This window comes from Lathyrus oleraceus, chromosome 1 (assembly GCF_024323335.1).
Source record: "Lathyrus oleraceus cultivar Zhongwan6 chromosome 1, CAAS_Psat_ZW6_1.0, whole genome shotgun sequence".
In the NCBI taxonomy this organism is placed as follows: Eukaryota; Viridiplantae; Streptophyta; class Magnoliopsida; order Fabales; family Fabaceae; genus Lathyrus; species Lathyrus oleraceus.
The window spans coordinates 390068638-390140726 of NC_066579.1; the positions used below are offsets into that span (position 1 = coordinate 390068638).

Sequence of the window (72089 nt, forward strand, 5' to 3'; positions counted from 1 at the left end):
CCAGCCGGAGCCACTTGAAGACCGACATCTGGAAGGAGTTGAAGGGCAGTCTAATCCCCGCCTCACGGAAAGCAAATTCATACATGGTGAACTGCTTCCCCGGGAAATGATGGCAAATGCGGTCTTCTTCCTTGGGGGCGCAGCAATACCAGTTTGGTGGATCCTCCCGGCTTATGGTCTCGACCATAGCGTAAGCAATGATGGCCTCGTCACAGAAGTCTGATTCCTCCTCCAAGGGCTCGTCCGCAACCCATGAGAAGTCGACCTGCCCGGAAGAGGAGGCGTGTTCGGTACCATCTCGGACACTCCCATCCCCGACAGGGAGACGAGCGATTGTCGCGTCTTCGGTGGAGAACCCAGAATCTTCCCTCCTCGGTCGTAAGCGCCCGGTAGCACCTGAAACGCAGACAGAAAGAGTGAATTCGACGTCATATCAAATCCACCCTTCCACCGCAGGTCAAGTGAAAGGGCGTAGCGGCGACGGACACTAACCGTGCTCAACTCGGTGACGCGCGCATTCTATGGAGACCGGGCATAAACTTCATACAGCCTATGCAAGTATTGCCCGGCATATGAAATTTATGCCCGATACAGCATGATCCCAACCCTATTTTCTACCATCTAATATACACCTACAGTCCACTACACTATTCCTAAGTTAAACCTAACCACATTTCTACAAAATAGCATGCGTTTGACAGAAAACAACAAGGAAAAACAGTGGATCACAGTGGAAAATCATACCTGACATAGTTAAGTTGAAAGGGGTACGGTGGTGCCCGAGCAGAAGACGGTGGTTCAGATAGGAGGACGGGCGGAGACGGCGGTCCAGACGGTAGAGCGAGCAAACGAGGGAGAATGTGGAGAACTCCGGTGAACGTGTGAGCGAAAAAAGTGGAAATGAAGTTACTCAACCCCTGTTTTATAGGGCTTGGCACGTGGACCAACACGCTAGGTCATCATTGCCTAGCCTGCCTACGCCGTCTTTGCACACGAAACGAAGCGACCCCACTAATTCTGAGACACGTCTATCAAAGATAAGAAACTGAAACGACCCGAGCACCTATCCGTCTCCTCGACTCACCAAGACGCCACCTCCCCGCGTCATACCCACGTTTACCACAAGGAAGGTGCAGACCAACCGATCACCTCCATCCCCGACATTCCCGGAGAAAGGGTCGGTCATGAACAGGTCTGTTACGACCTCACCTGTCTAACGATCAAGCTTCCCCATCGTCTCGGGGAACCCTTAGTTGAAACATAAGTCATCTCTCTGGCTCAGAGACTCGACTTGGGGGGCTCCTGTTCTGGACTGGGCCATGACACTAGGCACGGCACGGCCCAATGCTCGCCAAGCCCACGTCCAAACGACCATGTCCAAACGACCACGAGGACAAGTCAGGTGAACGACCGTCCGCCCGAAGCACGTCTCCCCGGCCCCTTAAATACGTGTCGGACAACGAGCGGGTCCTCCCCATACGATCTCCATCCACTCATCGTCAACCCACGCCGCGGACACCTAAGTTGTGTCGGGCAGAGCCATAACGGCATCTCACTCACCACGTCACCCAACTCCCCTATATTGTCTCCTTAGGGATAGGGGCAGTTGGACCAGGGGGCAGACCTTGGTCTAGGTCTTAACGCTTCTTACGCGTCCCCTGGCAGCTCCTCCTTGGGCCTAGCTAATCCAGCCCATTAGGAGCCTTGGCCCAGCGCTGGGGGCTCAATATAAATACCCCTTTCATGGCAAAGGGGCAGGTATTCTAACTCACACTCTGATAACCTCATTCTGTACCTTTTCTGACTTAAGCATTGGAGCACCTTGCAGGTACACCCCCCTCTCATTTCATTCTCCGGCCCATTCACCAAGACCTTGGAAGGCCCTCCTGACCAGGTAAGATCAGTTTCCATCTTGACAATTGTCCCGGGAGCATATTGTTTTAGAGCCAACAGGTACTTCGGAAGTTGTTTGTAAGACTCCTCCCAATTGTCAAACACTTTTTCAACAGTTTTTGTCCTAGCTCTCCATGCCTTCCTATATGATGGAGTGTACTCGTACTCTACCCAAATATGCAAGATTATTGTACTCACCTTTAACGACGGATTATCGCCAATGACAGACAATATTTCATCGCATATTAGTTGAGAGCTTAATTTACGATGATCCTGCATTGGGTTTGTCAGCATGCATGTGTGATCTGGACCCATTGATCCAATCTCCCAAGACTCGTTCCTCTTCCGGTACGAAGCTGAAAACCTAAAAAGGCAGTGCTCATTCGGACAATAAACTTTATACCTCGATGCGTCAGTTCTGTCAACTCTAAAATCAGCTGATAGTTGCATGTGGAATTTCTTAATGGCTTTTACACATTCCTCTTTTGTACGAAATGTGTCTCCTTGTTTCAAAGATCAGTGTATCTGCACGTAAGGATTGTACCATACATCTGTTGAAGGTTTATCTGAACCCAAATTCAACCTTGTCATGTGTTGGGGTGGGCAGTATACATGACTTGCTAGTATTGACTCCTCTTCCTCTTCAGCGTTCACCATCAAATCAACCATGATCTCAGCTTCTTCTTCTTCGTCATCTGGAACATTCACCTCATCTTGTTCGTCATCAGTCTCACAAAACACTTGTGACTGATCAATAAACTGAGACATCTGTTCTTGATGTGGTAATATATAAAACTCTATATCGTTATAACCGGATTGTTCGTGACTTACAAACATATGTTGAACATCGTCATCATCTCGAATCTTCTTTTGATAAAATTTTACCTGGTTTTCTGCAAACCAAACCGGATTTTTATAGATGATTTGGCCCACATTACTGCATTGCAATTTCTTTACTATACTTTGTTTCAGATGTGAAAAATTTGATCGTCGATTTATTGTAAACCGAGTTACCTCTATGTTTCGAAAACAAAAACCGAACAACTGATGATCAAATATTTCACCTTCGACATGGGCATTAATCATGTAATGTTGTGTGGAAGAAATTTTGTTCAAATATTAAATATGTAAATAGCTTTACTGGAATTGAATGCATTGGTAAGTTGTTCATCTGCACAGCATAAATAGCGTTGCATTGATAACTTGATCGTTGCATTGATAATGTGGTCATTGTCTGTACAGACTTGACCATGTATGCAGTAAAAAGAATCTAACATGCAGTGAAAAGAGTGACAAAAACACACATGCGCCAGGGAATCAAGGAATCTCTGAACCCTGGGCCCTAATATTCCCAACAAGCGCCCATTCCCTAGGCGCCATAAAGTAACTTGGGCGCCAAGAGGAAAGGCGCCCTTTCACAAAATTTGTACCTAGGCGCCACTAGGAAGGGCGCCCCTTCTCATTGCCCTACACTAAGGCGCCAAGAGGAATGTCGCCTCTTCCTTGCATGTGAAGAATCACATGCAGGCGCCAAGAGGAAGGGCGCCTCTTCCCTTTGCATTTGGATTCTTCACATGCGCCTAGAAGAAAGATTCTTCACATGCTTTCTGAATTTTGTCATTCCCTTGTCTTCTCTTGCTATTGCATGCAATCAATCCCATTCTTCTTAGGTTGAAAACCTACTCACTCATTCATCTATAAATAGCCTCTCATATCAATAATATCAAATCATCTTCATCAATACTCAATTATATTCTTCTTTGTCACACTAATCCTCTACCGCACTCAAGCTTTGCAAAATCAAATCATGTCTTTGTTGACTATGGGTGATGAACACAGAGGCACACTCGAGAATATCTCGGCATTTGTATGTTATCTCTCTCTTTTTACTTTTTCTGTTTTTAGTCTTATACCTTTGTTATCTATGTTTTTCTTACTTCTTATAGAGTTGTGTTTGTTGATTATGTATTTCTTCTTCTTATTGTATTTTCTTACTTTTTTGTTATTAGGATCCGAAGCGGTTTAGATGTCGTGTACATGAATATGTACCCCACGATCCTTTAATAGAACCATATATTAGAGGATGTGGATTTGGAAATCTACTTAACATTGTTTCGTACTCGGTGGACTACAAGTTCATTTTGGCTTTGTTGGAGAGGTGGAGACCCGAGACCCACACATTTCACCTTTCGATTGGTGAGTGTATCGTCACACTTGAGGACGTGTACGTGTTGTTGGGTCTCCGTATAGATGGAAAGGCGGTGAATGGTAGAGTTAACCAAGACAACAATATCTGCAATGAATTATTGGGTGCCCCTTTGTTAGACGACGAAACTGAGGGAGACACATCAGGTCAAGCAAGGGGGCAAGGTATAAATTTAAAATACCTTAAACAATATTATGCCAGTATAGTATTGTCGAAGATTCAATCGAGTATGAGAAAATAATAAAAGCTCAGTGTTATATTATGATTTTATTTGGTAATTTTTTGTTTCCAAAAAGTACAAGTAATTCTGTAAATATAATGTGTTTACCTTTATTACGCAACATTAATAAGGTAAACACTTATAGTTGTGGTTCAGTTGTGTTGACCCATTTATATAGTGCAATGTGTAAAACTGTAAAAAAGAATACCTGTACTTTTTTTTCATGTGTGTATTTGCTTCAAGCTTGGGGTTAGTCAAGAATGTCGTCGCTCGCCCCGATAAATGAGCGTCCATTCGTGTTCCCGTTTGCAACCAAGTAAGTCTAACACTTTACCATTTACCATTTAGTTAATTATATTTTATATTATAATTAACAGTAAATAATATTTTTCACTTCTTTTTTATCTTAGGTCGTTAGTAATGGGAATGAACTACAACAGGTGTCTGAAACACACTATTGTAGTCTATCGCAATCTATTGGACCACATTGGACATGACGATGTAATAATCCTACCCAACTATATTTTAATTTAAAAATACTTCTCAAATTATTTTTCATCTAATCGTTTCGTATTGTTTTACAGTTTGTCTGGAGGCCATATCTGGGTCTGGATCATGATGTGAACCATGACGATGTTGTAGTTTGGACAGCGAAGACACCGATTATCCGATTCACTACGGTGGAAATGCACCAGAGTGATCGGGTCAAACTGTAGTTCGGAATGCTACAACAGATTCCAGAATCTCCTACGTGTTTGGGAAATTGGCATCAAAAAAGGGTTGATGCATAAGGGATTATTCTGACTTAGAGACTTTGCAAAAGAGATGCGTCGTCAATGGAGGAATCGACGACAACACATCTTAAACGAACCAGCCATTCATGGTGCAAGACCGACTCAACAATATATGGCATGGTTTAGGTCGGTAACAACTCAACAATTTGTATCTGAGCCACGGTATTTGATGGATCCACGCCAACTTGCTTCGTCATCGTACGCCCTACAACAATTCACCACCCAACACCAATGTGAACCCACCCAAACCCAACAACCAACCACATACACACAACAACCAAACACCCAACATCGCAATTCGTTCATGCCAACCACCCAACAACCAACCATCCAACGTCGCAATCCATTCATACCACCCCCCAAACACAAAACCAAGAATCAAACCCCGCAACCACAACCGTCTATAGCCCAGATGATTCATATGGGTCACTTCATCGTAGCCCCCCACCAATGACCATCCAAATATCCCATCAACATAACACCCAACCATTGTTTAACTATAGTACGCCCCAGGAATCATTGCTTCGTTTCCAAAATGACTCAATTGCCCAATTTTGGCAACTATGTCGTCCCCAATTCACTCAACCCCAACGACCTAACTACGATGACATGGGCACCGAACTCCATTACGGAAGCGTCGTTGGCCAGAGTCCCTCCGGATATTGGGAGCAAATGATGACACATCTGTCAAATACCGCTGGAACTTCCGTCGGACCTTCCAACCATCCATCGCTCGATCAGGTCAGCACACAAAGACCCCAAACACCTCAAGAAAATTGTGGGAGACCTCGGAGACAAACTAACGCACCGGGATGTGGAACAGGGGGACGTTATAATCGGGTCGGTCATTAGTTTATTGTCAGTCCAATGTAACCAATTATTATATCATCAATGAATTTATTTTTTTCATTACTATTTCTTATTTATTAAATAATGAAAATTAATAATTAATAATTAAAAAAATTAAAAAAACTAAAAAATTTAAAAAATTTAAAAAAAGTTACAGGGGTGTATGCGCAAGATGAATTGGCGCATACACCAACCAAATACACATAGGCGCCACTAGCATTGGCGCCTCCTCATGAGGGTCAATGCATGCGGCACTAGCATTGGCGCCTCCTCATGAGGAGCCCAATGCATGCGTCAATGCTATTGACGCTTCCTCTTCCTGCATTGGGGGTGCGCCAATTCATCTGGCGCATCCTCTACAAAACCTGGTTTTTTTTTTAATAATTGATTATTTTTGAAAATTTTTTTTAAAAATTGATTATTTTAAAAAAAATCTTCAAAATAACCGTCATTTAGAAATAATTATTATTTTATTTTTTAATATAAAAATAATTATTATTTTTTAATTATACCATTTAATTATTACTTTACACACTACTTCTAACACATTAATAAAGATAATATCTTATTATAATATAATGACAAAATTATTCTAAAAAAAAATTAAATTACTTTTGTGTAATAGATCGATCGTTTAATTTATATCTTTTAATTTGGTCCTTTAAATTATCAAATGTATATAATGTTATTCTTTAAAGGATAATTTAGAAATAACCCTAAACAACTAAATTATTACCAACAAAAAGACTTAAATAACCAATCTATTAAAAAAACAACTTAAAAATTCTCTATTATAATTTTGCCTAATATTATTGTATTCTTCAATTTGTATAAAAACCTTATTATTTTGAAATATAAGTAATAATAAGTGGTTACATTATTTTAATAGAATAGGAAACCTTTATAAAACATTCATCAAATTATCAACCAATTTTAGTGTGTTAAGTAGGCACAATGTTGGATGATTTTAAACCAAATATTACTCGTTAAAATAAAATTTATTTTAAAATAATTCTCATTTTTACCTTGCAATATAAAAATAATTGTTAAATTTTAAATTGTATTTTTTAATTATTAATCTGTATATTACTTTCAAAACATAATAATTCTCATTTTCACCTTTCAATATAAAAATAATTGTTATTTTTTTAATTGTATCTTTTAATTAGATTATATTTCTTAATTTGTGTAAAATTTATTTAATAGTTAGAGCGTGTTATATCGACACACAGTACTAACTTGTTAGTTTATCCGACTTACCTCCAAACTGTTGCAACCACTCATTCCAAAAGTCCTCCAACCTGTTGAACCATCCCAACTCATTTTATAGGCGGGAGTGCCTTCAGACTATTTTGACAATTATCTATTTTCACTAATAAGGTGGTTTACAAAAAAAAGGGTTGCATCAAATTTGATTAGAGTGTGACTCTTCTCTAGTTGTCAACTTCCTGATATTGTTGTTGCTTTGCAGATTTTAGAGAATGATGGAACAAAAGGCTTCTTCTTCCTCTTTTCAAGGTCCACCACAACATTGGTTTTCCTATATGCCTTCTAGTAGTGGACAACTCATCAGAACTTTTGTCATTCTATACATTAAAAGAAAGTGGTTTCATTGCCCACAGAATTGAAATCAACTTTTCTGTTAACAACTAATCATAGGTTTCTGGTTTTACTTAACCAATTCTATTTTCGGAAAGCAATTTTAACTATTAAAGGTGGAGATTAAATAGCTCTATTTTTTTCACTAGAATACAACATAAAATTTGGTTCTGAACACTGTATTCACTCAATAAATACTGACTCGGTCGGTATAAATTACCAATACAAACTACGACTCAATAAAAAATAGGACTCAATTCCGCTTCAAAGAAAAACCCCTTCGCCCATTGCCACACAACACAGGTCCTTGCTACTGCAACATAATTTCTCCCCAGCAAAATATATTTCCTGCACAAGATACAATGCTCATATTATGCTGCTAACTGAACCCACCACCCCCCTCCTTATTCGGACATGGCAGTTAAGACTGACCCACCCCAGCACTTCATTACAGACACTAGACCCGACTGACACCAGACACCATGAAGTACATGGACCGACCCCACCCCACCCCACCCCCACCCAGACTCAACCCCCAACAGTCACCCTAGATCAACCCTGCTCCTCCAACCAAGTTCCTACAATTAGAGAAAGCAATTGGTTTAGAGAACACAATAATTGGATGTAAACCACGATTGTAACCCCCAGAGGGAAAAAAGATAACTGAGACATATACACACTCAATAGAAGTCTTCAACTGAAGTTGAATCCACCAGATGGGACCGGAAGGTCATTGGCTCCAAAATTAAAACCAGATTGAGAACCATCGCCTGGAGGTAGTGTCTCATCTTCATCTTCCAACCAATATGTCTCGAGAATTTTAACAGCTTTCTCATAAATTTCATTGTTGTCATGACTCTGCAAATTTTCAATCTTTTCCAATCCCTCGGCATCGTCAATAGCTTGAGCATACGCATTGACATCTCCCGTGTTACCAAAGCTTTTCTCTGCTTCTCCAACCTTCAGAATATTTTCAAGACCTTCTAGACAGACAGTAACAATTCTTGGATCAGGGCAAACAAGCAAATCACACAGAGGCTTAATGCAACCCTGGCTCACCAAGTACCTTGTAACAACAACATTTGGTAAGTTAATACATAAACTCCCATGTTGTCAACATGAAACAGAGCCAGAAAATAACAATAAAAAAACCGCTTCACATACTTGATTTGGTCATGTGTACCGCCAGATGTACCATTAGAGAGTGCCCATGCAGCTTCTTTTTTAATGTCAAACTCAGCATTTTGAAGAAGATTAACTAAGGGAGCAATCAGACCAGCTTCAATAACAGCCTACATTATACACAATAAAAGGTGGCGTTCAGAGCATTTTTTCAGTAAACAAGCAAACTAAAAATCACATGCAAACAAAAGACTAGACCTGAAACAGAAAACATAACAATAATGCCATCCTTCAAACGAACACACCACATTCCCTTCAGTGATGTACTTACAGTCAAATAACAATCCATGCTATCCAAATATTACCCTAATTGGTGTAACATGACTACATGAGAACTAAATCTATCTACAAGACTACAATGATTATTATTGCATCACATCTCTATGTTAAACAGGATGTAGCTCCCAATATTGCAGAAACAAAGTAACAGTAGTGTATATTTAGATGACACGAAACTGGGAACACTATCAGTTTATACTTTAAAATGAGCACCAAGAAATTCAATTTAAATGCGTACCCAAAAATCAAACTTGAAGAAAAGCATAAAAAATTTAAAAATCTAACACCATACTTTATAAAACATAATATTCAACATTAAATGCATATAAAGAAAGGGGATTCACTAGTTTACCTGTATCTGCTCTTTGTTTCCGGCTGTGATGTTTGATATAGTCCAGCAAGCTTCTTTCTTGATACTTTTCTTATGATTATGGGTCAACAGGCTCAAAAGGCATGGGAGTGCACCATGATTGATAATAGCCTGACAGAGTCACACCAAAATCAGGCAAGTCTCACAGGTGATGTGTGACAAAACACCAGTGGCGCCGAGAAGAGACTATGTTCACGGTAATAAATAGTAGTGAATCAACAGCAATGACTATGAAAGTGTAACTTTCGCTCTTCCCAGACCAAAATTCCTCCACCAGTATAACTTTTCGTTCTTCCCAGACCAAAATTCCCCCACCACCTCAAAACAAAATTATTCCTAGACTAATATTTCTAAATACGTCAATGAAACTTCAACAACCACATACTATTGTAGCATTTTGGTATTCTCTATTAATCAAATTAGAATTACAAAATTTACCTACCAATAATTTCAGGTTTTGATGTGTTTCCAAAATTTGTAACACAGCACTTATTTGATACTTCACTCAATAAAAGCTAAATTTATTAGAAATAATTAGGTAGCAACTAATTATTGCAACAACTCATAAGCCATTCTAATTTGACATTACCTGAGTCTGCATATCATCTCCAGTTACAATATTTCCCACCGTGCGAAGTGCGGGAATCAGCACTGAAGGAGATGGGTGCCTACAAAACACAGATTTAGAGACAAGACAGCCAAAAATTGAATCAGGATATTTGTTGACCATGAATAGATGGGAATAGGCACTCACAGAAGGAGCTGCACAAGTCTGCCACATACACCTGCCTCAATCACAGCTTGAATTTTGTCATTTGTCCCATCAGAGAGATATGAGAGAGCCCAGCATGCATCTGTCAAGACTTCTTCATCATTGGAAAAAACCAAACGCTCAAGAGCAGGGAGCGCCGGCCTTACCTGTCCATCCAAATTCCAATATTAATACACAGAAAAAGTCCTCTGCAAGATAAGCTTGAATTAACAAAAATTACCTGCTCAAATGGAGGCTGTGGCTTGCCCCGACAAAAGTTTGACAGGGTCCATGTGGCATTTCTCAGCATAGAAAGCTTTGCTTGTTCATTCAACTGGGATAACAGCGGGATCAGGGCACCATTGCTTAGAACAAGATCACGGCACCTAGGGGAGTCACCAGCAACGTTTCCCAATGCCCACACAGCCTACAATTTAAGAGTTTTGGTTTTAACCATAGTTTAGCAAAAAAATCATATCAAGTATGATGCCTGATCTAGTGCTATCACAATTCAGTATGAACATACCTGCTCCCGAACATCATCACTAGGTGAACTAAGTAGCTTGACAAATATTGGCACTGCCCCGTGATCAATTACTACCTTAGTGTTCTCAGAAGTTCCAGATGCTATGTTTGTGAGTGCCCAAGCAGCCTCAAACTAAACAAACGTATCATAACAATAAATTTCAACAATAAAACACTGCACCACATTACCTGAAATTCCAGAATGAAAAAAAAACAAAAAAAAAACGAAGTTTCAAACCTGAAGTTGAGGAAAATCCTCCCTCACTAGAAACTCAACAAAACGAGGAACAACGCCAGATTGAATTACTTCTTCGATTGGAGGGCTACGTTCTACAGAACAAAAAAAGATTTTTAACACTAAGAATCACAAACATATGCATTAAAAACATCAAAAGTGAATAAAAAATTACCAATTGAAAGCAATTTCCGAAATTGAGTAGTTGCTTCGAGTTGTTGGCTATTATCATCCGATAAAACCCCAGCAATCATTGCAGGAAGACTCTCTAACTGCAACAAATAAACATAAATAACTGTCAAAATCCGTTTTCATAACTAACTACCACTGAACCGAACATCACAAACCCCAATTAAATCTAAACTGAGAACCCTATTGGGGATCGGATCATGACCGAATCAAACATCAGAATCTTAAATCTTAAATCTTAAATCCACATCAAACCCTAAATTACCACGATCGAAAGTTACCTTTTTCTCGACAATGGAGGATGACTGAAGAGGAGTAGGGAACTGAGCTTGAAGACCTTCACGTCTCTTCTTCAATAGACTCTCTTCACGCTTACTTTTACGGATCTCAACCATGTTGTCCTCTCTTCTCCGGCGACCCTCGTCAGCGTCGACGGCAACCTTGTAACGGTTGCGACGAACTTCGGTTCTAGCATTGGGTCTGAGCGACATCGTATCTTAGGGCTAGGTGGCACCAATCGAAGCTGAGAATTGAAATGCAAAACCCTAAATTACGATTGAGATTTTAGAACTCTGATGAGAGAGAGAGAGAGAGAGAGAGAGAGAGAAGAAGATTAGAGGAAATTTAAATAGCTGTATAGTAGTGGGATGTGGGGTTGTATTACGTGTGGAGGTGGAGGTGGGTCGGGTTGACCCGGAGTTTTACTTAGGAATGTCGTTTATGATGATAATGATATGATTCGGTGCGTCGTTTCGTGTTGATTTATTTTTATGGATTTTGCCGACTAGATGAAACGGGTTACGGTTTTGGGGTAATATGGATCCTCACTCTTTAATCATATCATCACGATCCAATCCACTTCAAGTGTTAAATGGTTAAATGGGGGCATGTGTGTTCCAAGAATATCCCATTTCAAACCAATGATGGTTTTTTTTTTGTACTAATACGTTTTTTTTTTATGTTCCTTATTTTTACTTTTATTTAACGATCAAAGTAGCCACATATATATATATATATATATATATATATATATATATATATATATATATATATATATATATATATATATATATATATATATATATATATATATATATATATATATATTAGTGAAAAATTTGAGTGAGTTGAGTTAGGTGGATTCACTAGGGTTATGACATGTCTTAAGGTGGTTGAATTGTCTCTCAACAAATTTGTTATTTTTTACTTCATTTATTTTTTTTATATGTTTTGTGATATTTATGGATTAGGCGAATCAAAGTGTCTTTAGTGGTATTGTCATTTATCTAAATACGGATTTTTTAGATTTGAAGAGTAATGGTTTGTATGTGTCATTTTGTCTTTCTCTATCAAACATATACAATACGACCTCCTGATCATGCTTTTTTATTGACATTTGTTTTATCCATGTCAATATCATTCTTGCGGTTTGCATGAGTGGTCGTCCAGAAATTAGAGAAACTTATGGATTCTCCTTAATATCCATTATCATAAATTCAAACGGGAAGGACAAGGTGTTCGCTTGTATTATTACATTTTATGCAACCCTAGTTGGTTGTTTGACAATTTTGTTGGTGAATTGCAATATTTACTTTGTTTCTTTTATCTCTATATATCTAAGTTTTACGACTACTAATAGGGATATTGGGTTAATGTTTACCCAAAAATCTACAAGAGCTTCTCCAACATTCATGCCTCTAATTGAGTTTGCACAAGGCGATTCTCCATGGACCAATTGCCTTTTCTAATATAGTTTCTTGGATCATTATACTACAAATTGCTTTGTCCTGGACAAGTGTTGGTTCAAGACGTTTATCCTTGTGTGTGAAGAAATTTAAGAACCTTTGTTTCGCTTTAGTCAAGTTTTCATTAAACTCATCAACTGAGTCATCAACCTATTCATTTTGTCGTGCAACAACAACATCATAAAAAAAACTGAATGTTTGTATATAAGGATGTTCACTTACCATGTCATCCATTTTTTATTGCAATGTTTTTTCAAATTTGGCTTGGTGTTAGTGGTGAATGTACCTCCTGATTTATCATTTATGTGCTTGAAGATTTGTCCCATTTACACGTTTCTAATGAAGTTTTCAGCTTATTTTTTATTAGCCATAAACATTTGGACAAATTGGTTTTGAGTATCTTCAAGCTTCCTTTAAGTTTGGGTTGGATCTAATAACTCTAAAATTGTTGTTTATTTGATGGTTCAGCATCATGTATCCATCCTTGGTCGTAGTTATTTCCACTTTGAAAGTTATTCCCTCTTTGGAAATTGTTGTTCCCTTCATGGTAAGGATTATATCTTTGGTAGTTCACATAATTGATTTCCTCGTCACCATAGGGACGATACACGAGTGGGGTGGTCACCTTCATATAAGTCACATAAAGAAATTTCATTTGGGCTTACTTGAAGTTTCTTGCATCTATTTTGAATTGTTGTGGAGGTTTGGATGGTTGCTTTAATAGTTCGTTCTTCCAAAGGCTGTGTCAGAAGTTTGTTTTCAGCAAGCATTGCATCATTTGTATTCAGTTCCAGCATTCATAGTTTGCTTTGGCTGGTACTTGGGTTGTATTAACCTTGATGGTCGTTAAGTGTCGTTCTTTCGATTATTGTTATTCCATCTTCAACACTTCTGGCTATTGACAACCCACTAGAAATAATGTCTAGTATCAACTTCAGTTGTTGCAAAGTCTGGTTTGAAAATAGGATAGCTTTTAAACTTAATGATGGTGATCTAACTAGAAAAACATCTCATGCCTCATCAACAAAAGGAAACTCAAGATATAAGTGCTTATATGATCATAAGCAATCTAGCAAAGAATCTTGAAGCCTCAGATAAAGTGTGAAAGCTCGTCAGGTCATGTTTGTCTATCTGTCTGATTGACTCGAGTATTGTAAAAGTAAGGAAGTAGATTAGAAGTACTAAGACAAGTCACACACACACACACACACAACTAAAAATATATTTACTAAGCCAAGACAAGTGATTAAAAAGTTGTCCAAAAAATTTCCAAACTATTTTTGAACTAACCAATTGATTAGTAAGTTATGTCAATTGATTGGATCATTAAGCCAATCAATGGGAGAAAAGCTAATCGATTAACCAAGCAATTAAGACAACACATTTATGAATTGCAATGAATCTATATCCAATACTTCCTATTTGGGCATGTTAGTCAATTAAAATGAGTTGACAATTAATTAGAGCTTTTTGCTAATCGATTGGCTTATTAGTTCAGCCCATGGATCATTTTCTGTTTTGGTGTTTCCAAAACTTATATAAAAGAGGCTCGTATCCACTTGTTTTCACGCCACTTTCCGATGATTTACATTTTTTGGAATTTATCTCTCTAAGTTTTCTCTCCCTCTATTTAGAAAATATTCATTTCACTTAAAATTGTCTTGGTGCTTGCGAGTGAAACTTTGATTGTGAGGAAGAGTTCTGTAAGTTGTCATGTTGTTTGTTTAACTCTTGGGAGTGTGATACTCTTGAGAAGATTGAGTTTAATTCGTGAGATAAACCGATCTTAAAATCTATGTTGTGGTTTATTGAGCTTTGTTGAAAAAAGTTTTGTTTTGGTTATTGAGATCAACTTTAAAATCTCTAAGAAGGTTCTAGTTTAGCCTGTGGTAAAAGTTATTTATGGTTGGGGATAAACCTGTAAAAAAATAAAAATCAACTTGTATAAATATTTATGGGCATAGCTTATAAAATTTTATAAGTTTATAGTCAAAATCTCAAGAATACCTTTTGGGGACAGGATTATGCCAACGTTCGACCAAACATGTACAACTTTCTAGTGCAATCTCTCTAACCTTATCCTTTTTAAAAAAAAAATCTATTTACTTTGCATTACTTATCTTTGTTGTGGTTTACTCAAACAAAATTACTAACACGGTCTTAATCGAAAAAAGTATAAAATTAGTCACGAATTTTAAATACCATATTCACCATATCTCTTCTACTTGAAGTCACTTGTCCAACAAGTGGAATCAGATCCTAACTCCTATTAAGGACTAATCTTCTCAAGGAGGAAAAATGACTTTAAGTTATTCACTAAACATGCATTTATTCTTCAATGGAGAAGGGTATAGTTTATGGAAAGATAAAATGAAGTTTTTCATATAAGGGATAGATCATGGTATTTGGAAAGTTGTGAATGAAGTTCAGTTTGTTCCTACACACAAAATTAATGGTGTCGTAGAAAACAAACCTGAAAAGGATTGGACCAAAGATGATGATGAAAATGTGCAACATAGTTTAAAAGTGAAAGTTGTCATCACTGCCGCTCTTGGTCTTGATGAGTTTTTGCGAGTTTCTCACGGCGAGACTGCAAAAGAAATATGGGCACCCTCCAAATCACATGTGAAGGTACTACTAAGGTGAAAATGGCAAGGTTGGGCACATTAATCAATGAGTACGAACTCTTCATAATGAAACCTGAATATAACATTAATCCTATGCAAATACGATTTACCCATATCGTGAATCATATGAGAACTCTGGAAAAACCATTTTCAAATGAAGAATTGGTTATAACTATCAAGACATATTCTTATCAAGTGTCACTTGTTGAAATTATTTTCTAATAGGTAACTGTATTGCAATTTATAATTAATCAGAAAGCAAAAATCATTAAGAACCAATAGAAATAAATAATACTAGAATAAAAGACTTGATCGTTACAATTATCAATTCAGTACTATAAAATTCATCTAAGATGGTGACTCGTCCTTAACATATAGGAGTTTAGTTACTCATATCTTTAACAAAATACATCAAATAAATAATGAACATTACACAATAGTCACAGATGAGGAAGCTTTAACACAAAATTTTGTTGAATGTTTGCTCATTTTGCTCCTATAGCGTTTTCCTTGCTTCAAATTATTTATTCGCCATTAAAATCCAAGATAAAAACAAAAAATAAGGTTTCCTTCCTTAAAATACAACAATAGTCATCCATACTAGATCTGAGTGTTTGGATGTTTTTCCAAATATCTTTAGAAATGCATATGACCAAAGGAGAATTTTATCTTGGTATGTGCATGAACGTGTTTGAAGGCATTTAGATGTTTGGAAATTTTCTAAAACATGTTTAGAAACACATATGATCATATGGGAATTTCACCTTGGTAGGTACATGGACAGTTTTAGAGGCATTTGGGTACATGAATGCTTTGCTAAACACATTTAGCAGCTCTCGAACGCGTTTGGCCAGAGTTTGCATCTTTTGGCCAGAGTTTGCTTTCCTTTTTGTTTTAACTCCTGTAACATAGACAAAATATTTTCTAAAACATCATCTTGATAAAAAAAATATTTTTTGGTATCGCATAAACTAGAAAACACGTCAGAAATAACAAGAAAGATAAATATGAACAAATAAAAATAAAAAGTTAAGTTAGTAATAAATATACGAAAAATCACAATGACTTAAAATTATAATAATCATAAATAAGTTAAAATTTTATGATGATTGGGGTAGCTCAACTCGTATGTGATAATTGATTTAAGGGGGTATAAGCTCCTTGTGTGGAATTTAAATAGAAAATATTATAATGATTATGTCAATAAAAATTACAATGTAGTGAGTCAATTTATCATATCTACGGGGAATGAGAAATATAATGTATTTGCAATTATAAGTAATAAAAAGTATTTTATTCGTTTGAAAATATTTTATGTCCATAAAAAGTAAAAGAAAGTAAAATAGTATAATTATAAGTGATAACAAGTCTTTGGGTTATGTGATCGCGACTTAGTATGTTTGTCGAAATAGCTGACTGCAAGTGCACAGTCGTATCATGTAGTTTTAAAAGGATATCGAACCCAAATGACCAAAAACCAAACTATGTTATCTAAAGTTACTATGTAAAGGTAAAACTAATGAATATTTTCTTTTTTAGATTAGATTAAGGGAAACTAGGAATAAAATTGAACGGTAAATAATAATAAAATGAAAATATTCAATAAAGAGACATCGGTATGTAAATTACATCATTCTTCGAGGATTCGATAAATAATTAACACAAAATAAGGTAAATCATTTTTCAGTAGAAAATATCAAATTAAAATTTTTTGCCTCACACTCTCGTGTTATTGACTCGGACTATACTCTTAAGCCAAAATATTTTGTTCTCGCTCACCCACCTGAATCAAAAGTAATTTTTGGAAATTGATAAATCTTAATTAATCCTAAAGTGTTCTCGCTGTATTTAAGATTAATCCCTAGAAACCACTATCCAGTTAAAATCTCAAACTCTCCCTCTGTTGATTTATAACCTTAATGACTTTTCACTCTTGTGCAAAAACTTTTTTAAATTAGAATTGGAAACTACATCCAGGAAAAAAATTATAAACATTAACACTTATTATTACCGAATCACGTCGGAACGACGATCCTTACATACTGATGTCAAAAGGTTTAGACAGACATGGTTTGAAACTTAATCATACAATTATAATTATTAAACATAAACATAATCATGATCGAAATTCAAAATTTCAAGCATACAAATAATATTATGCAATTAGGCCAAATGAAAGCGGAAAGTAAAGAATTATGCAATTAAAAAAACCCTGATGAGTAATAAAAATTGGATTAAACTTCAGAGAAATCTTCAAGTATAAATAACAACTGGAAAATACAATGATGTCGACACGTTTGATCCAAGCAACAAGTAAACTTAAGAACAAAGGTGCAATAGCCTCCCGGTGTTGAAGAACTATCACTTTTAAGGTATTTCTGCTTAAGCTAAGAATCAAAATTACACGATAAAAACTTGGATACTTTTTTTCTTTTGGTTCTGCCTTTTTATACTGGTAAAGAGGAACTGAACTTCCCTAAATTCGTGTGGAAATGGTTGTGGAAAAATAAGGGGACTCTTGACCATATTTTGTGCAGTTGTTGAAAAACTGCATTGCGTGCCTGTGGCAAACGCCACAGGGCCATGGCAAATGTCATGGTACTAAAAGTTTGAAGTGACGTGGCAAGGGGGTCGTGGCGAACGCCACATGCCCAAAACCTGCATTTTCAGCATTTTTCTTCCCTTTTTCTTCATTTCTTCTCTTTTCTTTAATTATTTCTCACATGTGAGTTCTGCATCGACAAATACCTGAAACAGGGCAACAACATCAACATAATACAATAAAACATACACATAATTATACTAAAATACATGCGAATCGAGTCAAATAAACGGTAGTTTCACGTTATCAAAATCCCCCATACTTGAACGTTTGCTTGTTCTCAAGCAAATGCTACACTTGTGACATGAAAATTCGGAGACTCGTAGCATGTAGATCCATGGAAAGCACATAAACAATTAATTAATCATTCTAAAGCTACAAACTTTGCTTTGGTTATAATTGCTTAAATAGGTACTAATCGGTACACTAAGGATATCGTAATAACGTTATTTCGCAATTACGGTCATGAATCTCCCTACATGCAAACAGATATAAATGATGTCATTATATCGCAAATTTGTCAACTCGCCTTTTATTTTTTCGTTCAAGTGTGATCACATTAATCCCGTTATCTTTCACACTTATAGTAGGAAGTTCTGTTAGTGACTTTGGTCTTATCTTGTATCTTCGGTTTCCCGGTTCAGGGGTTGATTATGGCATCTAAGCGGTTTAAGCCCACGCCTAAATTGTAATTGCGGGGGATCGGACCGTAGTCCGCCCTACCAAGTTTAGCGCCAAATACCACTAAACCAATTACGATTGGTATTGGTAATTTAAGCTCAACATATTTCATTCAATGTCATTTTTATTCTTTGGACCAAACACTTATTTGCATCAATCTCCCACATAAAGCATTTAAATTATCCTCAAATCACTTCAAACCATTTTCATAACTAAAATCTGAAGAAAAAGATTACCCTGGATGGAATATCTAATCGTAATCCCGAATATTAGGCCTAAGTTGTAAGAGCTTGTAAGCCCTATGTATTTGTATTCTCTTCAAAACACTTGTAATTATTCAAACTTCTTTTCTCAATAAAATTGGAAGAAAAAGATTACTCTGGATGGAATATCCAATCGTAATCCCGAATATTAGGCCCAAGTTGTAAGAGTTTGTAAGTCCTATGTATTCGTCTTCTCTTAAAAACACTTGTAATTATTCAAACTTCTTTTCTCAATAAAATTGGAAAAAAAAAGATTACCCTGGATGGAATATCCAATCGTAATCCTGAATATTAGACCCAAGTTGTAAGAGCTCGTAATCCCTATGTACTCGTCTTCTCTTCAAAATATTTATAAATATTCAAACGTCTTTTCTCAATAAAATTGAAAGAAAAAGACTACCTGGATGGAATATCCATTCGTAGTCCCGAATATTAGACCCAAGTTGTAAGAGCTTGCAAGTCATAAATACTCGTCTTTCAAGGCCAAAAGTACATCCAACCAATCAAACTTTTTTCGCCGTCGTGCGATTGATCAAGAAAACCTTTTCATAAGCAAAGGTTATCTTGTCTTAAGATGATGTAAAGCAATGCTTCGTCCATAATTGTTGAGTTGAGATAAGTGACATTTTTCCGAATGTTGATTTGTAAATCCATTCGGTGTGTGGTATACGTCCGCTCCTCATCTGTTTTGAGTAAAACAGTGTTTCTCGTTGATTAATACAAGATAGATTTCGCTAAAATCGACCAACAAACAAACATTTTCTATCCAGAACTATGTAAGTCTTGAGTTCTCTATTGCACCCGGAGATACGTAGGAGCAAGATTTGTAAATCTTGTCAGACCCATTAATAAAAAACTTAGGTTTAGTCCCCTTTGTTGCAAAATCCAAAAACATTCTTCTCTCTTCTATTCTTTCTTTCCCACCTAATAACTCGAGAAGCCTAACATTTCTAAGCTAACACTAACGCGCACAAATAACCTAATGGGTCCCGTTGAGTACAACGGACGTGGGGGGTGCTAATACCTTCCCCTTGTGTAATCGACTCCCGAACCCTGATTTGGTTGCGACGAGCATAATCATTGTCGTTCTTTCTTGGGTTTTATCAATATTTCCCTTTTCCTTTTTAGGAATAAATAAAGTTCGGTGGCGACTATGTTTAGTCCATCATGTGAGCGTGCGATTGCGCTTTGCTAAGTCGTGCTCTCATTTTTTGAGGTGCGACATTGAGCAATAATGCTAATGAGTGCAAGAATAATGTTTTGAGGTGCTTTAAGTGTGGGAAGACATGCCACTATGCAGTAGATTGTATGAGTGATTAACCAATTTGTTATAATTATAACGAGCATGGTCGTATCAGTATCAATTGTTAGTAGTGGAATAAGGCACAGTCTGGAGGAAGGGTCTTTACTTTGACTAAGACATAGACTACTAGTGCTGACTGCTTGATTTGAGGTATATGGTTTATAAATAGCATTCCTTTGATTGCTAATATTGACACAGATGCAACACATTCATTTGTTTCGCTTGATTGTGCTGAGAGGTTGGGTTTGAGATTGTCTTCTATGGATGAGAGTATGATTGTTGATACCCCGACTCTAGGTCTGGTAACCACTTTATGGGTTTGTTTGAATTATTCGCTTACTATTTATGGTAAGAGTTTTGGGATGTATTTAGTATGTCTACCTTTGAGGAATCTTGATGTTACCCTTAGAATGAATTGATTGGAGTTCAACCATGTTCATATCAACTCTTTATACAAGACGATGTCATTTTCAGAGTTTGATGCAAGTGATAAGTTGTTCGTCTATGCCAAGAAATTGAATGAGTTTGTGAAGGATGATGCTACAATGTTTATAATATTAGCTTCTATAAAGGCTAAGAGTAAAGTTGTGACTGGTGAGTTGCTGCTGGTGTGTGATTTTCCCGAATTGTTTCCAGATGATATCAGTGAATTTATGCTAGAGCAAGAAGTTGAGTTTACTATAGACTTAGTAACTGGTACTAGTCCGGTGTCAATGAATCCTTATAGAATGTATGCTTCAGAGTTGAGTCAATTGAAGAAGCAACTGGAAGATCTGCTTGAAAAGAAGCTTGTTAGATTAAGTGTTTCGTTGTGGGGTGTGCCACTGTTGTTAGTGAAGAAGAATGACGGTAGTATAAGGCTATGTGTTGACTACCGACATCTGAATAAGGTTTCTATCAAGAACAGGTATCCATTTATGAGGATTAATGATTTTATGGATTAGTTGGTAGGTATTTGTGTGTTTAGAAAGATAGATTTGCATTCGGGTTATCATCAAATTCGTGTGAAGCCTGAAGATATTCAGAAGACTGCTTTCAGAACGAGGTATGGTCCTTACGAGTATTTGTTCATGCCGTTTGGGGTGTCTAATGTGCCTGGAGTGTTCATGGAGTACACGGATAAAATCTTTCATCCGTATTTATACCAGTTCGTGGTTGTGTTTATAGATGACATCTTGATATATTCGAAGTCTAATAAAGAGCATATGGAACATCTGAGAGTTATATTGAAGACATTGAAAGAGAACCAATTGTACACAAAGTTGTCCAAATGCGAGTTCTGCTTGCGAGAAGTGAGTTTCCTTGGCAATGCGATTTCTAGTGGTGGTATAGATGTTGATCCATTGAAGATATATGTTGCATTACAATGGGAGACTCCGAAGTCTGTTACTGAAATTAAAAGTTTTCTTGGGTTGGCTGGTTACTACATGAAATTCATTGAAGGTTTTCGAAGTTAATGTTACCTTTGACTCAGTTGACTTGAAAGGGTTAAGCCTATGTTTGGGATGTGAATTATGAAGAGAGTTTCCAAGAACTCAAGAAGAAGTTGACGTCTACTTTAGTTTTGATTTTTACGAATCCAAGTGAGCCATTCATTATATATTCTTATGCTTCAAATATTGTTCTAGGAGGTGTGTTGATGCATAATGGTTAGGTTGTGGCTTACGGATCTCGATAGTTGAGAGTTCATGAAAGGAATTATGCATGATGTTGAGTTAGCAACTATGATGTTCGTGTTGAAGATATGAAGACATTATTTGTTTGACTCCAGATTTGAGGTGTTCAGTGATCACAAGAGTTTGAAGTATTTATTTGATCAAAAGGAATTGAATATGATGTATAAGGCTCTAATTTATAAAAGATTATTATTTTGGATTGAGTTATTATCCGAATAAATCTAACATTGTAGCTGATGCATTGAGTATGAAGTTATTGCATATGTCAACGTTGATGGTTCGAGAGTTAGAATTGACTGAGCAGTTAAGAGACATGAGTTTGATATGTGAAAAGGCTCGTAATAGTGTGAAGTTGGGTATGTTGAAGATGATCAGTGGCATCCTTAAAGATATCATAGAGGGTCATAAGGTAGATGTGGGATTGGTTAACTAAGTTATGTTAATAAATCAAGGCAAGGGAGGTGACTTCAAAATTGTTGAGAATGGTATGATAAGGTTCAGAGACAGGGTTATGTACCTGATGTGCCAAAGCTTAAGAAGATTATTCTCTAGGAAGGTCATAAAATTGGTTTGAGTATTCATCCTGGTGCCATTAAGATGTATCAAGACTTGAAGAAATTATTTTGGTGGCCATGAATGAGGAAGGAAGTAAGTGAGTTTGTGTATGTTTGTTTGACTTGCCAGAAGTTGTAGATTGAACATCAGAAGTCGTTGGGTATGATGCAACCGTTAGTATTCCATAGTGGAAGTGGGATAACATTTCTATGAATTTTGTTACAAGTCTTCCAAGGATGACGAAGAGATGTGATTCCATTTGGGTGATTGTTGATAGGCTGACTAAATTGGCTCATTTCATATCGATTATGATCAATTATACTTTGCAGAATTTATTTGAGTTGTATATTGAGAAAATTGTTAGCCTGCATGGTATTCCGTCGAGCATTGTGTCATATAAAGATCTGAGGTTCACGTTGAGGTTTTGGCAGAGTTTGCAAGAAGCTTTGGGTACTAAGCTGAAGTTAAGTTTCGCTTATCACCCATAGACTGATGGGCAAACAGAAAGGGTTATCCAATCCTTGGAGGATCTGTTGAGGGCTTGTGTTCTAGAATAAGGAGGTGCTTGGGATAACTACTTCCCTCTAATTGAGTTCACTTAAAATAACAATTTCCACTCAGGTATTGGGATTGTCCTGTTTGAGGAGTTATATGGTATGAGGTGTATGACACCTTTGTGTTGGTATGAGTCTGGAGAGAGTATGGTGATTGGACATGAGATTGTGCAACAAACTTATAAGAAGATCAAGATGATCCAAGAGAAGATGAAAGCTTCACAGAGTCACCATAAGAGTTACCATGATAAGAGGAGGAAAACACTTGAGGTCCAAGAGTGAGACCATATGTTTTTGAGAGTTACTCAAATAACCAGTGTTGGCTGAGCTTTGAAGTCTCGAAAGCTTACGCCATATTTTGTTGGTCCATACCATATCTTGTAGAGGATAGGAGAGTTCGCATATTGGATTGCCTTTCCACTACCACTTGCTAATCTTCATGATGTGTTTCATGTGTCTCAGTTGAGGAGATACATTTAAGATATGTCTCATGTGATCCAAGTGGATGATATACAGGTGAGAGAGAGAACCTGATTATTGAAGTATCACCCATGTGAATAGAGGATCGGGAAGTGAAGCAATTGCATGGTAATGAGATTGCCTTGGTGAAGGTAGTGTGGGGAAGACCAGCGGGTGGAAGCATAACTTGGGAGATGGGGAGCCAGATGAGAGAGTCCTATCCAACTTTGTTTCCTTCAGGTAATTTTCGAGGGCAAATTTTTTTCTAAGTGGGGGAGAGTTGTAACACCTCAAATTTGATTAAATGATTTAATTGAATTATTGGGATTTATTTAATTTAATTGTTTGATCATAGTGTGCATTTAAATAAATAATATGATCTTATGTGTTGACGAGGTGTAGTGGAATTAGTAGGGTGTGGTGAGAACATATAATAAATCGATTAATAATTAGAATAATCAGAATTTTAAGTATTATTATTAATAAAATAAGAAATTGGAGAAAAATAAGAGTTAGTAGAGAAATAAGGGGTAATGAGGGAATTTAGAGAACCACTTGGGGATAATGAGGGAAAAACCTAAATGGGAGGATTTAACTTATTTTTATAAATAGAGGGATAAGAGAATTGAGATAGTTTATAGTACATGAAGACAAAAGTTGGAGAAAAAGGGAGAAACACAAAGCTAGGGTTTGAGAGAAGAATTCCTTAGAAGTTGATGTTGTTTTGCTGGAAAATCAAGATAATGGGGGGATAAAGGGCTATTAATTGTGTATTGATGACGGGGGTAGAGAATGAGAAGTCCTTACTCTCATTAGGATTCTAGGGTTTTCTTTGATGATTCATTATAATATGGAAATCTGTAAAATTATTGGTTGATTGTGTGTCTCTATGTATGAACCGTCATGATTATGTATCTATAAATTTCTACCATTGATGAATGCTTGAATGCTTGAGTGTACCCATGAATAATGATGAGAATAATTGCTGATTTTACTGATGAGTTATTATAGATTGTGATGCTATAGATGTTTTATGTTGATGATCATGATAATATGATTCACTGTCAGTTTATGTTTTGGGTCTGTTGAATTTATGTGGATCGATTGGGATAGTGAATGGAAGCTAGGGGATGAAGGGATTACTGAAAGTAATGAAAAATTAAGTTTATGGGGAAAATTACCTAGATCAATCGATTGGTCCAGGGGTGTAATTGATTGGTTCATCACAAATAAGAAAGAAAATTTTGACAGAAACTTGAGAGCAAACGATTGGCCAAACCATGTAATCGATTGTTCCATTGAAAAAATTGAAATAAAATGAAGGGAAAATTCTTTGGTTGGAAGGTGTAATCGATTGGTCCATCAAAAATTCGAAAAAATTGAAGTTAGTGGGCTTGGGATAATCGATTGATCCCTTGGAGCAATCAATTAGTCCATGTTTCGGTTGCTTGATCCACTTGTCAATTTTGGCTATAACTTTTGTTTAGTAAGTCCAAATGAGACGTTGTTTGAAGCGTTGGAAAGCTAACGCGTAGAGATACCTCAAGGTGCTACTTAGTGAACTGTTTGATTTATAATCATATGCCTTATGTGGCAATGTTTATGCTGACTTTTGTGATAGGTTAGCGAATTGTTATGTTTATATAATGTTGTGTTGTTATTTTGGTGAAGTAACATGAATGAATGTCTATGAAGTTACATTTGTTGAGTTTCTACTGTTTATGTTGTTTATTGATGTTGTAATATTGATTAATTATTGTGCATGATAAATGATGTGTTGCATAAATGGTGATATGTGCATGGTGATCCTTTTGGTGAACCTTGTGGTGGTAATGCATGTTGTTGAGAGTCATACATCATGGTGTACGAATTTAGGTCAAGTTTTTACGTGCTCCGATCTTATGGCGGGGATCGAGAGTCAGTAGTCGGTTTTATATGGGAACTGGTGAAACATTACATATGATGATGGTAATGATTTGGTGTGCTTCGATCCTAAGGCGGGGATAAAGAGCAAGATGAACCCGAGTGTTCATGAATGGTACCGCATGCATAATGAGTCTGTTGTGGAGTACATTTTCATAAATGATTGCATATATTATTGATTGTTCATGATGTTGTTGTGATGGGCGTGAGACTATGTAGTTGTTGATTGAGTAATGAATGTGTGCTTGTTGTATGTTCTCTATTTTATCATTCTTTACATTGTTTATATTATTATTATTATTATTTTCTCACCACCTTTGCTTTCATGTTGTCCACCATTGACATCTTACAGATACTCAGAAGTAGAGTTTACTGATGTAAGTGGAAGTTAGCTCTTGGAGTTAATTAATTTAATTTCATCGTTGTTTATAAGTCTTGTTCTGATCTTCTAACATCGAGGTTGGGAATATTTTTTTGCTTGTTATGTTTTGTTGGAGTTTAACTGTTTTATTTGATTCATGTTGAACATGATAACTCAATATTTTGATAGATGCTTATATAGTTTTTGAAGTTGAGACTAAGTGTCTAAGTTATGATGTTCTATTTAATTAAAACAAGATCGATACTGCCGCAATGATACCATAAGTGAAGGTGAGCGTGCGATGACAGGTGTTGTCTGACGTTGATATTTCCTATGCATGTTTGTTAAATGTTTGATTTATTAAAGGATTTGTCATTAGTGACACCTTATATTGTAGTGTAAAGCTTAATATATATATATATATATGTATCAGGGTTTATGGTGTTACATATGACATTCTGCTTTAATGTGTCCAAAGCCTTCACACTCAAAATATTGAGTACCCTATCATCATTGGGCTTGTCTTCACTTTTGCTTTTGATCTAGAGACTTGTCCTCCACTTTTTATTTAGATATTTCAAGGAATTGTTGAACCTATTACTCAGGAGAGCTATGTCATCTGACACATTCTCTTCTATGTCCCATTGACTTTCTTCAGTATGGGAATCAAAAGTTATCCCTTTGTTTTTCTTTTCATGCCTTTCATTGATAGATATCTCAAAGGTTTGCAGGAAACCAATGAGTTCATCAACCTTTATACTGCTAAGGTCTTGAGCTTATTCAATATCAATCACTTTCCTATCAAACCTCTTAGGTAATAATCTGAGATTTTTTAGCAAACTTTTCTTCAGACATCTTTTCACCTAAGGCAAAGGAAGTGTTGGAAATATCATGCAATTTGATATGGAATTCATAGATAAATTCATCTTCATTAAAATCCGAATTAATCTTTATCTAGCTGTCAAATAAATCACCTAATCACATTGCTAAGTCAATTAACAATAAAATAGAATTGAATCTTCTCAAAAGATTAATTCAAAATGCAACAATCTGGTGCCTGTTGAGCAAAGCCCAGATGTGGTACCAACATGTGTCCCTTATACAACTTAAACAAGCTAGACCAATTTTGAACACTTAGACACTTCTCCATGTTGTTATTTTGCTAAGTGCAACCAATCCAGTGAGTCATTCCAATAAGAACTACAATTTTTGTATCTCTATTGTTATTTATTTTTCCTCATTTTTGATAATGGAAAATAGGGGATAAGTATACTCTCATAGGGAATATCTTCATTATTTTTTAAGGGAAATTAAAACTCCCCTTTCTTTTCTTCTTCTCTAACCATCATATTAAGCCACCTCCCAAGATATGTTTTGTCATCACTAAAAAGGGGTAGAACGTGGTTCTATGTTTTAATAAGATTTGATTATTGAATTAACAAGATAATATATTATGAACATCATCAAATAATGAAATGGAGTAAAAAGCGTGACATAATTTTTTTGATGATTGATTCAACAAGATCAAATACTATGCACATCATAAAGGAATTGAATGAGTCTTAAAACACATATTACATCTGAAGCATAAGTAATTTTATCTTACTAGGATCATACTATGAAATAATGGGTAACTCTTTTAATACTAAAATATCTACACACTCTGACAAAATTTGTTTTTCAACTTCACCTTTTTTGAAACTATTTAGAAAACTTCTTTGGAAAAGCCAATTCTTTTTAACTTAGCATAATCAATTATGGTGTATAGACAATCGATTATGAAATATTATTTTTTCTCTTTAATCGATTATGAAATATTATTTTTTCTCTTTAATCGATTATGAAATATTATTTGTTCTCTTTAATCGATTATGGTTGTGGTATAATCAATTATGAGATGTATCTCGTTGAATAATTGATTATGGATTGTGCATAATTGATTATGGTACAAATTTGAGCAAAACTTTCATAAAATTTCTTCGCATAATCGTTTGTAGTCTTGTCAGAATCAATTATGAATTGATTTTTAATTTCTTTCATTATTTCTTTTTTGTGAATCCTTATGTTTGATCTACTATATAAAAAGTTCCCATGCTCTTCTGAAAATACAATTGCAATTTGAAAACCTTTCAAAAATCTTCTCTTATTCTTTCACTTTGTTGTATAATTTTTATACAATTAAAATATATATTTTAGTTTTGAGAGAGAAATCACAGTATAGATAAATCCGTGAACATCTAATAAAAGTTTGTATAAAGGTTGTAAGATAAATCCGTGATAAAAAATTGATGTAAAAGTTGCAAGTTGAACACGTGTTAAAAGTTTGGACTAAAAGTTGTAAGTTGAACTCATGATAAAAGCTGGATGTAAAAACTACAAGATGAACTTGTCCTAAAAACTTGGTTGATAGAGAAAAATCTCAAGATGCGATTCTTGAGGACTAAATGCAGGCCTCATAGTTTTGGATTCAACAAGTTTAAATCTAGTGTGCAATTTTCTTTATCCCTAATCTCTTTTATTTATTTTGTTCGTTATCTATCATCTTTTCCTTCTTTTTTACCTTCTTCTTAAAACATAACTTGAAAATTTGTTTTAATCTTAACTCTTTCAAAAAAAAAATTAAATCACAATTCACCCTTTTATATTTAAAGTCTCTTGATCAATAAGGGAAATCAGATTATAACTCTCAGTATAAAAATTAATCATCAAGAAAAAGGATGATTTCAAATAATTTTTTAAGTTTGGACTTTTTATAATCAGACCCACACCTTTTAATGACCATTCTATAAAAATTCTATAAACATATTTCATGGTTAAAAATCCGTAGTCTAAACAATTCAGCCGCAATTTTTTCATATACACATCTATAATTTTTCAATTTTTCGTTGTTGTCTAAATTCATTTTTATTGTTATTATTTTGTTTAATTAATTGTTTTCCCTCTTAATAAGCCATGATGCATTTAACCACAAGTCCAATAAAAAAATCCTAAGCCATTTGATTGTTTAATTGTTGTCCATAAAATGTAAGGTTGAACACTTAAACAAGAATGAGACAGTTGTCAGTCCCTCAAAATTTAAAAGGTATTGTTCATAATCATGTCATAATATATAAAATATGCTATAAATTATTATCTATGATTTGTTAAAATTCTTCTTTCACATGTTCACATAAACTTAATCTGTAATTTATCATATTGTTAAGTTTTATTTAACCTTTTTAAAAGTCTAATATGATATCTAACTTATTTAAAAAACTATTCATATCAACAAACTTTAAAAAAAAATAGTATAACCAAAGTTCAAAAAATAAAAGACTTTTTCCGTCCAAAGTGTCCAAAGTTCAAAGTGATCATATTCACATAAAGTGAATAAATTAGATTCATAATCACATCTTATATATACACAGTCCAATGATTTTTTTCTCTATTCTATAGTTAGTGTAAACATGTAAATGTAACTTTGTCACACACTCCACTCTCCATGTACCTTAAAAACTTGTCCCATTCAACCAAACCTTCAAATTCACACAAAGTTATAACTTTTGTTAAAAGGAGTTGGAAATACAGACAACAATAGATCATCATTTTGACTCTCTATTATCGTAGGATTCTCTCTTGCAACAGTTGTGATATTATTATGCCTTTGAGGTGATCTTGGTGGAGAAGCATAGAAGGTAGAAGCTTCTAGAACCTCTCTTCGAACACTTGCTATCTCCTCCGACATTCTTTGCGCGCGAAGCGCTGTTAGGTATAAACCAGCAGCTAAGAAGACTGTTGTTAAGCCAAACACTCCTGCAGCTGAGAACAAACCTTCTCTTATGGTGTAGCAACCTGTTCTTGGCTTAGACCAGTTTTTTAAATGGCCTGATTCTACACTTAGTCCTGCTAATAGTAAAACCTCCGCAACCGCAAAGCAAATCCTACGACATAAAAAAACTGTTAAATTATGTTATCAGACATTTCGTATTGAAGGTGTGTCTGGTGTCTGATGCCACACACCAGACACGCGTAGATATATATATATATTTATCTTACCAAGTTGCGATGAAGAAAAAACCAGCCAACCATGTTAAGGATTTGGCGGAAGGAGAATCAGGATCCCAATTAAGTAAAGAAGGTGATGATTTACTCACTGCTATTAACATGTAAGTATGCTCCATAACCAAAGCAATTGCTAATCCAACAAAAGCAGCGGCAGCACATAACAAAGGAACTTTGCCATTACTATTGTAAACACATACCGATTTATTTCCGTTTTCTTTTCCGTCTCTATTTATCCATGTCACCTATCATATCAACCGTGTCAAATTATACGAATAGTTTTTAATTTAACGAATAGAAACGACAAGAACTGAATTCCTATAAAATATTGTACCTCAGAACGTGTGGCTTCGGCTATGAGACATAAGATGAAACATAATAAGCCTAATAGAATTGTGACGACCATAAAAAAAGCCGCTGTCTTGCTACTCAAATCGGTTTTGCTTCTTTTTGGTTCAAGGTCTGCATGTGTAACTGCCATTTTCTATTTTTGAGAGCTCACACAAGAAAGAAAGAGAGAGAGAGTTTCTAAGAGAGAAAAGAAGAAGAAGAAGAAGAAGAAGAAGAGGGAATGGAATTTTTAGTTCAAATGGAATGAATGTGAAAAAGAAGGAAGAGTAATTCTAGAATTGCTTGGAGCAAAGGTTGCTTAAAGGCTAGACATTCCCTTCCAACGTGTGAGATTTAATACTAAGAAGTATATCACAAAGGCTATTGTTAATTAGCACCATAAATTTATCTCTGTGATGTTATTATGAGTGATGAAGATAAAGCTAATGCTATTGTGTTATGACAAAGCATATACGTTTACATTAAGACACTTTCACTCATAAAGTTAAGTGTGCCTTTCAGTTAATTCAGTTTTCTTAATCACAAGTAGGTAAAGTAGTTTTTGCATAAGGTAGTACAACTACATGAACCTAAGCCAATGGTAAAGGCCCTTTAAATAGTTTATTGTAAAATCAATTAACACAAAAATGGAAATTCAAAATAAATAATGAATAAAGTAAATAACGAATGCTATATTTATTTATTTTGGATTGTTCGCAAGGCTCAAAGTAAAAGACTCGAGAGTGTTATCAAGTGAAAGAGCGCATATAATAGGCGGTCTCTCATTCCATCAAAAGAATATGATTCTCTGACTCATACATGTTGATTACTGCGTGATTAGATCAACTCAATTATTATCCGATTATATCCAACAAACTCCCTCCCGTACAACACACATACACGGTTTTAACCGCTCATATTATATAAGGAAGAAAATGCGTCTTTTTCAGATATTCAAATTCATTCTCATCTTTACATTATTTATTATTCTATCACTTACTTAAACGTTGATGTATTAATCTTGCCTGTCATCTTCTCCAACGCACTGCAAATTTGATTCATCAATCCAAGATCTCGTCTCACCCGTCATTTCAGGTTTCTAAGAAGGATGGAGGAGCCACGCGTCGCTACGCTACCTCGATTTTCCTATCATCTTTTGCGTCTATGATTATACTGAATACTTTTCTACAAATTACAAAAGCATTTCAATTTCGTGTGATTATATTAATTTCTACTTATGATGTTTTCTTTATGGCTCTTCCTCTAAAGGAAAGGAGAACAAAAAAGTTGAACAGTATGGTGAAGTAAAAAGATGCTTAATAAACAAGACTTTCTAAACAAGGAAGAGGAGAAATCCAAGGTAAAAGAAAAGGAATAAAAAGTGTAAAATATTAGAAAGAGAATGAATTCTGTGCTTGAGACTTGGGGCAAAGCATTATAAGAGATGAACGGTTATCAGTATTCTCTAGACTAGAGTTGAATATTCAAAAAAAGTGTTATTCTGATGTGGAAAAGTTTAAGAATGAGAGGGACAAAATTTATCTATGGCAGCCAATAGACACTATACCAATGGATTGTCACAAAAATAATATATAATTCATACAATTGTTTATGCATATGTTGTGCATGCTAATTGCTAAAATATTGGACTATCTAAAATGCCTTGGTTTTTTATTTTAAACCTGTAAATTTGGCTTAGATTAAACTGTTGGATCCCACCTAATAATACTCATAATCTAGCTACTTCTATAAAAGTTTTCAAATTGCATGTCATTGTCCTAACATTTTGTATGGCCCATTTACAAGTCTTCTAATCACATAATGCAACTTGTGTCATGACACTTTGTCTAAATAATGAAATACCAAATAAATAGGATCTGGTAATACACATACATACTTCACTGGTTCACTGAAGTTAAAAAATTGATACATTCATGCCTTCAACATCAAATTGTCTATATTAAAAGTTTAATATTTTTATTTTAAAATAATTAAAAATTACATTAAATTTTAAATCATGATTTGATAAATCTAACGCGTCAACATAGAGAGAGGAGAGGAAAGTATGCATTTTGATCCAAATAAAAAAGAATTTTTCATGTTTTATGTGTTTATGTGCATATTTATGAAAAAGCCATTGCTAAAATTTTAATTATTCCAAATTAACCGTAATTTTTTTTATAAATCATAAATTAGATGATTTAATTAACAATATCATTTTAATTAAATTATTAGGATGTTACACTCTACCCTTCTTAAAAAAAATTGTCCTTAAAATAAATATTAAAAAAATCTAAAATATGTGTATATGGTTAGCTAACATCTTTGACTCGGGCTCTCAGTTGAGCTTTCCTAATGGAGATCCTTCTCATATTACCTTCACATAGAGGACAAGATTTGACTTTAGTTCCACATTCTCAAGATTTAAAGGTAGGAAAAAGTCTAGGGTGTACTTCTTGAGTTGTAATACATGAGACACATCAAGTAGTCATGATAAAGTTAGGAGTTGTCATATTGCAATGCTCCTAATTTTGATTTAGGACGTTACTTATAAAAAGTTATATTTACTTTTAAAACACTATTCTTTTTATACAATTAATATTGTTCTTGGTTATTTTAGGTAAAATAACATGGATAAAATAAGATGAATTTGTGAAGAGGCAATATGTGGAAGATGATATTCTAGCATGTGCGTAACATCTGTCCTCAATCTGGAAGACAAATTCAATAGTAAATTTGAGTGTATTTTTTATTGATTTCAAGAAGATTTGTCAATTATGTTTTGTATCTTTTAGCATTGTGCTATTAAACAAGATTGACTAAAAAGATTGTTCAAGAACAAATCAAATTGAATGAGATCAAATCTCTTAGTGGACATTAATAAATAAACAAATCAAATATGCATCTATTTTAAATCTCCATCAAATCAAATATATTTGCATTTAATTCAATTGTCCGGGGCCAACAAATGGTTTGCTATATAAGAAGACTTATTTCTAATGAAAAAAGGACACACAAGTATTGAAGATCTAGGGTGTTAGGATTTGTTCTTTGAGTATTTATATTCTTCTTGTTTATTGTAAACCTCTAAAGAAGTATAATCTAAATATTCAAGGCATAGAAGTTGATTGTTAGTTGAGTTGTAATTCAACATCTTTAATATGTTAAAAGCATAAATCACTAGGGTAGTGATTAAGAGAAAGTGAGAGGAGTCTCGTATTTAAGGGGAGCCCTAAATAGAAAGACACAAGTAGTATTAGAAAGTAAGCAGTGAATAAGGTTTGTTCATCTAAGACTAATTGTACTAATACTATTGAGAGTGAATTTTCTTTCTTGGGCTGGAAATCCCCCAGACATAGGTGATGTTGCATTGAAATGAATTAATAATCCTCTTGTGTTCTTTATTGCTTTCTCTTTTAAATTTTTTAGTTTGTGATAATCTATATTAAACTATTTTCTGTGGTACACATTGTCTAAGACATTATGTCCAACATGTGTCATGTGTAGAACATAATTTCAATTAGAATTACAAGTTTGAAAAGATATGTGATTTATAGTAAAAACAAATAAGTTCGGTAAAAGTCCAATTTCCTCCCTGCGATCACATAATATATACCATTCCTGCTTTAAATCGTCCATTTAATTGGTACCTATAATGTTTAGTGTAAGAGGTCAACTTCTATAATCTACAACCATACAAAACTAAATAAAATAAATAATTAAAAATCAAAAAAATATGAAGAAATTTTTATTCAAATAAATATCTAAAATAACCCACTTTTCCACGTATTTCCCAAAGTAACTCACTTTCAAACAAAACAAAAATTCTCAAAACAAAGGAGGCGCCAATCCGATCGACGCTTGTATACAACACATAAGAGGAGATGTCAATCCAATTAACGATAATGTACAAACACGTAGGAGAGAGAATGTACTCTCTCTTATATGTTTGCACACTATCGTCAATTGAATTGACACCTTCTTTTATGTGTTGTACACAGACGTCAATTAATTGGCGTTTCCTTTATGTTAATTTTTTTTTTATTTGAAAGTGGATTATTTTTGGAAATAAGTGAAAAAAATGTGTTAGTTTGGGTATTTATTTAAAAAAATGAGTTATTTAGATAAAAATTTCAAATATGAATACATAAATTTATTTGTCAAAAATGAATTAAATATAAGATTTTTTTACCCAAATACCCCTAATTTTCAAAAAAAATCCCCAAATAATCCTGATTTCAAAAAAAATCCCAAACTACCACACTTTTAAGAGGAGGCACCAGACCAATTGGCGCCAACTCCTATAGTTAGAGAGGAGGCGTCAATTGGATTGGTTAGGGCACATGGTGCTACCAATCCAATTGGCACCCATGTGTTACTTTTGAGAGGAGGCGCCAATTGGTCTGGCGCCTCAGTGCGAAGTGCAATTTTTTTGGTTATAAGTAGATGTGTTGCGTAAATTATTTTTTCACATCTCATTTCATCATTTTGAAAACATGTTTGGTGTTCGTCACCGCTATGGAAAAGTGATTTATTTGAGAGACAAACCTCAGATGTTGATGCTCTTCTAGAACATCACTACTTTCGATCAACTGAAGAGGGAGTTGGTTCGTTGGTTAGATGGAAAAATACCAGAAGGGGAAAAAATTAGAAGTATTGAGAGACTCGACAATATTTTTGGTTGGGTGCAAATAAAAAATGATAAGGATGCTAGAGAAATGATGTTTGGACGACATGACATCAATTTGATTGTTGTAATCAGTTAGAAATATTTTGTTTTAAGTTTGCTTATGTTGTAGTGATGTTTGTTGTGAACCTTGTTGTAACAAAAAGTTAATGATATATAAAAATTGAAGGTTACAAAAATCCAATGTTACAAAAAGATTATGACTCAGATGTTGCTCATCGATTGGGACAATTATTCTTATTGTGTTCTGGTTGACGATATATATTACATAGTCTTATCATGTTATCTGTCGTATCCATTCCTGTTCTAATACGCGTGTTATTTGGTCGTCTTTTTTTCTTTCTACGCATCTCGTCGTTGGGCCAAACTATGTCACCTTCATATGGAGGCCAATATTCCTCCATTGGTAGCACTGAGAAGCTTTTGTTATACACATTCATGACGGTAATGGTCTTGTAAACATCAGACAGATGGTTGTAGGCATCCTGACGAGTATGTGCGCATGCCCCAATGACATGGGAACAAGGAGTGCAAAAGGCCTGGAACTTTCCACAGTCGCACCAACTTCTATTTAGTTGTCAGCATGGGATAAATTTGGTCTCCCCTCATTGTGGTCCATTGTTTCCTGTACGCTGAAATTTTGGCAATGACGGTCAAAGTCTGTTACCATGTGTGTGCTAGCTTTGATGCTCTCCTCTTTCATCATTTTCATGCAACACTCACTGAATATTTTCCCAGACATTGACACCTCACTCCATCTTTCACCTCTGGTTGCGAAGGTAGAAAGCCAACCTATAATAGGTTGATCTGACCAAGGCAGTTATTGGCAGATTTCTAATGCCTTTGAATACGTCGTTCATGCATTCCACAAGGTTTGTTGTCACGTGGCCCCATCGACAACCTCCGTTAAATGCCCTTGTCCACTACTCTACTAGTATGTTATCCATCTATCTTCCTGCATCTTCATTAGACAGTCTAATTTCATCACGGTAATATTGAAATGACGGCTGAAGTTTTGTGCGAAGGTTCTTATCTTTGATTTCGCACATGAAGTTTTGTGCGATATGTCTAATGTAATAGACATGGGTAGAAGGAGGATCATGTCATCCATTGTCATGGTTATTGTAAGCACTCTCAATGGCAGCATGTCTATCAGAAATCAAACAGAGATTGACTTGTCGAGTCATATGTGTTCTGAGATGTCGAAGAAAGAAACCCTAAGCACCACCAGATGTAAGAAATTTGAATTTCTCTTGATCGTAAGTCGGATGGTATTGGTGTTTCGAAAAAAAACCCGTATAACTCAGACTCATATGTCTCACCATTGTAGTGAACATTGACACTATATTTTGGTGAAGATGACATTGTAATATTTCTTGTGCAGATGAAAATTAATTTCCTGTTGCAGATGAATGTGTGTTGATTGTTGGATGTAGATAGTAAGACACTTAAATAGGTAAGTGATGTGTCTAACATGCAAGCAAGTCCAAAGTGATGTGTCAAATATGCAAGCAACTCAGACTCATGTGTCAAACATGCAAGTTAGACGGAAGTGATATATTCAGCATGCAAGAGAGAGGAAAGCCACGTTTCACACATGCAAGCCCTAACTCCAAATGAATTGGCGCTTTCTTTCAATGCTTACACATGCGCGTCAGTCCATTTGGCGACACCATGTCTTGCATGCAGACTTCGTAACCAAACATGCAGAGCCATGCATGCGCCATGCTAGGTATAGATGTGTCATGCATGAGCCTAGGGAGGCGCCAATTTGATTGGCGCTAGCATGTAGCAAATGCACATGGGCGCCAATTCATTTGGCTAGCACATGCAATCACATTTTTCCAAGCTTCCACGCTTTTGGATGTCACACCTTATAAATAGGAAATAGACTCTCACATTTATCCCACACCAACACTCACTACTTCCTCAACAACATCAAATATTTCATCTGCAACAACCTCTTTCATTTGCACCAACCTCTTTCATTTGCACCAACCTCTTTCATCTCCGACAAGATGTCTATCCTCATAATGGATGAATCGCACAGAGGAACAGTTGCAAACATATCAACTTATGTAAGCGCTTAGTTCTTTTGTTATTTATCTAGAATACCTTTTAATAACATATCAACTTAGTAACGTGTTTTGTTGTTTCCTTTATAGGATGTTTCAATGTTCCGTACTCGGGTCCACGAATATGTACACATGGACCCGATGATTCAACCGTATGTCGAACTCGCCGGTTTTGGACATATAAGCAAAATAATGTCTTGGTCGGTGGATAATAAATTCATTCTTGCGTTATGTGAAAGATGGCTTCCCGAGACACACACATTCTGGTTTTCAACCGGTGAGTGTACCGTGACATTAGAAGACGTCTACAAGCTATTGGGACTACCTATCGAAGGTAAAGCTGTAAATAGTAAAACCAACTATGCGGATTCAATTTGTATGGACCTCTTGAATGTTTATTTGTTAGATGATAACTCAAGAGGTCAAGGTATACTTCTTTCATGCCTTAAGGCATACTATAACAACTTACATTTAGATGAGCATTCTATCGAAGAGGCTCGAATAATAAAAACTAGGTGTTACATTATGTTTTTAATTGGTTCTTTTTTATTTCCCAAAGGTAGTGTTTCTAGTATGCACGTTATGTATTTACCTTTACTAAGACATGTAGATAAAATAGAAAGTTACAGTTGGGGATCCGCTTGTCTGGCCTATCTTTATAGCTCTTTGTATAAAAATTCACACAAAGCCACATCTACCTTTTCTGGATGTGCTGTTTTGCTCCAAGCACGGGGTTGGTCAAGACTATCGTCCCTAGCGCCCGTCAACAACAACCATTTCACATTCCTATATGCACAAAAGTAAGTGGTTTAAAATGCTATATATTTACTTACTTTACCGATTATTATCTCTAACTAATATTTTTACCTTTATGGTACAGATGGTCGGCACGTGGTATGAGTTATAACAGATGTCCTAGACATTGTATTACCTAGTATCGCAATCTCTTGGACCACCTTCGACCGACAGATGTATGGATAATAACCTAATTATTTCGTAATAATTTTTTAATTTCTTCTACCAAGTTTATAACCTAACATACGTTCACATTTCAGTTCATTTGACGTCCATACCTAAATTTGGATCATGACCATGAAATCAACGAAGAAGACGCGGCCGTATGGACTGCATGCACACCAATCATAAGATTCATCACTGTGGAGATGCACAATAGTGATTGTAATACCCCAAATTTTACCCTCAGATTAGTCGATTCATGTCGCATGTCATCTCATTTTCGCATCAGCTAACTATTAACGGGTTGTGTAGTTTTGTTTCGTTTTGCAGAAACCGCGTCTGGTACACTTTAGTTGTTAAAGGGCAAAATGGTCATTTTCACGTTGTTTACTGACAGTCCTCGAAGCTAAGTTATCATCAGGGATTTATTGAATAATTAGGGCCTTCGCTTCCGAGTTTTTTTATTTTATTTTCATTTTCTTTGAGGATAAACAGAGATGCACGGTAACTTTTGGCATCAGGATTTTTGAGATACGGTAATTAATTCAACGGGCTGAGACTCTGTCGTCAATTGAGTTCCGAGACATTTATTTTGTCACTTGGGTTGGAGTATGTTTGAGACATTAAGCTGGTTCGGTTCAAATCGGGACAAGATTCCATGCGGCGGAATTTCTGTTTTAATCAGTCTATTTTTCTGTTCTTCTGCTATCTGCCAGTTATTTTTGAAGCCAAAGCAGTAGAAATTCTGATTCGGATTCGGGTTTGATTGTTGTTTGATTGAGGTTTATGGGCTGAATTGGTTTATGGTTGGGTATTTTATTCAGAGACACAAATTGAATTTTAATGCAGAATATATTTCTGTTTTCACTGTTAATCAGTTTTCTCTGCTTCCTTCCTGTTTTAATTCGTTCAAGACTATCATCAATTCTATCATCAAGCGCGATTTAATTTGGAAATATTGGATTGGAACTGAAGGTTACATCATGTTCTAAGCAACACGGTGTGAGATGACGAAGTTTAATTCATTTGGGTTTTTCTGGAATTTATTCATATTGGTTTCATACGGTGAAGTTGGTTTTATTATTAATCGTCTAAATTTAACTGATTAATTTCATTCAGAGAATTTTGACCAAGTTGATTTTTAATCAGATATTGTTTTGGGTCGTTCGGTTGCGACAAAATTAAATCATGGAAAGAAGAATCAAACGTTGTTCTTGGGTAGAAATGTTTGTGAATTTTATTCATAAATAATTTTATTACAAATTATAAAAGGAAATACATTTTGATTTTTATTTCTAGGTCCTATGATCTTCATGCCGGTTCTTCATGTTTCTTCATCCGATGTTTCCTTCCGTACCTGCACACAGACAAAGAACAGAAAAGCGGAGTAAAAAATGTTAGAATTTATTTTGACACCCTCAGAAAAATCTCATCACTGGGTGTCGGGAGGGCACGACAATTGCCGAAACCAACTCCCATTCCGATTCACGACCTCGGCATCAACCGGTAGTATCCGTTCTTTTCGGGACAACAGAGAAGAAGAGAAAAAGAAGTCCTGGGCCAAAAATGATTTTGCCGGAAAATTGTTTCGAAGCCAAACGGATTACCCACATGAATCTAAAATCCATATCCCTCTATCAAGTAAATATATCCAAGACAAATCCAAATATCCAGATTTCAAAGCCAACCGAAAATCCAAATCTGGAGCTATGGATCCAAGAAGAATATTTTGGCAAATCCAATATCTGAAAATAAAACGGATATCCAAACCAACATCAGAAAAGAATCAAACTCATCCAAGATCCGTAAATCATAATTAAATCCAAAACAATATCAGCCAGCAAATCCGAAATAAAATCAATAAACGTAAAATCCGGATCCAAAAGCACAACAATAACATAACAAAGCCGTTCAGTCAAAGACTCATTAACAATCTGTTCCGAAAATACCTCAACAAATCTAGCAACATCTTCAGCGGAAATCATGAAAAATCAAAGCCCACAGTGGATTCGAGGGGGATATAAATATTAAGAGGGATCCGCAATCCTGGGGGGGGAAGAAAAAAGCCAGAATCGAAGCTTCGTCGTAACGGATCAACGTCGGGAACTCGTGGCGGCCGTGGATCCTTCCGATTGCCACTACCACCGGGACCCATTACCGTCATCGAGCAACGCCTCCGTCGCAAAACATCATCGGCTAACGAACCTCAACAAACGCCGTCGATAACAAACGCGTACAGGTAGGATTTTATTACCGTAAATCGTTTTGCTCTTATGTGTGCATTTCAGGTTTAAGAAGAAGATGCGTAGGATAGAAGAAAGAAACATGGAGCATGCAACAATGGCCGCCGCCGGCGGTATAAGGATTGACAAACCCTAGCAGCAAGCACAAAGCCAAATGACCTTTTTCTTTTCACGTTTATCTTGTCTGTTGGGTTTTGGTAAATTGGTATTAGTAATTGTTTTAAATAAAAAAGCACCACTAGTAGTCAATTAGTCATTAACATAGTAAATTGAAAAGATTTCTCATAACTTCTAATTAATAAAATTAGTAACGTTAATAATTGCTATTAAGTAAGATTTTTTTTATATATAACTTTTACGTACCAAATTTCCTTTGTTTAAAAAAGCTAGGTACATAATTTATAATCAAGTTTGTTTTTGTTATTTAGATTAATTTGTTTTTATTCATAATTTATAATTAATTTGTTTTAAAAGCTAGGTACATAATTTATAATTTGTTTTTATCATTCTCCACCGTTTAAAAAAGGATAATAATAACACAGTTTTTTTTAATATTTAGATTAATTTGTTTTTAATTATTTACCGCAAAAGTTAAAAATAAGTTCTTTTCTTAATCAAAAAACCTTTCAAATTAAAACAATTTGTTTTTTAGAAAAAAGGCATTAGCCTTAAAATAACCCTTCCTTATCAAAAATATAAAAAAATATATAATAACTTTTCTTTTCAACAAAGAAAAATCTCAAAAATTCAGTTTTGACTTATCCGTTTCATTTTCGTCTAACCCCCGTTAATTTGTTTGTTTCAGTTTATCATTATTATTTCATTTGTTCGTTTTTGTTCCATGGATGTAATTTATGCGAGGCCATGGTCGCGGTTTATTTTATTTCGTATTTTTGGGGATTTGTAATTTACGCGAGTGGTCGCGATGCTTTCCTTTACTGCTTGCTTTATTTTCATATTTTTTATGCCTGCCATGTAATAATTCTGTTGCTTGCATGTTTTTACCGTCTTGCCCTCTGAAGGAATTAGGTTTAGCAGTGTGACCGCCGAGTCAATAACCCTAAATTTTGACCCTTTTCAAACCCTTGACCGTTTCCAAAACCTCAATAGCCTAGGCGTCCCGCCGTGGATGAAAACGCCCTTTACCCTAGCATTAGGTCAAAGAGTCGCCGTACTCTGCTTTAGGGTTTCCCGCCGTGGAATCCCTAATTTTAGCCCTAATTTCAATTCAACGCCTCAACGTAGAAATAGGAGTTTCAACGCTCCACGTAAGCGTTTCCTTAAGAAATGCTTATGCCCCATCGAAACCTTGACCACAGTCAAGAAGTTTCTAGCCTCCCTTTCGAGGGGAACTACAATTACTCTGATTCCATTCCCGTCAGGATATGTAGGCACAAGATGCGACGTCTTGCCGAGTAAACTTAGGACTAACCCTTAGGTCTCTTTTAGGTCACTTTATCCTTTAGCTCAGTACATATTCCAAATGGATAATAAAAATAAAAAGACATACAATAAACAAAAGGTTCATGTAGAGTACTACAGAAGTTTAGGGTGCTAGTACCTTCCCTAAGCTTAACCAACCCTTTACCTAGGTATCTCCCCGCATTGTGCTTACGATGCAAGAATAGGTTTTTCCTCTTTTGACCTTTTCCTTCGGATAAATCAAAGAGCGGTTGTGAATTAAGAATTGTGATTCAAGCTAATTAATAGTTTGATATCCTATTTCCACCGCAACAGAAATTGGCGACTTCACTGGGGATCAACATGATTAAGGGTTGCCCCTATTTTGTTTATTGTATGATATTTTATACTATTAATTGTCTGTATATATTATTGTGTATTATGGGGGGTATCTTTGTTGTGAGATAAGTCCTACACCCGGATTTGAGTGAACTTATTATAGGAGGTGATAGATTCAACGAAGCTTATAGGGAGTTGAATCCCGACCAAGCCGACTTGAGAATCACCGCTCAGTTGAGTCCCTTTTGAAAGGTAGTTCTGTTGAACGAGTAATCGTGAAGACACTTACTATCTTCGATGGGAGCCTATGACACTGGGGACCGTAGTTACCTTAACACCACTTTGGCCTTATCTAGGATGTAGTGCGGGGACTATGAGGGAGTAATCCCAAAATAGTTGCTACGCGATACCACACTCAAAAGAGGTTCTCTTGAGAATATTATTAACCACCGAGTCAATTGGGAAATTGATAATATCAGAAAGATGGACTGATGACTTTGGGCACTGATTTGGAACCCTTGTTCTGCAGGTACGATTAACCCTATAGTACATACCTCTGTGGGATGGGTAGACCTTGACTTCTGCTCATATACCTTTAACCTAGGACTTTGTGTGTTTATGTGCATTACATCCATAAAACATCACATTGCATTACATCTCATGGAATTCAAACTTTATTTATGAACATCGCAGGCTACCATGGATTACAATAAGAGAAACACCTTGAAATACTCTTTTAAGAATTTTAAGTTGGATGACCTAAGGAAGCTAGGAGCTTTGGTTGAAGATCAAGAGGGGTTCAAGGACAAGTACGGAAGGCTATTATCCTTATTGAGAATCCAAGTGAAGGATGGGCTTCTTTCTACGTTACTACAATTCTATGATCCGGATTACCATTGTTTCACGTTCCCAGATTATCAGCTATTACCTACCTTAGAAGAGTACTCTCAGTTGGTGGGGTTACCTATTATGGATAAGTCTCCGTTCCCTTTCTTAGAGAAGGACCCTAAAGAGGAAGACATTGCTAAAGCCATATGCTTAAAGGTGTCCGACATCAAAGGCAATATGATCGCCAAAGGCGGAACTGTAGGGTTACCTACGCATTTCTTAATCAAGAAAGCCCAATATTATGCCGATCATTTAAGCATGCCTACCTTTGAAACAATCCTTGCTTTGCTTATTTATGGAATGCTACTCTTCCCAAGTTTTGAAGGATTCGTTGACATTAACGCCATCAAAATATTCATGAAGAACAATCCAGTACCAACATTATTGGGTAACACTTATCATTCCATACATCTCCGGAATTTTCATGGTGGAGGAATGATCACCTGTTGTGTGCCTTTATTATACAAGTGGTTTATTTCGCACTTGCCCAAGTCTTTTTTGAGTCTTGACAAGGGATTTTGGTCACCAAGGGTCATGGCGCTGACACACTCGGACATCGTTTGGTATAATCGTGTGTATGATGGAATACTAATTATTGACAGTTGTGGAGACTTTGCCAACGTACCTTTACTTGGTTTTAATGGAGGCATCAGCTACGATCCAGTCCTAGCTCACCGACAGTTAGGGTATCCCTTGAAAGAACCGCCTAAAAGTGTTCATGTGGAGAAAATCTTCTTTAAGGGTGACAAAGAACTTCAAGATCAGATTGTATCCGCTTGGCATCATTTGCACAAGAAGGGCAAAGAAAGTTTGGGAAAGCCGAATTGTGTGTCTATGGAACCTTATCTTCGTTGGGTCCGGGAAAGAGCCATCAAGCTGAAGATGCCTTATCCTCGCCAAGATCCTTTACCTCCTAGAAGAGAACCTGTTTTAGTATTCATGTCTGAAGCTGAAAAGTTGGAAATCGCTTTGAAGAGAGCACAACATGAGGCAGAAACGTGGAAAAATAAATATCAGGTTATCGTCAGTGAGAATGAAGAGCTACAAAAGCAGCTGCAGGCGAAGAATGAAGAAGTGCTTTCCTACAAAAAGAGAAGAATCTACGAGGATTTATTTTCCTCCGACTCTCCGCCTACTCGTTGAAGTCGTGGACTACGCTTCCTTAGGGCTTTCGTAGCTTTTATTTAGCTATTTTCTTGTTAAGATTTTTTAAGAATATTTATTTGTAATTCATTTTCAAATTAATAAATAAAGATCCCAGTGGTATTCCGCGATATTCGTAAAGGCTTGAATTCCATGAAATCTTTCATTCGCATTTTGCATCACATTTTGCATTTCATGTGTCTCCCGGTTGTCTCATACTCGGTTCTCTCGCGTACAGTTTCGTCACCCTGAATCGATACAATACTAGAGCTCAAGCTCGAAGAAGGATGGAAGAGCACGCTCAAGAGATGGATCACGTTAACAACGAGCTAGCAGACCTTCGAGGGAATGTAGGAACAATTATGGAACTACTTCAGGTTATCAATGCAAAGATGGATACTCAGCCTACTGTGGTTTCTGAGATTAACACTACCGCTGCCGTAGATCCACCGGTTGTTTCAGTTGAGAACCCGTTTCCTTATGGTCTTTCGCAGAGTTTCATACATCCGCCTATTGTTACGTCAGTTCAACAAACTATGCCGGTGGCACAAAGTGGTCAACAAGCCATGCCCGTTATACAGAACGTTCAACAGACTGTGCCTTTGGTTCCCGAGCCTCCAAAGGCGATCCCTACCTTCACACAAGCTAATGTCCATACTCGGGTGCAGCCTTATCTTAATGAGCCTGTTTATGAAATTCTGGATGATAATGATGAAGGGTACCAGCCGCGTGATAGGCTCTGTGAGGAGGTTGTTACTATTGATAAAAGATTAAGAAAGATGGAAGGAGACCAGATCTTTGGTGCTGCTGCTAGAGACATCTGTTTGGTTTCCGGTTTAGTTATTCCGCCAAAGTTCAAGACTCCGAACTTTGACTGCTATGAAGGGACTACATGTCCGAAAATCCATTTGATAATGTACTACCGTAAGATGGCTGCCCATGTGGAAAATGACAAGTTGATGATCCACTGTTTTCAAGACAGTCTGAAAGGTGCCTCGTCGAAGTGGTATTTAACATTGGACCAATCTCGCATCAAGTCTTTTTAAGATTTGTCTGACGCTTTCATCAAGCACTATAAGTACAACATGGACTTGGCTCCTGACAGGAGACAACTTTTGAGTATGACACAGAAAAGTTCTGAGACCTTTAAGGAATACGCCCAACGATGGAGGGAAATTGCTTCCCAGGTTGAACCTCCATTGACTGATAAAGAATTAGCTGACTGGTTTGTTGACACCGTTCGTCCTGAGTTCTATGAAAGGATGGTGGGTAGTGTAACCACGAATTTCACTGATATTGTTGCTGTTAGAGTAAAGGTTGAATTAGCTATAAAGAGTGGAAAGATGTCCAGTGGGTCTATCAGTACGACTTCGAAGGACCAAGCTAAGAAGACTTCCGTCAATCCTCAGAGAAAGAAGGAAGGAGAGACTCATGCTGTGTCTTCAAATAGGAGAAGGAATAGGCAGTATCAATATCCGCCACATTATGCCCAACCACAGGGATACCCGGTTCAGTATGCACCACCGCCATACGTGGCTGCTGTTGCACCATCTTTTAACCAACAAGCTCCACAAGCGCCCGTTTATCAGCCCATGCAACAGGTTCCTGGTTATCCGCCTCCGATTTATCCTCCTCCGAATTATCAACAAGCATCCAACGCTCAGGCGAGTCAACAACCGAGGAACCAGGCACCTCGCCAGAATGCTCCAAGGAGACTATACAAGACTTGTCCACCGATTCCGATGACGTTCACCGAGTTGTATCCTTACTTAGTGCAACGCGGTTTGGTCACTACTCGAGCTTTGGGACCGCCTCCGAATCCTTTGCCAGCCAACTACAACGCCGCCGCTCATTGTTTATTTCATGAGGGTGCGCCAGGTCACGACTTGGAGAACTGTTATGCTTTGAAAAACCTTGTGAGGGATTTGATGGAAAAGAAGATTCTGTCATTCAACGATCCGCCGCCCAATGTCAAAAGTAACCCTTTGCCTGACCATGAGGCTGTTAATGCCATTGATGCTTCGTCTGAAGAGAATTCTATCCTTGATGTAGCTCAGATTAAGACTCCGCTCAAGGCATTCCATTCAAAGCTGTTTAAAGCAGGCCTAGTATCTGTTTCCCATATCGGTTGTACGAGCTGTAAGGGATGTGATAAGGGTTGTGTTATGGTTCGGAAAGACGTTCAGAGATTGATTGATGATGGTTTTTTGCAAGTAGTTAACCAGGCGAAAGAAGTAGCTGCAATTGAGCCTACCTTCAACTTGCCAGAATCAAGGGGTAGGATACCAGTGTTTAATTTGCCAGCACCAAATTCTGTCATGCCAGTGTTCAGTATACCGACTCCCGTTACTCCAACAGTGGACCAGCCTAAACCGTTGATTATCCAAAAACCGAGTCCATTTCCATTCAGTGATCCCAAAGCAGTACCTTGGAAGTATGATGTAACCGCGATTGACAAAGAATCTGGGAAGGTCATTCCAAGAGAAGAAGTGAAGGTTGATGGTGAAAGTGTGACTAACATAGCTGGGGCAAGCAGGATGACTCGCAGTGGTCGCATGTACACTCCCCGTTTTGATGAGGCTCCACCTAGAGAGACAACTACTAACACTGCTGTGCCTGCCAGAGATAAAAATAAAGAGGTTGTTACTAATGATGAAGATGTTGAATTCTTAAGGATCATCAGGAAGAGTGATTACAAAGTCGTTGATCAGCTTCATCAGACCCCTTCGAAGATCTCTATCCTGTCTCTGTTATTGAATTCACCCGCTCATAGGGCTGCTTTGCAGAAAGTATTGACGCAAGCTCATGTCGCTCAAGATATTACTACCGGTCAGTTTGATAGTGTGATCGCCAATATTACCGCATGTAATACTCTTAGCTTCAGCAATGACAAGCTACCGAAAGAGGGCCCGAATCACAATCGTGCTTTGCACATATCAGCGAAGTGTCAAGAGGATAATTTAGCCAGGGTGCTTGTGGATACCGCTTCATCTTTGAACGTCCTACCCAAGAGAGTTCTTAGCAAGTTGGCCTATAAAGAGGCTATGGTGAAGCCTACTTCTTTGATTGTCAAGGCGTTTGATGGTTCTCGTAGAGCTGTGATTGGAGAAGTGGAACTTCCAATTCTGATTGGTCCGCATGTTTTCAATATCACTTTCCAAGTCATGGATATCAATCCCAATTATAGCTGTCTACTTGGAAGACCTTGGATCCATGCTGTTGGGGCCGTGACTTCTACCTTGCACCAAAAGATGAAGTTTGTAGTTGATGATAAGCTGGTGATTATTCACGGTGAGGAGGATTTAATGGTCGGTAATTTATCTTCGTTCCGTTATATTGAGGCCGATGAAGATGCGTTGGAAACTTCTTTCCAAGCACTTGAGATCGCCAATGCTGTGTTAGTGGAGGTCGAAGAGACTGTGGAAGGCCAGAGTAATCCATCTTTTGCATCCTTAAAGAGTACCAGATCAACAATTGACAGGGGCATTCCTGAAGGTTAGGGAGAGATAATCAACGTCAAGACCAAAACTGATCGCCACGGGTTGGGTTACAGACCAACTCATGATAAAGCTTCTACAAATGTCGAAGGGCGTCCGAAGTTTTTTCAAGAAGTTTTTGTCAGCAGAGGTTTCCAAGTCAATGCCATCAGTGACTATGATGAAGACGAAGATCTGAGTAACTTGGTATTCAAGAGCGATGCAGCTTTGAGCAACTGGGAGGCTATAGAGATTCCTATTATTTTTCCCGTTTCGAAGTAAATTAACAGTTCCATTTGTGTTTTCACATCCATAGCTCTGCCCAAGGCTATTGGATTGCTTTGTAGGGCCACCTTTCATTTTTAAAACAATTATTAATCAATGCATTTTGTTATGCTTCCACTTTGTTCTATTAGCATTTTTTTTTCTCGTTTTCACCTTTTAAAATGAAATTGGCAATCTTTTAAAAAGCTACAAAATAAAGCATTTCCACTCTCTTGTATCTTTATTTGAACATTCAATAAAACAAGCCTTTCAACATGCAGTGACATTACAACCCTTGTTGAATCCAATGACTCTATCATCTCTCCTGATTGGGATTCACCCATTTATCAAGCTGAAGATGGGGGTGAAGAGGATTTTGAAGTACCCGCAGAACTGACGAGATTGGTTGAGTACGAGTACACAAAGCTTCAACCGCACAGGGAGCAGGTAGATTTGATTAATCTCGGCACAGATGAAGACAAGAAAGAGGTCAAAATTGGCGCAATACCTGGGGTCGAGGTCAAGCGGAGATTGGTCAAGCTGTTGAAGGACTATGTTGACGTGTTTGCATGGTCGTATCAAGATATTCCAGGTTTAGACACATATATTGTAGTTCACAAGCTACCGCTTAAGCCAGAATGTCCTCCTATCAAACAGAAACTTCGAAGAACGAGACCTGACATGGCTTTGAAGATTCGAGATGAGGTTAAGAAACAGTTGGATGCGGGTTTCCTTGCAGTTGCAAAGTATCCTGATTGGGTTGCCAACATTGTTCCAGTGCCCAAAAAGGACGGTAAGGTCAGAATGTGCGTAGACTACAGGGATCTGAACAAAGCTAGTCCAAAAGACGATTTCCCATTGCCTCATATTGATACCCTTGTCGATAATACAACTAGTTTTGCAGTTTTCTCATTCATGGATGGTTTCTCCGGTTATAACCAGATCAAGATGGATCCCGCCGACAGAGAAAAGACTACATTCATCACTCCTTGGGGAACCTTCTGTTATAAAGTTATGCCTTTCGGTTTGAAGAACGCAGGGGCAACCTATCAACGTGCTATGACGACTCTCTTTCATGACATGATGCACAAAGAAATCGAAGTGTATGTGGATGATATGATTGCCAAATCTCATAACGAAGAGGAACATTTGGTTCATCTGTTAAAATTGTTTGAACGACTCCGGAAATATCAGTTGAAACTAAATCCCGCTAAGTGTATTTTTGGTGTCAGATCTGGAAAGCTACTTGGTTTCATCGTCAACCAACGAGGAATCGAGGTAGACCCTGATAAAGTCCGAGCCATTCAAGACATGCCGGCTCCGCAGACCTAAACCCAAGTCAGAGGTTTTCTTGGACGTTTGAACTACATCTCCCGGTTTATATCTAACCTGACTGCTACTTGTGAGCCGATATTAAAGTTGCTATGCAAAGGCCAGACTATTGATTGGAATCCTGACTGTCAGCGGGCGTTTGAAAAGATCAAGGATTACTTGCAAGAGCCTCCTATCTTAATCCCTCCTGTTCCTGGAAGACCTTTGTTCATGTACCTGACGGTTCTCGAGAAGTCTATGGGTTGCGTGCTGGGGCAACACGATGAGACTGGAAGAAAAGAACATGCTATATACTACTTGAGCAAGAAGTTCACCAATTGTGAAAACAGATACCCACTCTTGGAGAAAACTTGTTGTGCGCTAGCATGGGCTGCTAGGCGTCTCAGGCAATACATGATGTGTCATACTACCTTGTTGATTTCGAAGATGGATCCAAGAAAGTACATTTTCGAAAAGCCTGCTCAGACAGGGAGACTTGCTCGTTGGCACATGTTGTTATCAGAATATGACATCCAGTACGTACCTCAGAAAGCTATCAAAGGAAGCATCTTATCAGATTATCTTGCGGACCAACCGGTCGAAGATTACGAGCCTCTCAAGTTTGACTTCCCGGACGAAGACATTATGTGGGTAAAAGATTTCGAGAAGCCAGAGCCCGAGGGGGGTCCCGAACCGGGTCTCTGGTGGAAGATGATGTTTGATGGCTCCTCAAATTACAGTGGGCACGACATAGGCGCCGTTTTGATGAATCCAAAAGGTGGCTATACCCCATTTACAGCAAGGTTAGACTTTGAATGCACGAACAATATCGTCGAATATGAAGCATGCATCCTTGGCCTTGAAGCAGCTATTGACCTCCGAATCAAACTTCTTGAAGTAAGCGGAGATTCAGCTTTGGTTATCTATCAAGTGAAAGGTGAATGGGAAACCAAGAATGAGAAGCTAGTCCCTTACAAAGCCTATATTGTGGAGTTGATTAAATACTTCGATGAGATCAAGTTCGAGCATGTTCCGAGGTCTGAGAATCATATTGCTGACGCCTTAGCCATGTTAGCATCCATGTGGAAGGTCAAATTTGTCAATGCAACGCCACTCATTCGAATCGAACGTAGAATTGAACCCGCCTACTGTCTGGTGATTGAAGAAGATGAAACTGATGAAAAGCCTTGGTTTCATGACATCAAGAATTATTTGCTCACGCAAGAGTATCCACCGGATGCTTCTCATCTAGACAAAAGGACTTTGAGAAGATTGGCATCCAAGTTCTTCATCAGCAATGACGTGCTATACAAACGAAACCACGACATGGTTCTACTTAGATGTGTTGATAAACGTGAAGCCGATATGTTACTCCAGGAGATTCATGAAGGGACGTTCGGAACTCATGCCAACGGTTATGCCATGTCCAAGAAAATCTTGAGGGCTGGATATTACTGGTTAACTATGGAATCAGATTGCATCCAATACGCCAGGAAGTGTCACAAATGTCAGGTTTATGCCGACAAAATGCATGTACCTCCGGCACCGTTGAACGTTTTGACTTCGCCGTGGCCTTTCTCAATGTGGGGCATTGACATGATTGGGGCGATTGAGCCGAAAGCTTCTAACAGTCACCGGTTCATTTTAGTTGCTATTGATTACTTCACCAAGTGGGTAGAAGCCGCTTCCTATGCCAACGTGACCAAGCAGGTTGTTGCTCGCTTCATCAAGAGGGAGATTATCTGCCGCTATGGAATTCCGAGCCGAATCATAACTGACAATGGTACCAATCTGAATAACAAGACTATGAAAGAGTTGTGTGACAACTTCAAGATTGCGCACCACAATTCATCTCCTTACCGTCCTAAGATGAATGGAGCTGTTGAAGTCGCGAATAAAAATATCAAGAAGATCCTACAAAAGATGGTCAAGACTTACAAGGATTGGCATGAGATGTTACCGTTCGCTTTGCATGGATACAGAACTACAGTCCGAACTTCAACAGGGGCAACACCTTTCTCACTAGTATATGGAATGGATGTCGTCCTCCCCATTGAAGTTGAGCTACCTTCCTTAAGGGTATTGAGGGAAGCCAAGCTAGATGAAGCCGAGTGGGTTCAAGACAGATTCGACCAGCTAAACCTCATCGACGAGAAGCGTTTGACGGCTATGTGCCATGGTCAGCTATACCAGAAACGGATGAAGAGAGCCTTCGACAAGAAAGTCCGAATCCGTGAGTTTCAACAAGGAGAACTTGTACTAAAGAAGATCTTGCCAGTTCACAAGGACATGCGCGGGAAGTGGATGCCCAATTACGACGGTCCATTTGTTGTTAAGACAGTCTTCTCCGGAGGATCGCTAATTCTTACAACAATGGATGGAGAAGAGCTCGCACATCCTGTGAACTCCGATGCAGTCCGAAAATATTATGCCTAAAGAAAAAAAATAATACTATGGTTCGCTAAGTTGAAAACCCGAAAGGGCGGCTTAGGCAAAAATGAGCGTCCCGGTGGATTGAAAACCCGAAAGGGCAGTCCAGGCAAAAGTTAGGGACATGGCATTTCACTGCATCGGATGACACCGAACATCGCAGATACATTTACAGAAGTCCACTTCAAATCCAATCACTCTCTTCATGAGCAAGGTTTTGGGTAGTCTTAGTCATTAGGGATAGTAGGTCGTTGGATTCAATGTAACCTTTCCCATATTGCCAATTTAAAATTGTAATTTTCCATGGAGCTATGCCTTTAGCAAGTTACCATTCTTCAATAAAATTTACCTTTTGCTATTCAATTTCCTTGTTCACAGTATCTCCGTTTTATTTTGTTATGCAATTTGCTTTTGTTAATAAAATTTGAACGTGAAAAGTGTTTTCAAAACCAAAATAATTTTCTCGGAAATACATTTGGAAACAAAAGTTACTTTGACTCATGGAAATCTGTGAAGGATCTCTTCGCTCCCCGGTAAGTCTCGGTGTTGCATAAGCATTTGATCATTACCATCATATTCCCAGAGACAGTCCCCAGCGAGATTTTAAGTTGACAACACTTTTGTGATTCATTCGATAATCCCCAGTGACTCTCAAGACTGCAGAGATATCCCCGGTATCCTCCAAGTGATATCTATTCTGGAAGGCCCATCCTCAATGGGATCATCTGTTCCTCAGTAGAATTGCCTTACTTGCCTTAGGAATACTTCCCCCAGGAATGTCTGTTGAATTCTCCCCAGTAGGAAGCCGAGGTACTATTCCCAGGAAGTTGCTACGTTGTCTCCATGAAGTTGCGTAATTCCATATCGTCCCCGCGAAGCGGATATTTATCCCCGGAAGTCTCTGATCCTAAGAGTTCTTTGGCTGACTATGGTTCATGACAGTTATCCCCCACAGATAGTCCTGACATTGTATCCTCATGCATAAGTCAAAGATCCCCAGTGGAAGTCGTGATATCATACTCTCCAGTAAAGCCGTATCATATCCCCATATGAAAGTCACGATATTCTCTCCCTAGGGAAGTTATACTTTGAAGCCAAATTCGGTTCTCCCATCAGCTCTTCTTATCCCCTGAGAGGGGTACTGTTGCAGAGGTCCCCGGGTATTCCCATCGAAATGCTTATTTCATCTCAGGTCCTCCGCTCGTCGGTTTTGTCAGCATACGCATGAGCCTAAGCATTGCATACTCATTGCATGACGTTTTCATACACATTTACATACACAATAGTATACACTTTGGCATGCGCATTAGCATGTTTGCTATTCATCGTCATCCTTTGTCGTTACCTCCGAGTAACTAGGTTAGTCCGCTCTCTCCAAGTAGATCGTCAGCCTAAGCATAAAATACTATTTATTTCCAGCTAATCGCCACAGAGTTCAACCCTCATGGACGATGGTTATTTCAGCTATCTTTCCGTGTTAGGATAAGATAATCCCCATTTGAGGTTATTTCCCCAATGGAGTCTTTCTAGCCCAGTTCTAGATCGAACTTCGGTCCCGTCGGTCACTGAACCTACCTGGACGTGCATTTATTTTGCACTATCTTTCAAGGAAATCATTTACAATCCTTTGCAGACAAGCGACAGTTCCCAGCCGAGGAGCGTATCACCTACATCAAACCTTAAGACGTTGAGTCGCCGCACTCATCCTTGAGCATCCCGCCGTGGACATATCCTTTCCTAAACCTTGAGAAGGTGAGTCGCCGCACTCATGCTTGGGTGTCCCGCTGTGGACATATCTTTTCCTAAACTTCAAAACGTGGAGTCGTCGTACTCATTCTTGGGCCTCCCGTCGTGGACCATTTTATCCTTTAGTAAAAGAAGGAACTGGATCATGTTTAGGGTGCCGACCTTGAAGTATGAAGAAGTTCATTTTATCCTTTAGTAAAAGAAGAATCTGAATCGTATTCCGGGCGCCGACCTTAGATATGAAGAGGTTTATTTATCAGATGAGTGACAATTCCCTCCAGCGGAGCTCATCAATCAATCAATTTTTCATCTATTATCCACAGATAAGCAACAACCTCTTTATTGGAAAGCTTATTTAGTTTGGCATATAAGTCCCTTCCAACGATAAGTGGCAGTTCTCTCTCGAGAAAGCTTATTAGGGCATTTCCCATTAAAGTCCATTTATTTTGGCATACAACCGGTTTTACCCCGTATATTTCCTACGGATTCCTAAAAATTCCGTTTGATCCTGTCACGAGGGAGAGTTTCCAGAAGCTCGGAGGTTATGCTTTGCTCAATGCTCCAGCATCTTGTTAATCGATCCTACAGTCGTGCCGATCCTACTTTTTTACCCTAGAGTATCAGCCGGTCACACCTGAACCTGTTGATCATTTACTCTCAGATATTCCCCAGTGGAGGCCATTCCATCGGTGCCATCTCCATTGAGGATCCCGTTTTACCATTCCCTTTCTAAAAGTTACGGTTGGTCGTGCTCGCACCAGTTGACCATCATCTTTAGAATTCCCCGTGTCACACTATTTCCCCAGTGCGTCATATTCCCTAGTGTGGTTCGTTCATTGCGTCTGTCCCCTGTGTCGTCGTATCGTCTGTATCATTGCATTTATCATTCCATCATCCGCATCATACGCATCATAGCATGGTCAACATTATTCTATTCCGTTTTGTCCCTAGCAGTGCATATCGCCGCATCTAAGGGCAAAATTTTCGGTTATCTATATTTAAATCTCTCCACCGTGATTTCTCGAGTCTCTGCCGCTCAAATCATCCGGTGTAGCTATTTAAATAGGGGCAACTGTAATACCCCAAATTTTACCCTCAGATTAGTCGATTCATGTCACATGTCATCTCATTTTCGCATCAGCTAACTATTAACGGGTTGTGTAGTTTTGTTTCGTTTTGCAGAAACCGCGTCTGGTACACTTTAGTTGTTAAAGGGCAAAATGGTCATTTTCACGTTGTTTACTGACAGTCCTCGAAGCTAAGTTATCATCAGGGATTTATTGAATAATTAGGGCCTTCGATTCCGAGTTTTTTATTTTATTTTCATTTTCTTTGAGGATAAACAGAGATGCACGGTAACTTTTGGCATCAGGATTTTTGAGATACGGTAATTAATTCAACGGGCTGAGACTCTGTCGTCAATTGAGTTCCGAGACATTTATTTTGTCACTTGGGTTGGAGTATGTTTGAGACATTAAGCTGGTTCGGTTCAAATCGGGACAAGATTCCATGCGGCGGAATTTCTGTTTTAATCAGTCTATTTTTCTGTTCTTCTGCTATCTGCCAGTTATTTTTGAAGCCAAAGCAGTAGAAATTCTGATTCGGATTCGGGTTTTGATTGTTGTTTGATTGAGGTTTATGGGCTGAATTGGTTTATGGTTGGGTATTTTATTCAGAGACGCAAATTGAATTTTAATGCGGAATATATTTCTGTTTTCACTGTTAATCGGTTTTCTCTGCTTCCTTCCTGTTTTAATTCGTTCAAGACTATCATCAATTCTATCATCAAGCGCGATTTAATTTGGAAATATTGGATTGGAACTGAAGGTTACATCATGTTTTAAGCAACACGGTGTGAGATGACGAAGTTTAATTCATTTGGGTTTTTCTGGAATTTATTCATATTGGTTTCATACGGTGAAGTTGGTTTTATTATTAATCGTCTAAATTTAACTGATTAATTTCATTCAGAGAATTTTGACCAAGTTGATTTTTAATCAGATATTGTTTTGGGTCGTTTGGTTGCGACAAAATTAAATCATGGAAAGAAGAATTAAACGTTGTTCTTGGGTAGAAATGTTTGTGAATTTTATTCATAAATAATTTTATTACAAAATATAAAAGGAAATACATTTTGATTTTTATTTCTAGGTCCTATGATCTTCATGCCGGTTCTTCATGTTTCTTCATCCGATGTTTCCTTCCGTACCTGCACACAGACAAAGAACAGAAAAGTGGAGTAAAAAATGTTAGAATTTATTTTGACACCCTCAGAAAAATGTCATCACTGGGTGTCGGGAGGGCACGACAATTGCCGAAACCAACTCCCATTCCGATTCACGACCTCGGCATCAACCGGTAGTATCCGTTCTTTTCGGGACAACAGAGAAGAAGAGAAAAAGAAGTCCTGGGCCAAAAATGATTTTGCCGGAAAATTGTTTCGAACCCAAACGGATTACCCACATGAATCTAAAATCCATATCCCTCTATCAAGTAAATATATCCAAGACAAATCCAAATATCCAGATTTCAAAGCCAACCGAAAATCCAAATCTGGAGCTATGGATCCAAGAAGAATATTTTGGCAAATCCAATATCTGAAAATAAAACGGATATCCAAATCAACATCAGAAAAGAATCAAACTCATCCAAGATCCGTAAATCATAATTAAATCCAAAACAATATCAGCCAGCAAATCCGAAATAAAATCAATAAACGTAAAATCCGGATCCAAAAGCACAACAACAACATAACAAAGTCGTTCAGTCAAAGACTCATTAACAATCTGTTCCGAAAATACCTCAACAAATCTAGCAACAACTTCAGCGGAAATCATGAAAAATCAAAGCCCACAGTGGATTCGAGGGGGATATAAATATTAAGAGGGATCCGCAATCCTGGGGGGGGGGGGAAGAAAAAAGCCAGAATCGAAGCTTCGTCGTAACGGATCAATGTCGGGAACTCGTGGCGGTCGTGGATCCTTCCGATTGCCACTACCACCGGGACCCATTACCGTCATCGAGCAACGCCTCAGTCGCAAAACATCATCGGCTAACGAACCTCAACAAACGCCGTCGATAACAAACGCGTACAGGTAGGATTTTATTACCGTAAATCGTTTTGCTCTGATGTGTGCATTTCAGGTTTAAGAAGAAGATGCGTAGGATAGAAGAAAGAAACATGAAGCATGCAACAATGGCCGCCGCCGACGGTATAAGGATTGACAAACCCTAGCAGCAAGCACAAAGCCAAATGACCTTTTTCTTTTCACGTTTATCTTGTCTGTTGGGTTTTGGTAAATTGGTATTAGTAATTGTTTTAAATAAAAAAGCACCACTAGTAGTCAATTAGTCATTAACATAGTAAATTGGAAAGATTTCTCATAACTTCTAATTAATAAAATTAGTAACGTTAATAATTGCTATTAAGTAAGATTTTTTTTATATATAACTTTTACGTACCAAATTTCCTTTGTTTAAAAAAGTTAGGTACATAATTTATAATCAAGTTTGTTTTTGTTATTTAGATTAATTTGTTTTTATTCATAATTTATAATTAATTTGTTTTAAAAGCTAGGTACATAATTTATAATTTGTTTTTATCATTCTCCACCGTTTAAAAAAGGATAATAATAACACAGTTTTTTTAATATTTAGATTAATTTGTTTTTAATTATTTACCGCAAAAGTTAAAAATAAGTTCTTTTCTTAATCAAAAAACCTTTCAAATTAAAACAATTTGTTTTTTAGAAAAAAGGCATTAGCCTTAAAATAACCCTTCCTTATCAAAATATAAAAAAATATATAATAACTTTTCTTTTCAACAAAGAAAAATCTCAAAAATTCAGTTTTGACTTATCCGTTTCATTTTCGTCTAACCCCCGTTAATTTGTTTGTTTCAGTTTATCATTATTATTTCATTTGTTCGTTTTTGTTCCATGGATGTAATTTATGCGAGGCCATGGTCGCGGTTTATTTTATTTCGTATTTTTGGGGATTTGTAATTTACGCGAGTGGTCGCGATGCTTTCCTTTACTGCTTGCTTTATTTTCATATTTTTTATGCCTGCCATGTAATAATTCTGTTGCTTGCATGTTTTTACCGTCTTGCCCTCTGAAGGAATTAGGTTTAGCAGTGTGACCGCCGAGTCAATAACCCTAAATTTTGACCCTTTTCAAACCCTTGACCGTTTCCAAAACCTCAATAGCCTAGGCGTCCCGCCGTGGATGAAAACGCCCTTTACCCTAGCATTAGGTCAAAGAGTCGCCGTACTCTGCTTTAGGGTTTCCCGCCGTGGAATCCCTAATTTTAGCCCTAATTTCAATTCAACGCCTCAACGTAGAAATAGGAGTTTCAACGCTCCACGTAAGCGTTTCCTTAAGAAATGCTTATGCCCCATCGAAACCTTGACCACAGTCAAGAAGTTTCTAGCCTCCCTTTCGAGGGGAACTACAATTACTCTGATTCCATTCCCGTCAGGATATGTAGGCACAAGATGCGACGTCTTGCCGAGTAAACTTAGGACTAACCCTTAGGTCTCTTTTAGGTCACTTTATCCTTTAGCTCAGTACATATTCCAAATAGATAATAAAAATAAAAAGACATACAATAAACAAAAGGTTCCTGTAGAGTACTACAGAAGTTTAGGGTGCTAGTACCTTCCCTAAGCTTAACCAACCCCTTACCTAGGTATCTCCCCGCATTGTGCTTATGATGCAAGAATAGGTTTTTCCTCTTTTGACCTTTTCCTTCGGATAAATCAAAGAGCGGTTGTGAATTAAGAATTGTGATTCAAGCTAATTAATAGTTTGATATCCTATTTCCACCGCAACAGTGATCGTGTGAAATTGCAGTTCGGTATGCTTCAACACATCCCATATCCCCCGACAAACCTAGGAGAATGATATTTATGCAAAGTTAACGACCAATAGAACTTCAACCCATGGCAAAACTTTGCTAGATCTGAGTGTCGCAAATGGAAGCACTGCCATGACCATGTCTTAACTGACGTTGTGATGCCAACTGAAGAAAAACCAAATCGTACTTATATGGCTTGGTACAAATCGGTTGGTTTTGAGTTCACCGTCGAGGATATGTACCTATACGACCCACACCAGGAAACCTACACACCAGATGCCTCAACATCTAACCCCCAACAACATTGTCAGACCGGCTACACACAACCCCTTATCAGTCAAACTTCTCGTTCCACAAACTCACAACCCTAACATGCCATACACCCAACCACAATACCAAAAGCATACCCCGTACCACCACCAACAACTAGATCATCAACCAGATACCCAACATCGCTTCACACCCAACATATCACCCTACCAAAGCCGCCTTAGCCAAAACACCCAACGATCATTTAACATCAACCGTCCCTCCTCCTACCATAGCCAAGAAGCCCAAACATCTCAAAACCGAAACCTTCAACAACCTTACCTCTACCAAATACCACAACAATCTTTCCAACCTTTCCTCGACGCATCATTCACACCAATGTCTCCCTTCAATCGTCCCGGTCGCCCACCAACAAGTCAAACACAACCCGACTACTCTGGCATGGATCATGAACTCAACTATGGCGGTACACCTTTTATGGATACACAAGACTATGCTGATTTGTCTGACTATCTCAACAGGTCATCTCATGCAGTTGGTAGTGATGTTCCTGGGCCCTCAAATGCTCAAACACCTGGGGTGAATCATCAACGTGGGTTAGGGTCACGGGTTTGGGTAGCTAGGGGATGTGGGACCAGAGATCGGTTAGATGATCCCGGTCATCAACATTAGACTTTTTTGTGTACACGGGAATTAATATTAATATGAATTGGTCCGATTTCGATATTATGTATCATGTAGGTTATTTTTGGAAAAAAATACAAAACACACTAAGATGTCAATCCAATTGACGCCTCCCTCTAACCTTTATACATAGGCGCCAATTGAATTGGCTGCACCATGTGCCCTAGCCAATCCAATTGACGCCTCCATCTAACCTTTATACATAGGCGCCAATTGAATTGGCTGCACCATGTGCCCTAGCCAATCCAATTGACGCCTCCTCTCTAAGTTTAAGAGGAAGCGTCAATTGAATTGGCGCTTCCTCTTAAAAGTGGGGTAGATTGAGATTTTTTTTAAAATCAGAGTTATTTTGGGATTTTTTTTTAAAATCTGGGTTATTTTAAAAATTCTAAATATAACATTACCAAATCTTTTAATTAGACGATAAAAACATAATACAATATAATCTTTAAAAAAAGTCTAGTCACATCCACATAGTTTAAAATAAAGATATTATCCTTTAAACACAGACATATTTTAACTTTTTGACCAAACAACCACAAAGTTGAATTTAAAGTCTCAATATGCCATCCTTTGAAAAGAAACTATATCCACATGTCACAGTTTCACACTTTTTTCTATTTTTTATTTTATATGCCACACTCCATCCTAGATGACAGACGCGTCAGACCCCTTTCAGGGACCCGCCATCCTAGATGGAGTATATATATTTTTTGTTATCATTTTTAATTGATTTAATTTATTTATTTTTATATAAAAATTAATAAATAATTAATTAATAATATAATAGTAAAATAATAATAATTTTTTATTTTTGTAATATGTTTACTTTTTTTTTGTATTTCATTAAAAAATCATATTTATTAATATTTAAATTAAAAAAATACTTTATTAATATAATATCACATATTTAATATTTATAAAATGCAATGTGGAAATATTTTTTTTGTCTTAAAATTAAAATATAATACTAAAAGTTACAAGTGGATAGTTGCATAAGTCAAAAGAAATTAATTCTCATGTTGATCTTCTTGTTGAGAATATTCGTTGAAGTAATGACTATTGGTTCCACGTCTGATACGAACTTGAACACGCTGACCACGACCTAATGGTTATGTTGAAGTAAGTGGATGAGGGGCTGAAGTTGTGGAAGGATAGGTAGATGTATCAAAGATGGGTAGCTGGTCAGGAAAAAAATGGAATGTACCGAAATTTAGAGGAAAGTCGTTATATAGTTGTGTGAATGAGGTGGGGTTGGGGTTCAAAGGTTCTATGGTTGTAATGTAATAGTCTGATACATCAGTGGTTGATGATTGTTGATTGGTGTTGATAGGTGTAATATGGGGGACGAAGGCATGGTTGTTCTTGGGTTTGATAGGTGTAATGTGTTGGTTGTTATGGTGTTTTATATGTGTAATTTGTTGGATTTTGTTGTGTTTGTGATTGTGATTGGTAGTTTGATTGTTGGTATATGGTGTATTGTGTTTGTTGTTGGAATGAATGGTTGTATGAGAGTTATTATTGTTGTTAATTGGTTTGGTTATATTGTGTATAATATTGGTTGGGAGTGATTTGGATTTGGGATTTGTAAAATTTGGTTGTGGTGGAGCCAACATCTGTGATGTGCAACAGTGTTGACGGGGGTCATTTAGAAGTTGTGATGTTGATGCATATGTAAATGAAAGAGATCGAAACCAATTCAAATAGTCTTGAGTTTGCCTCAATTCTTCATGAAATGCATCCCCAATCAAACACAGTTGGTGTTTATTCTCCCACTGTTGTTGCTCATTTTTATTAAAATTTTTGTAGTTGTACTTCAAGGACTCTTGCATAGTCATATCATGGTTTTTTAGGCATTTTGGAGGGTTGGGTATGTCTCATAAGTAAAATTGCAATTTGATCCTATCAGACTGATGCATTTCGACGATCCATAAGCATATGATGTACGTTGTTGCATTTCAAATCAAGTTGTCATCATTGTCTAATGGTGGACAGTCAAGATATGACATCCATGTAAACCGGTACACTATAAATAATATATGTTAGTGTAACATAAGTAATTATAATAATATACAAAAAAATAATAATGACACTTATATTACGTTTTCTGGAAACATGTGATCAATCAAAAAATGGTAACCAACAAGATGATTGCGAGGGTTATTAGCGTAATTCTTCTTGGTCACAACCCATCTGAAAAAAGTTGGAAATAAATAGAAATTTTACATATTGAAATATCTAAATTTTAAATAAAGATTAGCAATAACAAATTAAAACTAACCTTGAAGCATAAAGGTGCTAGAAATCACAGACGTGTAAACCCCATGTTTGGAGCAAAATAACACATTCACCAATTTTTTCAACATGAACGTCAATTGCTTTACACATTTCTCATTACTTCAACGAAGATCCCTAACAAAAATATCGACATAAGAATTAATTTCTTTTTACTTATGCAATTATCCACTGGTAACTTTTAATATTATATTTTAATTTAATATAACTTTTTTATTTCCACATTGCATTTTATAAATATTAAATATGTGATATTATATTAATAAAGTATTTTTTAATTTAAATATTAATAAATATGATTTTTAATGAAATGCAATAAAAAATTATATTACAAAAAAAATTAATTTTTTTATTATTATATAATTAATTAATTATTTGTTAATTTTTATATTGAAAAATGAATTAAATCAATTAAAAATAATAACATAAATTAAAAACGAGAAAAAAGGGTACTCCATCTTGGATGGCAGGCCCCTAAAAGGGGTCTGACACGTCCGACATCTAGGATGGAGTGTAGCGTATAAAATTAAAAAAAACAAAAAAGTACAAAAAAAGTAGCATGTGGGGACATTTTTTTTCAAAGGGTTGCATGTTGGAACTTTAATTTCAACTTTGTGGCTGTTTGGTCACAAAGTCACATATTTTAACACACATATATAAATATATTTTTATAGTCAAGCTTTATAGGTTTATAGTCTAATGTGATGATTGATCTGAAATGATCATTTATAGGCTTATAGTCTAATGTAATGATTGATATGAAATGATCATATATAGCAAGGACACAACTTCCTTTGTCTAAAATATTCCTCTCAAATCCAACTTCACAATCACCTTCAAGAACATGTGGGCACCCTCTTCGAATTCTAGATTCATATATCCTATTACTTGAATAACCAAATTCATGTAAGGTATTTATTCTTACTTTCTTGACTATTATGTTCGACATAAGAGTGGTCACGATACTTTACTTGGATTGCTAGAGCTTTTGTCGTTGTTAAGTTCATCTAAGCGAGACTAAATTTGTATTTCACTACTCGTGTTCTTAAAAATACAAAGTTAAAGTTTATCCTTGAGCTTTTGATTGGTCTTATTTTCGATAACTCATTATAACTTACTTATTCTTTAAAAAATACGATTATTTAGTGGTTGGAATTAATAAGGTTATATTGTACTTATCTTAACTTGTTGCTACATATTGCACCTTCATCTTGTAATTCAGAGTCAAGTTACAACTAACAAGATGGATAATATCAATCTTTCTAAACCTCATGTAATCATCTATGGTTAATTATTAGATTCTTTCTAAATCGAGTTTTCCAATTGCAAAATTGCCACTTATCTCCTAATACTCCATGTAACTAATATTTTAAGACCTCTCTTTAGCTGATAAAATCACCAAAACAATATTTTTAAGGTCTCAGTTGATTAAGGGAGTGTTTGATTGATTGGAAGACTTTTCTAATTGTCTAATAGATTAGACTAATAACCTAATTGATTATTTCACCAAGTTGAGACTAAAATCGATTGGGAAAATCTCTTAATGATTGGTAACAATTAAATATTAAAATCTTCAATATGTGGCTTGAACAATAAATTATTGTGGTCCAATAACCAATTAGCTTAATTGATATGGCATTGATTTAATCCATAGATTGTTTCCTTTTTTTCACCTAATTTTATTTTATATAAATGAGACCTCTCCTCATTCAAAGTCACACTAGAATTCAGAGTTTTACTCTTTTTTAACATTTTATTAGTCTCCTCCTCTTTCTTTTATATTTTCTCTTCACCAAAGTTCCCTTAGTGCCATGTGAGTGAAAACTACTTGTGAGGAAAATGTTGTACTAGTGTCATGCCATTGTATATTTTGAGAGTGTGATTCTCTCGAAGGTTTGTGTTTGGTTCTTGAGATAAAACAATAAAAATCTCTGTTTGGTTCTAGAACTTATTTAGTAAAAGTTTTGTTTGGTTATTGAGATTAGCCGATAAAATCTCTACTTTGCTCGTGAGTTTAGCTAGTGGAAAAAGCTCTTGTTTTGTAGGGGGATAAGTCAGTGTAAAATCTCTCGATTTGCTTGTATCAAAGGTTCGTGGGCATAACTTGTAAAAGTTCAAGTTTTTAGTGAACTCTCAATAAGATCTCTTGAGGACAAGACTAAGCCAACATTAAGCCAAACTTGTATAAATCTCGGTACCAAAAAAAATTAAGTAAGAATTTTTTTAAAATCAATCATGAATTTTAAATACCACAATTTACCACTTCTTATGTTTGAAGTCACTTGTACAACATTTTCTACTGATAATTTTTTATTAGACTTGTTGAATAGTAATTCAGATTCAAGTTGTAATTGCTTTGAATTTAGATTGCATTTAAAGTTCATTTGATTAGCATTTGTATTTTAGGTTGTGTATATAAGTTGAATTTGCTATTTAGTTTTAGTAGTTCTAACCATTTTTCATTTGAGTAAAATTTAATTACATTCTATATTCTCTCTCTCTCTCTCTCTCTCTCTCTCTCTCTCTCTCTCTCTCTCTCTCTCTCTCTCATCTTCATCTTCTTCAAGCTTCTTGTGCATCAATGAAGGTGTAACTCCAATAATTGGCATCCCGGGCTCCAGCTTGATTCACAGGGAAACACAAGTATAGTGAGGTGTATGATTGATTTCGGTTTTGAAATTCACGTTGAATTGAAGTTCGAAATTAGAGAGAATCACAGATCTTGATTATCAGGGTTTAGGAAACACGAGCGTTTGTGATAACTAAGTGATTTGCATAAGAACGATGATGAACAGCAGAAACGGTAGCTTGAACACAAATCTTCCAGTATTCGATGGAAAGAACTGAAACTGGTGGTCGATTCAGATGCATGTGTTGTTTAAAGTTTAAGATATTCTTGATCTCGTCAATGACGATTACACATCGGTTGCAAAAAATGCAATAGAGAATAAAGAATTGCGCACCATGAAATGAGGAAGAAGGATCAGAAGGCGTTGTTATGTATCCATCAGTGCGTGCATACAAAGGTGTTTAAGGAAAATGCTTATTCGATGACGACTAAGTCGGAGTGGGATATATTGGTACCGTGATATGATGGTGACACATCAGTGAAAAAGGTCAAACTTTTGTCTCTATGTAAGCAATATGAAAATCTCAGCATGAAGAACAATGATAAGGTACCTGATTACATCTCTAGAGTGATTATGGTAACGAATGAGATGAAGTCTTGTGCAGAAACATTCTTTGAACAAGTAATCATTGAAAAGGTATTGAGATCACTTACTCCTCAGTTTGATTACATAGGTTTAGCCATAAAACATTCTAAAGATACCAACACCATGAGAATTGAAGAGCTTCAGATTAGGTTAGAGGCACAAGAGTTGCATCTAACTGAAAGAAAATTTGAACAAGAGTTAGAACAGGCTTTGAAAGCTCAAACTCTAAAAGCTTCTTCTGGAAAGAAGAATCAGAAGCAAGAATGGATAGAGGAGAGGAATAATTATGGTGGTGGTGTTAAAAAGTTAGAACTCTCAAGTTCTGATAAGAAACATCATAATGTTCAGAAGGGAAATGAGAAGTTTGACAAGAGAAAGGTTCAGTGCTATAATTGCAACAAGTTTGGCCATTTTGCTGTTGATGACCGGTCAAACAAGGTTAGAAAAGGTGAAGAAGCCAACATAGCCAGAGCATATTATAATGATGAACCTGTGCTATTAATGGAATTTAAGAATGTAGGTGGATCAATGGTAGACTGATCGTATATGGACACTGGATGCTTAAAACACCTAAATGGAGAAAAGCAATGACTGGTTGATTTTGACTCTGGTAAAAGGACCAAGATCATATGTATTGATGATGAGTATCTGAATGCTCAAGGAATGGGAAATGTTAGAGTTAAGTTGAACAATGGAAAATTGTACTGATCAAGGATGTGTGGTGTGTTCCTGGCATGAATAGAAATTTGATGAGTGTAGGTCAGGTGATTGAAAAAGAATTTCCAATAACCATTAAGGACAATATCTTGAAGTTGTATGATTGTACTCAGCAGCTAATTATGCAATCTAAACTAGGAAGAAACAAGACATTCAAGGTGAATGTTGCAATAACAGACACTCAATGCCTTAGTGCAAGAAGTACTGAAGGGGAAAGTGAGTTATGGCACAAGAGATTGAGGCATCTGAACTACAGAAGCTTAAGGAATTTGAGTTCAAAGAATCTGGTACATAGAATTTCTAAGATTATGGCACTAGAGATGTTATGTGATGTATGCATGAAAGACAAGCAACCAAGACTGCCATTCTCATCAGAAATGCCTTCAAGAGTAACTCATGCTTTAGGTTCGATGCACTTTGATACGTGTGGTCCATTTGAGGTACATTCACTTGTAGGGAACAAGTAATTTATGTCATTTATGGATGAGTTCACCATAATGACATGGGTAGCACTTATTAAGTTCAAACATGACGTGTTTGTTAAGTTCCAAAAGTTTAAAGTGAAGCATGAAAATCAAAGTGGATAGAGGTTGAAGATCCTCAGAACTGATGGTGGAGGTGAGTTCAACTCAACAGAGTTTAAAAGCTATCTGAGGAACATGGTATTGAGCATGAGCTGACTACTTCATACACTCCACAACATAATGGTCTTGCTGAGAGAAGAAATAGAACTCTGCTTGACATGACAAGGAGCATCATGAAGGATAAGAATTTGTCAAGTAATTGTGGGGTGAAGCAATTGATACTTCAGTATATGTGCTTAAAAAGTGTCCAAAAAGAAGTTAAAGGAAGTAAGTCCTATTCAGATGTGTACCGGAAGAAAGCAAAGTGCAACCATTTCAAGGGGTTTGGTTTAGTATGTTACAAATATATACCAGATGCTACTAGAAATAAATTGAATGATAGAAGTAAGGTCATGTTTCTTATAGGTTACCGCAATACAAGTGCTTATAAGATCTATTGTCCAATCACCAATAAAGTTAAAGTCAGTTGAGATGTCATAGTGAAGGAATCAAAAACATGGGATTGAAGAAAGTCTCAATCCAACTCTAGTGAAGTGTCAACGCTATAGTCTGATTTTGCCTCTGAAGGAGATTTTACATCCGAAGGTGATTCTGACTTTGAAGGACAGTCTGAATCTGAAGATGACTCTGACTTTGAAGGTGAGTCTAGCTATGAAGATGACTTTGACTCCGAAGGTGAGTCTGACTCTCAAGGTGATCCAGCCTTCGAAGGTAGTCCAACCTCTGAAGGTGTTCCTACTTCTAAAGGTGGAGCTTCTGAAGGTGGTCCTACTTATAAAGGGGGAGCTTATGAATGTGGTTCTGCTTCTAAAGTTTTCCAAAGGCCATAAAAAGTTAGACAGATACCAATGAGGCTTGCAGATTTTGAGTTGCTGCAAGATACTAAGATTGATTATGAAAGAGAAGTCATACATAGTCCCATGATGATAGACTTTGAAACTATCAGCATCAACGAGGCTCTCAAGAAGAAGGTTTGGGTGAACGCCATGAAGGAATAGCTTGAAGAAATTGAAAGAAACAATACATGGGAATTGACTATTCTACCTTAGAACAAGAAAGCCATCAGTGTGAGATGGGTTTTCAAGATACAGTTGGAGCCATATGGTTCAGTTTCTAAGCATAAAGCAAGGTTAGTAGCTAGAGGATTCCTACAAAATTATGGTTTAGACTACTTTGAAGTGTTTGCACTTGTAACCAAACATGAAACCATAAGGTTGGTTATTGCTATAGCTACAAATAGGAATTGGCCTCTGATACATTTAGATATAAAGTTAGATTTTCTAAGTGATTCATTGCAAGAAGAAGTTTATGTGTTACAACCCCCTGTATTTGTGAAAGAGAACAAAAAAAGGGATGATGCACAAGCTGCATAAAGCCTTGTACGGGCTGAAACAAGCTCCAAGAGCTTTAATATGAAGACTGGTTCATTTTTTAAGGATCTTGGATTCAATAAATGTGAAATGAAATATGGTATGTATGTGCAACATACTTCTGATGGAAATGTGATTCTGGTGTGTCTTTATATGGATGACATACTTCTAAGATAAACAAGTTTAAGAAGGTGCTAATGAATGCTTTTGATATGACTGACCTTGGAAATACGATATATTTTTTAGGAATGGAGATTTTGCATTATGAGAAGGGAATTGTTGTGCACCAACTTAAGTATGAACTTGAGTTGCTGAAGAGATTTGAGCTGGTGAATTGTAAGTCAGCAGTCACACATGCTGAGACAAGTCATAAGCTAGACTTTGATGATAATGGTGAGGATATAGATAGCACAACCATCAAATTGTGGTTGGTTGTCTGAGATATATCTGTAATACCAGGTCTGACATATGTTATGCAGTTGGAATGGTGAGTAGGTTTATGAGTAAACCAAAGTGATCACATTACTAAGTTGCAAACATGATTCTAAGGGTATGTTAAAGGAACACTGAGACATGAAATTTTGTTTCCATATGGAGTGTCAGATGTTGCTAAGCTGATATGCTACTTGGACTTTGATTGGTGTGGTGATAGAGTGGACAGAAGAAGCATTACATGATACATGTTTATGTATCTGGGGCCCCCATTTCTTGGTGTTCCAAGAAGAAACTAGTGGTTACATTATCAACCTGTGAAGCTAAATACATAGTTGTTAATTTGTCAGCTTGTCGGGCTATTTGGCTGATGAATTTGCTGCAGGCACTGAAGTTCAAGGTGAGCAAATCAGTCAAGTTGATGATTGACAACAAATATGTCATAAGTATTGCTAAGAATCCAGTGTTGCATGGAAGAAGCAAGCATATTGATATCAAATACCATTTTCTGCTCAATCAAGTTCAGAATGAAGTACTTAAGGTTGTGCATGTCAGCACTCAGAAGCAACTTATAAATGTGATGACCAAGGAAATCAAGACTGAACACTTCATCAATTTGAGGGGTGAAATTGGTGTTGTTGACTTTAACTTGAATATGAAATTAAGGGATGATGTTGAATAGTAATTCAGATTCAAGTTGTAATTGTTTTGAATTTTGATTCTATTTAAAGTTCATTTGGTTAGCATATGCATTTGAGGTGTAACTCCAACAGAACTGCTGGAAAATGCAAATTAATAACATGTTAACAACCATAAAATTTTAACAAACTTCGACTTCATAATTACGAAAACTTATATATATTTTTATGAAGGATGGTCTATATGTTTGTCATTAATTGACTTTCATAAAAATGCATTAGTTATATAGATATGTGTCATGTTCGTGTATGTTATTTGTCTAATTAAAAACGGTTAACCATTTAGAAATTTAGGTAGGAGGAAAAAATTAGTTCGAGACATCAACTTCAACACTTTCATCTTGATGTTGATTATTCATATTTAAATAACTTGTCAACTACTACACAAAAATCATTATTAGTTAATTGATTTGATTAGTTAATTTATCTTAAGTTTTTATAACTACTACACAAAGATCATTATTACTAATGAAGATAATCAAAACAAAATCACATAATAAGATTTTTTACTGACAATATGATGATTTATATTGAAAAGAAAAGTTGAACATTTAAATATTAATTTAATCATTGATAAATTCAAATCTTTAAAAGATAGGAAGATGACACTTCAACTCAAAGTTGAATATCTTCTTTTATATATTCTATTTTTATTATTAAAGTTATTTTATATTTTAAATTAAGAATATATTATAAATTTTAATAATAATATTTTAGCTAATACCTGATATTTTGGGCAAGATTCATAAATGACAGAATTTATCTAATTAACTAATGTTCATATACTCAAAGATTTATCAACAAGACAGCATATAATGATATATTTTCCACAAGTAATAAACTTTTTACAAGTGATTCCTTTTGCATCCATTAACCTCTCTGCTATCCAACACATATTCTCTATACGTGTCATGTATGTAAGTGGAAAAGTGTCTCTTAAAACCACCTTAAAAGCCTGACACCTTACACCTTCTTTCTCAAACATCTAATTGCTTTTGCATATATATGTTCCAAAACCAAAACCATGGCTTCAGAGAAGGCCTCTTCTTCCATCAACCAAGGACTCACTTCAGAAGAAATTTCTGCCACAAATGGTACAAATAAATCCAATTTGGGGAAAGAACTGGCAAGGAGAGCAATATTGAGATCACATCTACGCAGAAATGGGAAAAGAAAAATTGTAAGTAATAGCATTAATGCTAAATTATTGCCAAGTAGGTTAAGTAAAGTTTCTTTGGGAGATCAAGATTCTTCAGAATGAATCATAGGTATGGTAATGCCCAAAATGTATAATTCTATATGTTGTAATAAGGCACAAAAAATTGTTTCATAGTTTCCTAGGAATGATACTGATATAGTGATATATATGTATGTACACATCAAATCTTAAAATAGCTTAGAATATATTATGATATAATTAATCAATTATTGGATGAAGAAGAAATTGAATCCTTACAAGTATTCTTTGAGATTTTGTTTTACACGGCAGAGCTAACTTCAGAGAGAATTATAAAGAAATGCTTACCTGTTTTGTAGGGTACTTTTTATTATAGAATTTTTGTTTGAATATTGTTGATTTCATTTCTTAAAAATTTTAAAAAAAAAATCTTTTTTGAAAATATAATTATTATTTTTGAAACCGTTAACATGTGTTTTTAAAGAATAATTTAACATGTATTTTGGATTTAAAGACATGTGTTATACAAATATTGTTGATAATTTATTAGAAATTTTAAATGAGGTAAAATCATCAATAAAGAAGAATCAATTCAAAATGAAATAGAAGAAAATGAAAAATAATTTCAGACTCAAAAGGTCCGTGAATATTAAATTCTCTGCTCCTAATGGATTAAACCTAAACCTAAGACATAATTGATTAGAAATTTTTTAATCTAAAATTATAACACCTTTTACTCTATTAAACTAATGATCTAATCGATTAAAACCTCAAAAGTTGCAACGGTTGTCAATAACCAATCAGAAATCGATTAGGTATAGTGCTCTAAAAAATTAGAGCAACTTCTAATTAATTAGATTACTACTATAAATGGTTAGCTCATTCTTTCATTCTTCTTCATTCATTATATCTTCATCTTCTCTCTATATTCTTCTTTTTCTTCTTCTTGTTTTTGCTACTTTCTTGTTACTATTTTATCATCATCACCACCAAATGGCACCTAAAAGGATTAGTACCTCTACAAGATTTTCATTTATGAGTCTGGAGATTTTTCATCTAAAATTCAATAAAACTACTTTAATAATCATTTCATCAACCTTCATATTCTCTGACCTCACTATGTTGATGAAAATTACTTTAGAAGGTTTGAGTTTCTTGACTACTTTAATTAAGAAAGTCTTAGAACCTCGCCAGGAGCAAGCCAAAGGAAGTGTTTCCAATATTGGTAACAACTTTCTACTCCATTCTAAATTTTTATTGAAGGGATAATCACATCCAAGATACGTAAAACTCAAATCTCTCTGTGTATGTGTGTGCGCGCGCGTTAAAGAATTTGGGAATATTTGTGATTTACCTTATTCTCACTCCTTGTACACTTCTGATGTTCCAAGTGCTATGGAAAACTTCAATTTTCTATCTTCTACTCAAACTCTTCTTTTTTATTCAGTGATATGTCATAAATCCCCTCTCACTATGGGGTATATGACTCTGAATTGAAGTCTCATTCACTATGTGATTACCTATGAATTAATCCAAAGGAAATTTAATCTCAGGAAAATTTTAAGGACCTATGTTATGGTGACTTGACTACTAGTCCACAATATTGAAACCAACTGGGTCAATGAGGGTAATTCAACATATGTTGAATTGCCTAAGAAAGGGGAACTCGTGGTTACCATGCAGTGATTTGATCACTAAAGTTCTGCTTCATGCTCGAGTCAACTTAGAAGGGAAAATGTTTGTTGATATATGCACAATAATTGGGATTAATTCCTTAAATAAAATTCAAATCATAAATAAGTAGGGGTCTTAGAGCATATTCCCCCCTTTATAAATTCACAACCAGCATCCCAACAACAAGCCTCTCAACAATCAAGGCCTTCAAAACTGGAAGATTTTGATTATGAGATTCATGAGCCTCCTCCAATAGAAGTCTTTCGTAACTCCAGCTTTGCAAATACTCAAAGTAACAATAAGATGCTTCAAAATGACATCAGAACTTTCTATCTAGTGAATACCCAAGTATCCATCCTTGCAAATCACATGGCTAACTCCTGCTAATTCCTCCTGGGTTGTTTGATGATGATAATGATGGAAACAACGAGTAGTTATTTTTTTATATTTGTTTATCTTGCTTTATTTTGTTTGTTTGCTCTTGTTCCTCTCTTTCATTTTGTAACCCTATTTTTTTATACGAATGTTGTTTTCTCGTCTGTCTGTTTTCTCAAACATGTTATATGTGTTTTATGTTTGGCTTATCTGCTATCTTTTTGATAATGATAAATTATGAGAGGTATACACCTAGAGGAGTAGAGTATACCCTATTTACCTATGAGGGAAAGTTAACTACTCCATGAGACATGCGTTATCATCATCAAAAATGGGGAGAATGTGCTTCTATGTATTGTCCAGGTTAAAAACTTTATGAGGTTTGATGATGATAACTCAACCAGACAAAATTAATCATAACCATCATTATACAAGAAGCTATTAAAAAGCAAAGTTGATCAAGTTACAATGTTGAGGGCAAAATAAGGCAAATCATTTTCAAATATCAACATAAAAAAGAACTAAAGACGTGAAAGTCGGCCTAATCTTGTGCTTAAAACTTTTAGTCT

General features: G+C 36.4%; 6 protein-coding genes across 6 annotated transcripts in view; 3 read left to right on the top strand and 3 right to left on the bottom strand.

Moving 5' to 3' along the window:
- LOC127109555 (uncharacterized) overlaps window positions 1-1398 on the bottom strand; it is a 3069-nt gene extending 1671 nt beyond the window's left edge. The window contains exons 1-2 of the mRNA XM_051046057.1: window positions 745-1398; window positions 1-396 (exon numbers count right to left, since the gene is read on the bottom strand). The exon at window positions 1-396 is cut by the window's left edge and continues 1671 nt beyond it. The gene's annotated coding sequence lies outside the window, so the exon portion shown is untranslated. The remainder of the gene's footprint in view (window positions 397-744) is intronic.
- A 6280-nt stretch (window positions 1399-7678) lies between these two features.
- On the bottom strand, window positions 7679-11711 carry LOC127073697 (importin subunit alpha-2). The gene is made up of 11 exons (XM_051014887.1): window positions 11374-11711; window positions 11079-11175; window positions 10907-10998; window positions 10670-10801; window positions 10385-10570; window positions 10147-10310; window positions 9982-10060; window positions 9375-9503; window positions 8726-8853; window positions 8242-8627; window positions 7679-8139 (listed from the first exon to the last, which is right to left on the bottom strand). Exons 1-10 carry the CDS (start codon window positions 11581-11583, stop codon window positions 8255-8257), a joined length of 1590 nt encoding a protein of 529 aa, XP_050870844.1. The 5' UTR covers window positions 11584-11711; the 3' UTR covers window positions 7679-8139; window positions 8242-8254.
- Window positions 11712-29172: 17461 nt separating this feature from the next.
- On the bottom strand, window positions 29173-30754 carry LOC127073706 (protein MODIFYING WALL LIGNIN-1). Its single transcript, XM_051014898.1, has 3 exons — window positions 30217-30754; window positions 29877-30127; window positions 29173-29761 (listed from the first exon to the last, which is right to left on the bottom strand). Exons 1-3 carry the CDS (start codon window positions 30361-30363, stop codon window positions 29365-29367), a joined length of 795 nt encoding a protein of 264 aa, XP_050870855.1. The 5' UTR covers window positions 30364-30754; the 3' UTR covers window positions 29173-29364.
- Window positions 30755-42613: 11859 nt separating this feature from the next.
- LOC127109586 (uncharacterized) lies at window positions 42614-43945 on the top strand. The gene has a single exon (XM_051046058.1). The coding sequence runs from the start codon at window positions 42614-42616 to the stop codon at window positions 43943-43945; it is 1332 nt and encodes a 443-aa protein (XP_050902015.1).
- A 287-nt stretch (window positions 43946-44232) lies between these two features.
- On the top strand, window positions 44233-44991 carry LOC127109602 (uncharacterized). The gene has a single exon (XM_051046059.1). It carries the CDS (start codon window positions 44233-44235, stop codon window positions 44989-44991), a length of 759 nt encoding a protein of 252 aa, XP_050902016.1.
- Window positions 44992-56124: 11133 nt separating this feature from the next.
- LOC127109618 (uncharacterized) lies at window positions 56125-65033 on the top strand. Its single transcript, XM_051046060.1, has 3 exons — window positions 56125-56267; window positions 56317-56384; window positions 64582-65033. The coding sequence occupies exons 1-3, from the start codon at window positions 56125-56127 to the stop codon at window positions 65031-65033; spliced, it is 663 nt and encodes a 220-aa protein (XP_050902017.1).
- The last annotated feature ends 7056 nt before the right edge of the window (window positions 65034-72089 follow it).

Excerpts from the sequence above, each read along its gene's own strand:
- LOC127073706 (XM_051014898.1), bottom strand. The coding sequence starts at position 30,363 with ATGGCAGTTACACATGCAGACCTTGAACCAAAAAGAAGCAAAACCGAT. Across the intron at positions 30,128-30,216 it reads CCGAAGCCACACGTTCTGAG|GTGACATGGATAAATAGAGA; the intron begins GTACAATATTTT and ends TTGATATGATAG. Across the intron at positions 29,762-29,876 it reads TTTTTCTTCATCGCAACTTG|GATTTGCTTTGCGGTTGCGG; the intron begins GTAAGATAAATA and ends TTTATGTCGTAG.
- LOC127109618 (XM_051046060.1), top strand. The coding sequence starts at position 56,125 with ATGTCGGGAACTCGTGGCGGTCGTGGATCCTTCCGATTGCCACTACCA. Across the intron at positions 56,268-56,316 it reads TCGATAACAAACGCGTACAG|GTTTAAGAAGAAGATGCGTA; the intron begins GTAGGATTTTAT and ends TGTGCATTTCAG. Across the intron at positions 56,385-64,581 it reads AACAATGGCCGCCGCCGACG|GTTTAGCCATAAAACATTCT; the intron begins GTATAAGGATTG and ends TTGATTACATAG.
- LOC127109602 (XM_051046059.1), top strand. The coding sequence starts at position 44,233 with ATGGAAGAGCACGCTCAAGAGATGGATCACGTTAACAACGAGCTAGCA.
- LOC127109586 (XM_051046058.1), top strand. The coding sequence starts at position 42,614 with ATGGATTACAATAAGAGAAACACCTTGAAATACTCTTTTAAGAATTTT.
- LOC127073697 (XM_051014887.1), bottom strand. The coding sequence starts at position 11,583 with ATGTCGCTCAGACCCAATGCTAGAACCGAAGTTCGTCGCAACCGTTAC. Across the intron at positions 10,571-10,669 it reads GTGATGATGTTCGGGAGCAG|GCTGTGTGGGCATTGGGAAA; the intron begins GTATGTTCATAC and ends CTTAAATTGTAG. Across the intron at positions 9,504-9,981 it reads GAGATGATATGCAGACTCAG|GCTATTATCAATCATGGTGC; the intron begins GTAATGTCAAAT and ends TGACTCTGTCAG.